Here is a 72089-nt window from a genome sequence, read left to right as displayed (position 1 = left end):
CCTCTGTGTGCGATGGTGCTGTGTGAGTGAGACGCAGCGTTGCTGCAAAGCGAGTGCAGAGTTCCGATCCGTTGTTCCGTACTCTCCGCAAGGGGAGTGGGCAGAGACGAACGAAGTGCTTGACAGACTGAAAAGAAGTGCTGTTTTATCCAAGTTTTGAGTGGTGGTGCCTAATATATGGGCCCGGTGTATCTTGTGTATCCTATTTTTGCTCTTAAATGTTTTGACTGTGACAAGAAAAAGGCAGGAGCAGGACATGACATGCTTCCTGCAACATATGAGGCCCGCACAGGGCGAGACCTGGACTCGCTGAGACCTGAACAGGCCGAGACCAGAGCAGTGCTGGGAGAGCCGAGACACTACGGAGGGACTACCGCTGGACGGAGAGAGCCCTGAGAGACGCTGCGGAGCCACGGACGGCTCTGAGAGACACAGAATAGACCTGACAGAAGCTGCAAAACGCGGGGAAATTGAAGTAATTGCAGAACATCCGAGATCGAGTTGCTACGGGAGACCAGAGGCGTCAGTGGACACCGGTAGCTGACCCTCACCGTGAGGCGAGTCGGCACAGAGCAGAGGGGCGGACATCAGGACCCTGCAGCCTGTCTGACATAACCATGGAGGCAGCGGCAGCAGCGGCTGTGCTGCTTCACTCTGGCATTCTTTTTATAAAAGGTTTATCTTGCAATGCAAAAAAGACTATTCGTCCCCAGATCGGTGTTATAACTATTGCTAATGACGACTTAGCTCTATTGCAGGGCAGGAGTGCAGAGACGCAGATCACACTGCCAAATGACCACCGGCAGGCTCTTTCACAAACCTAAGGTTGCAGCTGGCACTGCCTGCAGCCGTATAGCAGACGTTACACTCTCTTTCCTAACTAGTAATCATGTGTCTCATCCATTTGTGGTGAATGGTCAGTGGCAAAAAGAAAAGGAGGATGCCACTGACACTAACAGCATGGGTAATAGGAGTAGTATAAGTGACACAGGTGACGGTGCGGGGTGCTGGGTGCTCTGCCTGCTGCTCGCCTTCGCCTGACTGTGCACTGCTGCCAACAGTGCTAGAGTAAAATGTGAAGACTGCTCAGATGGCAGTGATGAGAGTGCTTGTGTGAAGAAGATATGTGAAAAAGATGTGTGCTGAATCTGATTTTGTGTGCAACAGTGGTCAGTGTGTGCTAAACAGATGGCAGTGTGATGGGGATCCGGATTGTGAAGATGGGTCTGACAAAAGTGCTGAGCTGTGTCATATGAGAACAGTGTCATGGAAATGTGATGGTGAAAGAGACTGTGACAGTGGAGAGGATGAAGAGAATTGTGGCAATGTGACTTGTAGTGCAGCAGAGTTCACATGCAGTAGTGGACAATGTATTTCCAAAAGCAATGCAGACAAAAAAATTTTGTCTGCAATGGTCAAGGTGACTGCTCCGACCACTCGGATGAATCTTTGGAGCAGTGTGGCCGCCAGCCTGCACCTCCGGTGAAGTGTTCTGTGAGTGAGGTGCAGTGCGGCTCAGGTGAATGTATCCACAAGAAGTGGTGATGTGACAGAGATCCTGATTGCAAGGATGGAAGTGATGAAATTAACTGCCCTTCTTGGACCTGTGGACCAGACCAGTTCAGATGTGAAGATGGGAACTGTGTCCATGGGAGTAGGCAGTGCAATGGTGTGAGAGACTGTCTGGATGGCACTGATGAAGCAAACTGTAACGATGTTATTCAATGCTCTGGACCTGGCAAATTCAAGTGCAGAAGTGGAGAATGCATAGATATCAATAAAGTGTGTAACCAGCAGAGAGACTGCAAGGACTGGAGTGATAAGCCCCTGAAGGAATGCAACATAAATGAATGTGACTGTCCAGCTGGGAAACTGTGGAGTTAGTGATGAATGCCAAAACCCTGGTATCCGTAGTCAAATCTGTATCAACCTGAAAGGCTATCAGATGAATCCTGCTACAGGAACCTGGAAAGGGCCATACGGCAAAGCAAATTAGATAACTGTTATTTAACTTGTCAGAAGATAAAAAAGAAAGTGTTTCAACAAGCAGCCACGGGAGGGAAGAATCACTGAACCCTCAGTGTGAGGGACTGTACCTTGTTTTACTGACTACTGAAACAGCTGTGAGAACCGCAGAAAGGGACCCATGCATCCAGAATAAAAGGACCAGTAACTACTGAAACTTGGAGGGTTGAGTCTGCTCCTGGGAAACTGAAACTCAAGCTAAGGAAGAACTAATATTCTGGCAACGAGGCTCTGCATGAATTAAGGATGCCAAATAAAGGGGACAAGCTTGAAGTGAGGAAAGGGAGAAGGCAAGACCAGGGCAGGACCCTCCACTGCGGTGTGTATGGTCTCACGAGGGAGGCAACCCCTATGGGTATTGACTGCCGAGTGAGAGGGCCTCGACTGGACTTCTCCCACACTAAGGTTAGGTTGTCCTGAGAAAATAACATAAGAACCTTTATTTTAACCTATATAAATTTGTGATTCGTTTTCCAGGAGCTGGATCACCCTGACAGGCCGAACGGTAACACAAGCCTGAATCAACCCTGAAGGTGTTTGCCTATTATGATCCAGATACGTGGGCAGAAGACAGATCCTGGGACTATAGGACCCCAGTATATATACTTAATAGAATAATTAGGTTATTAGCTGTAATAGAAATAGTTATAAATGATGAGAACTGCTTTGTATCAAAATTGCCTAGCTTTGGATTATTTACTAGCACAAGAAGGAGAAGTCTGTGGAAAATTTAGCTTTAGTAATTGCTGTTTAAAGATTGATAAAAAGGGTGTTTCTTCCTAGTAGCTGATAGAATGTTATGTTCTGGTTTAGGATGAGAAGAATGTTAATAATATGCTGATGTTTCAATTGTTTTTAATTGTTACAGAGCAGTGCTTACACCAAGCCAAGGACCAAGCCAAATTCAGCTTCTCACTGTCCTGCCAGCAGGCAGGCTGGGAGGAGGGCCGGACTGCTCGGGGTTGGGTTGGGCATCGGACAGCAGGTGGTGAGCAATTGCATTGTGCAACACTTGTTTCGTATACATTATTACTAGTAGTAATATTATCATCATTATTATTGTTATTATTATTATTATTTTCTTGTTATCTCAACTCACAGGCTTCACTTTCCCATTTCTCTCTCCCATCCCAGAGAAGGAGAGGGGGGGAGGTGAGCGAGCAAACACAAACCTGGAAGGATATGGAATGGGATTTATTTTCATGGCTGCCTGGTGGACCATGGGTTAAAAGAGTGTTATTTTTATTGTTATGTGGTGTAATGACGTTATTATTTGTACCTTGTATGATACCTTGTTTTACATTATCAATACACCGGGTGATAAATAGTACATTGGTAATAACTTCATTAAAAAAGGAAGGGAATATGTCAATTATGATGCTTAAGGATTGGACCCTCCAAGAACAAACTGATGAAATCCAATTATTAATAACAGAAGAGACACGAATTGGGGATAGTAAAAAGAAGATAAGGGATTGTGAGGAATGTTTTAACAATTCCAATTCGTGTCCATAAATTCGTGTCCATAAAGAACAATTCTGTTTGAATCCTGTCTGCCTCTGGGCCCTGCACTGGCAATTTAATTCTTGAACCACAGATGCAGTGTATCCCAGTCTCCCCCTCATTCCAGTCAATTTATCACGTCTTCAGAAAACACTCCCTAAATTTATGAACCTGTTTGCTTTTGTTATTCCAGACTTCTATTTCTAACAGTTACAGCCTTTTTTTCCTGTCTTCTTTGAGATTAACTTAACACTGCTATAGATGTGTCTGTGAATGGCTGGGGAAGAAAGTTTTAATTACTCGTGAAGCGTCAAATAAGAAGCTGTTTGTGTTTGATGTCTGGTAGTTTCAGAACAACTGATAACAACTAGTGACTGTTATGGGATACTATGAGGATCCTTGGTATCTGGCCAGGGGGGCCAAGAGATTAAGAGGAAGAAAAAAGAAGCTGAAGGACGGTTGGGAGACAAGACCTGTGGAGAGTGTACAGAGAGTGTTCCATAAACTTGGAATAGTGCCGAGTAAGTACAAAGGGTGAGAGGAAGACTACGAGCCTTCAGCATGAAAGACCCCTAGAGACCCCCAGAGGAGACTGATGCGCATGCTCCAGTAGGAGGGAATGGACCCTGGAACCTAATTATAATAATCTATTTTTTTTTAGAAGTTGTAATAAAAATGTATTAGTCTAGGTGCATAAAAATCAGCTGCTTGATGTAACAGGTGTGCGTCCTGGTGGAGCAGAGACTCCCGGTGCAACCAGCGCTGTTGGCTTACCTCTATTCCTTTATATTCTTTTAATAAATCCTATTTTTTTATTTAATCCTAATTTGAATCCTGAGACATTTATAACACTGAGGTCCTATTCCTGAGGTCACAATGCTGAGGTCCTATTGCTGAGGTCCTATTGCTGAGGTCACAATGCTGAGGTCACAATGTTGAGGTCCTATTGCTGAGGTCCTATTGCTGAGGTCACAATGCTGAGGTCCTATTGCTGAGGTCCTATTCCTGAGGTCACAATGCTGAGGTCCTATTGCTGAGGTCCTATTGCTGAGGTCACAATGCTGAGGTCACAATGTTGAGGTCCTATTGCTGAGGTCCTATTGCTGAGGTCACAATGCTGAGGTCCTATTGCTGAGGTCCTATTGCTGAGGTCCTATTGCTGAGGTCCTATTGCTGAGGTCACAATGCTGAGGTCACAATGCTGAGGTCCTATTGCTGAGGTCCTATTGCTGGGGTCACAATGCTGAGGTCCTATTCCTTAGGTCCTATTGCGGAGGTCACAATGCTGAGGTCCTTTTGCTGAGGTCACAATGCTGAGGTCTTATTGCTGAGGTCACAATGCTGAGGTCCTATTGCTGAGGTCCTATTGCTGAGGTCCTATTGATGAGGTCCTATTGATGAGGTCCTATTGATGAGGTCACAATGCTGAGGTCACAATGCTGAGGACACAATGCTGAGGTCCTATTGCTGAGGTGCTATTGCTAAGGTCCTATTGATGAGGACACAATGCTAAGGTCCTATTGCTGAGGTCACAATGCTGAGGTTCTGTTTCTGAAAACCTATTGCTGAGGTCACAATGCTGAGGTCCTATAGTTGAGGTCCTATTGCTGAGGTCACAATGCTGAGGTCACAATGCTGAGGTCACAATGCTGAGGTCCTATTGCTGAGGTCACAATGCTGAGGTCCTATTGCTGAGGTAGTATTGCTGAGGTCAAAATGCTGAGGTCCTATTGATGAGGTCACAATTCTGAGGTCCTATTGCTGAGGTCACAATGCAGACGTCACAATGCTGAGGTCCTATTGCTAAGGTCACAATGCTGAGGTCCTATTGCTGAGGTTACAATGCTGAGGTTCTATTTCTGAGGTCCTATTGCTGATGTCACAATGCTGAGGTCCTATTGCTGAGGTCACAATGCTGAGGTCCTATTGCTGAGGTCCTATTGATAAGGTCACAATGCTGAGATCACAATGCTGAGGTCCTATTGCTGAGGTCGCAATGCTGAGGTCACAATGCTGAGGTCCTATTGCTGAGGTCCTATTGCTGAGGTCACAATTCTGAGGTCCTATTGCTGAGGTGCTATTGCTGAGGTCAGAATGCTGAGGTCCTATTTTTTAGGTCCGGAAGATGAGGTCCTATTGCTGAGGTCCTATTGCTGGGGTCCTATTGCTGGGGTCCTATTGCTGAGGTCCTATTGCTGAGGTCCTATTGCTGAGGTCCTATTGCTGAGGTCACAATGCTGAGGTCACAATGCTGAGGTCCTATTGCTCAGGTCCTATTGCTGAGGTCACAATGCTGAGGTCCTATTTCTGAGGTCCTATTGCTGAGATCCTATTGCTGAGGTCACAATGCTTACGTCCTATTGATGAGGTCCTATTGCTGAGGTCCTATTGCTGAGGTCACAATGCTGAGGTAACAAAGCTGACGTCCTATTGCTGATGTCCTATTGCTGACGTCCTATTGCTGAGGTCACAATGCTGATATCACAATGCTGATGTCCTATTGCTGAGGTCCTATTGCTGAGGTCACAATGTTGAGGTCCTATTGCTGAGGACACAATGCTGAGGCAACAATGCTGAGGTCCTATTGCTGAGGTCACAATGCTGAGGTCCTATTGCTGAGGTAACAATGCTGAGGTGCTATTGCTGAGGTCACAATGCTGAGATCACAATTCTGAGGTCCTATTCCTGAGGTCCTATTGCTGAGATCACAATTCTGAGGTCCTATTGCTGAGGTCCTATTGCTGAGGTCACAATGCTGAGCTCCTATTGCTGAGGTCATAATGCTGAGGTCCTATTGCTGAGGTCCTATTGCTGAGTTCCTATTGCTGAGGTCCTATTGCTGACGTGCTATTGCTGAGGTCCTATTGCTGTGGTCCTATTGCTGAGGTCACAATGCTGAGGTCCTATTGCTGAGGTCACAATGCTGAGGTCCTATTGCTGAGGTCCTATTGCTGAGGTCCTATTGCTGTGGTCCTATGGCTGAGGTCCTATTTCTGAGGTCACAATGCTGAGGTCCTATTGCTGAGGTCCTATTGCTGAGGTCTTATTGCTGAGGTCACAATGTTGAGGTCACAATGCTGAGGTCCTATTGCTGAGGTCACAATGCTGAGGTCCTATTTTTGAGGTCCTATTGCTGAGGTCACAATTCTGAGGTGCTATTGCTGAGGTCCTATTGCTGAGGTCCTATTCCTGAGGTCCAGAAGATGAGGTCCTATTGCGAAGGACTTATTGCAGAGGTCACAATGCTGAGGCCCTGTTGCTGAGGTCCAGTTGCTGAGGTCCTATTGCTGAGGTCACAATGCTGAGGTCCTATTGCTGATGTCCTATTGCTGATATCCTATTGCTGAGGTCACAATGCTGAGAGCACAATGCTGAGGTCCTATTGTTAAGGTCCTATTGCTGAGGTCACAATGCTGAGGTCCTATTGCTGAGGTCCTATTGCTGAGGTCCTATTGCTAAGTTAACAATGCTGAGGTCACAATGCTGAGGTCCTAATGTTGTGGTCCTATTGCTTAGGTCACAATGCTGAGGTCCTATTGCTGAGGTCCTGTTGCTGAGGTCACAATGCTGAAGTCACAATGCTGAGGTAGTATTGCTGAGGTCCTATTGCTGAGGTCCTATTGCTGAGGTCACAATGCTGAGGTCCTGTTGCTGAGGTCCTATTGCTGAGGTCACAATGCTGAAGTCACAATGCTGAGGTCCTATTGCTGAGGTCACAATGCTGAGGTCCTATTGCTGAGGTCCTAATGTTGTGGTCCTATTGCTTAGGTCACAATGCTGAGGTCCTATTGCTGAGGTCCTATTGCTGAGGTCACAATGCTGAAGTCACAATGCTGAGGTAGTATTGCTGAGGTCACAATGCTGAGGTCCTATTGCTGAGGTCCTATTGCTGAGGTCCTATTGCTGAGGTCCTATTGCTGAGGTCCTATTGCTGAGGTCACAATGCTGAGGTCCTATTGCTGAGGTCCTATTGCTGAGGTCACAATGCTGAGGTCCTATTGCTGAGGTCACAATGCTTAGGTCTCAATGCTGAGGTCCTATTGCTGAGGTCCTATTGCTGAGGACCTATTGCTGAGGTCCTATTGCTGAGGTCACAATGCTGAGGTCCTATTGCTGAGGTCACAATGCTGAGGTCCTAATGTTGTGGTCCTATTGCTGAGGTCACAATGCTGAGGTCCTATTGCTGAGGTCCTATTGCTGAGGTCACAATGCTGAGGTCACAAAGCTGAGGTAGTATTGCTGAGGTCCTATTGCTGAGGTCCTATTGCTGAGGTCCTATTGCTGAGGTCAAAATGTTGTGGTCCTATGGCTGAGGTCCTATTGCTGAGGTCCTATTGCTGAGGTCACAATGCTGAGGTCCTATTGCTGAGGTCCTATTGCTGAGGTCACAATGCTGTGGTTCTATTTCTGAGGTCCTATTGCTTAGGTCACAATGCTGAGGTCCTATTGCTGAGGTCTTATTGCTGAGGTCACAATGCTGAGGTCCTATTGCTGAGGTCCTATTGATGAGGTCACAATGCTGAGGTCACAATGCTGAGATCCTATTGCTGAGGTCACAATGCTGAGGTCCTATTGCTGAGTTCAAAATGCTGAGGTCACAATGCTGAGGTCACAATGCTGAGGTCACTATGCTGAGGTCACAATGCTGAGGTCCTATTGCTGAGGTCCTATTGCTGAGGTCCTATTGCTGAGGTCCTATTGCTGAGATCACAATACTGAGGTCCTATTGCTGAGGTCCTATTGCTGAGGTCACAATGCTGAGGTCCTATTGCTGAGGTCACAATGCTGAGGTCAAAATGCTGAGTTCACAATGCTGAGGTCCTATTGCTGAGGTCACAATGCTGAGGTCCTATTGCTGAGTTCACAATTCTGAGGTCCTATTTCTGAGGTCACAATGCTGAGGTCCTATTGCTGAGATCACAATGCTGAGGTCCTATTGCTGAGGTCCTATTGCTGAGGTCCTATTGCTGAGGTCCTATTGCTGAGGTCCTATTGCTGAGGTCACAATGCTGAGGTCCAATTGCTGAGGTCCTATTGCTGATGTCCTATTGCTGAGGTCCTATTGCTGAGGTCCTATTGCTGAGGTTGTATTGCTGAGATCACAATGCTGAGGTCCTATTGCTGAGGTCCTATTGCTGAGGTCCCAATGCTGAGGTCTTACTGGTAAGGTCACAATGCTGAGGTCCTATTCATGAGGGCACAATGCTGATGTCACAATGCTGAGGTCCTATTGCTGAGGTACTATTGCTGAGGTCACAATGCTGAGGTCCTGTTGCTGAGGTCCTGTTGCTGAGGTCCTATTGCTGAGGTCCTATTGCTGAGGTCCTATTGCTGACGTCACAATGCTGACGTCACAATGCTGACGTCACAATGCTGAGTTCCTACTGCTGAGGTCCTACTGCTGAGGTCCTACTGCTGAGGTCCTACTGCTGAGGTCACAATGCTGAGGTCACAATTCTGAGGTCACAATACTGAGGTCCTCTTGCTGAGGTCACAATGTCGCGGTCACAATGCTGAGGTCACAATGCTGAGGTCCTATTGCTGAGGTCACAATGCTGAGGTCACAGTGCTGAGGTCCTATTGTTGAGGTCACAATGCTGAGGTCCTATTGCTGAGGTCACAATGCTGAGGTCACAATGCTGAGGTCACAATGCTGAGGTCACTATGCTGAGGTCACTATGCTGAGGTCACAATGCTGAGGTCCTATTGCTGAGGTCCTATTGCTGAGGTCCTATTGCTGAGATCACAATACTGAGGTCCTATTGCTGAGGTCCTATTGCTGAGGTCACAATGCTGAGGTCCTATTGCTGAGGTCACAATGCTGTGGTCAAAATGCTGAGTTCACAATGCTGAGGTCCTATTACTGAGGTCACAATGCTGAGGTCCTATTGCTGAGTTCACAATTCTGAGGTCCTATTTCTGAGGTCACAATGCTGAGGTCCTATTGCTGAGGTCACAATGCTGAGGTCCTATTGCTGAGGTCCTATTGCTGAGGTCCTATTGCTGAGGTCCTATTGCTGAGGTCACAATGCTGAGGTCCAATTGCTGAGGTCCAATTGCTGAGGTCCTATTGCTGATGTCCTATTGCTGAGGTCCTATTGCTGAGGTCCTATTGCTGAGGTCACAATGCTGAGGTCCTACTGCTTAGGTCCTATTGCTGTGGTCACAATGCTGAGGTGCTATTTCTGAGGTCCTATTTCTGAGGTCCTATTGCTGAGGTCCTATTGCTGAGGTCCTATTCCTGAGGTCACAGTGCTGAGGTCCTATTTCTGAGGTCCTACTGCTGAGGTCACAATCGGAGGTCCTCTTGCTGAGGTCCTATTGCTGAGGTCCTATTGCTGAGGTCACAATGCTGAGGTCCTATTTCTGAGGTCCTATTGCTGAGGTCACAGTTTTGAGGTCCTATTGCTGAGGTCACAATGCTGAGGTCACAATGCTGAGGTCCTATTTCTGAGGTCCTATTTCTGAGGTCCTATTTCTGAGGTCCTATTTCTGAGGTCCTATTGCTGAGGTCCTATTGCTGAGGTCCTATTGCTGAGGTCCTATTGCTGAGGTCCTATTGCTGAGGTCACAATGTTGAGGTCCTTTTGCTGAGGTCCTATTGCTGAGGTCCTGTTTCTGAGGTCACAATGCTGAGGTCACAATGCTGCGGTCACAATCCTGAGGTCCTATTGCTGAGGTCCTATTGCTGAGGTCACAATGCTGAGGTCACAATGCTGAGGTCCTATTGCTGAGGTCCTATTGCAGAGGTCGCAATGCTGTGGTCCTATTGCTGAGGTCCTATTGCTGAGGTCCTATTGCTGAGGTCACAATGCTCAGGTCACAATGCTGAGGTCCTATTGCTGAGGTCCTATTGCTGAGGTCACAATGCTGAGGTCACAATGCTGAGGTCCTATTCATGAGGTCACAATGCTGAGGTCCTATTCATGAGGGCACAATGCTGAGGTCACAATGCTGAGGTCCTATTGCTGAGGTACTATTGCTGAGGTCACAATGCTGAGGTCCTGTTGCTGAGGTCCTATTGCTGAGGTCCTATTGCTGAGGTCCTATTGCTGAGGTCCTATTGCTGAGGTCACAATGCTGACGTCACAATGCTGAGTTCCTACTGCTGAGGTCCTACTGCTGAGGTCCTACTGCTGAGGTCCTACTGCTGAGGTCACAATGCTGAGGTCACAATGCTGAGGTCACAATGCTGAGGTCACAATGCTGAGGTCCTATTGCTGAGGTCACAATGCTGAGGTCCTATTGTTGAGGTCCTCTTGCTGAGGTCACAGTGCTGAGGTCACAATGCTGAGGTCACAATTCTGAGGTCACAATACTGAGGTCCTCTTACTGAGGTCACAATGCTGAGGTCCTATTGCTGAGGTCACAATGCTGAGGTCACAGTGCTGAGGTCCTATTGTTGAGGTCACAATGCTGAGGTCCTATTGCTGAGGTCACAATGCTGAGGTCACAATGCTGAGGTCACAATGCTGAAGTCACTATGCTGAGGTCACAATGCTGAGGTCCTATTGCTGAGGTCACAATACTGAGGTCCTATTGCTGAGGTCCTATTGCTGATATCACAATACTGAGGTCCTATTGCTGAGGTCCTATTGCTGAGGTCACAATGCTGAGGTCCTATTGCTGAGGTCACAATGCTGAGGTCAAAATGCTGAGTTCACAATGCTGAGGTCCTATTACTGAGGTCACAATGCTGAGGTCCTATTGCTGAGTTCACAATTCTGAGGTCCTATTTCTGAGGTCACAATGCTGAGGTCCTATTGCTGAGGTCACAATTCTGAGGTGCTATTGCTGAGGTCCTATTGCTGAGGTCCTATTGCTGAGGTCACAATGCTGAGGTCACAATGCTGAGGTCCAATTGCTGAGGTCCTATTGCTGATGTCCTATTGCTGAGGTCCTATTGCTGAGGTTGTATTGCTGAGATCACAATGCTGAGGTCCTATTGCTGAGGTCCTATTGCTGAGGTCCTATTGCTGAGGTCCTATTTCTGAGGTCCTATTGCTGAGGTCCTATTGCTGAGGTCCTATTGCTGAGGTCACAGTGCTGAGGTCCTATTTCTGAGGTCCTACTGCTGAGGTCACAATCGGAGGTCCTGTTGCTGAGGTCCTATTGCTGAGGTCCTATTGCTGAGGTCACAATGCTGAGGTCCTATTTCTGAGGTCCTACTGCTGAGGTCACAATCGGAGGTCCTATTGCTGAGGTCCTATTGCTGAGGTCCTATTGCTGAGGTCACAGTGCTGAGGTCCTATTTCTGAGGTCCTACTGCTGAGGTCACAATCGGAGGTCCTGTTGCTGAGGTCCTATTGCTGAGGTCCTATTGCTGAGGTCCTATTGCTGAGGTCCTATTGCTGAGGTCCTATTGCTGAGGTCACAGTGCTGAGGTCCTATTTCTGAGGTCCTACTGCTGAGGTCACAATCGGAGGTCCTGTTGCTGAGGTCCTATTGCTGAGGTCCAATTGCTGAGGTCACAATGCTGAGGTCCTATTGCTGAGGTCACAATGCTGAGGTCCTATTGCTGAGGTCACAATGCTGAGATCACGATGCTGAGGTCCTAATGCTGAGCTCCTATTGCTGAGGTCGCAAGGCTGAGGTCACAATGCTGAGGTCACAATGCAGAGGTCACAGTTCTGAGGTCCTATTGCTGAGGTCCTATTGCTGATGTCATTATGCTGAGGTCCTATTGCTGAGGTCACAATGCTGAGGTCACAATGCTGAGGTCCTATTGCTGAGTTCAAAATGCTGAGGTCACAATGCTGAGGTCACAATGCTGAGGTCACTATGCTGAGGTCACAATGCTGAGGTCCTATTGCTGAGGTCCTATTGCTGAGGTCCTATTGCTGAGGTCCTATTGCTGAGGTCCTATTGCTGAGGTCCTATTGCTGAGATCACAATACTGAGGTCCTATTGCTGAGGTCCTATTGCTGAGGTCACAATGCTGAGGTCCTATTGCTGAGGTCACAATGCTGAGGTCAAAATGCTGAGTTCACAATGCTGAGGTCCTATTGCTGAGGTCACAATGCTGAGGTCCTATTGCTGAGTTCACAATTCTGAGGTCCTATTTCTGAGGTCACAATGCTGAGGTCCTATTGCTGAGATCACAATGCTGAGGTCCTATTGCTGAGGTCCTATTGCTGAGGTCCTATTGCTGAGGTCCTATTGCTGAGGTCCTATTGCTGAGGTCACAATGCTGAGGTCCAATTGCTGAGGTCCTATTGCTGATGTCCTATTGCTGAGGTCCTATTGCTGAGGTTGTATTGCTGAGATCACAATGCTGAGGTCCTATTGCTGAGGTCCTATTGCTGAGGTCCCAATGCTGAGGTCTTACTGGTAAGGTCACAATGCTGAGGTCACAATGCTGAGGTCCTATTCATGAGGGCACAATGCTGATGTCACAATGCTGAGGTCCTATTGCTGAGGTACTATTGCTGAGGTCACAATGCTGAGGTCCTGTTGCTGAGGTCCTGTTGCTGAGGTCCTATTGCTGAGGTCCTATTGCTGAGGTCCTATTGCTGACGTCACAATGCTGACGTCACAATGCTGACGTCACAATGCTGAGTTCCTACTGCTGAGGTCCTACTGCTGAGGTCCTACTGCTGAGGTCCTACTGCTGAGGTCACAATGCTGAGGTCACAATGCTGAGGTCACAATGCTGAGGTCACAATGCTGAGGTCCTATTGCTGAGGTCACAATGCTGAGGTCTTATTGTTGAGGTCCTCTTGCTTAGGTCACAGTGCTGAGGTCACAATGCTGAGGTCACAATGCTGAGGTCACAATACTGAGGTCCTCTTGCTGAGGTCACAATGTCGCGGTCACAATGCTGAGGTCACAATGCTGAGGTCCTATTGCTGAGGTCACAATGCTGAGGTCACAATGCTGAGGTCACTATGCTGAGGTCACTATGCTGAGGTCCTATTGCTGAGGTCCTATTGCTGAGGTCCTATTGCTGAGGTCCTATTGCTGAGATCACAATACTGAGGTCCTATTGCTGAGGTCCTATTGCTGAGGTCACAATGCTGAGGTCCTATTGCTGAGGTCACAATGCTGTGGTCAAAATGCTGAGTTCACAATGCTGAGGTCCTATTACTGAGGTCACAATGCTGAGGTCCTATTGCTGAGTTCACAATTCTGAGGTCCTATTTCTGAGGTCACAATGCTGAGGTCCTATTGCTGAGGTCACAATGCTGAGGTCCTATTGCTGAGGTCCTATTGCTGAGGTCCTATTGCTGAGGTCCTATTGCTGAGGTCCTATTGCTGAGGTCACAATGCTGAGGTCCAATTGCTGAGGTCCAATTGCTGAGGTCCTATTGCTGATGTCCTATTGCTGAGGTCCTATTGCTGAGGTTGTATTGCTGAGATCACAATGCTGAGGTCCTATTGCTGAGGTCCTATTGCTGAGGTCCTATTGCTGAGGTCACAATGCTGAGGTCCTACTGCTTAGGTCCTATTGCTGAGGTCACAATGCTGAGGTCCTATTTCTGAGGTCCTATTGCTGAGGTCCTATTGCTGAGGTCCTATTCCTGAGGTCACAGTGCTGAGGTCCTATTTCTGAGGTCCTACTGCTGAGGTCACAATCGGAGGTCCTCTTGCTGAGGTCCTATTGCTGAGGTCCTATTGCTGAGGTCACAATGCTGAGGTCCTATTTCTGAGGTCCTATTGCTGAGGTCACAGTTTTGAGGTCCTATTGCTGAGGTCACAATGCTGAGGTCACAATGCTGAGGTCCTATTTCTGAGGTCCTATTTCTGAGGTCCTATTTCTGAGGTCCTATTGCTGAGGTCCTATTGCTGAGGTCACAATGCTGAGGTCCTATTGCTGAGGTCACAATGTTGAGGTCCTTTTGCTGAGGTCCTATTGCTGAGGTCCTGTTTCTGAGGTCAAAATGCTGAGGTCACAATGCTGCGGTCACAATCCTGAGGTCCTATTGCTGAGGTCCTATTGCTGAGGTCACAATGCTGAGGTCACAATGCTGAGGTCCTATTGCTGTGGTCCTATTGCTGAGGTCCTATTGCTGAGGTCCTATTGCTGAGGTCACAATGCTCAGGTCACAATGCTGAGGTCCTATTGCTGAGGTCCTATTGCTGAGGTCACAATGCTGAGGTCACAATGCTGAGGTCCTATTCATGAGGGCACAATGCTGAGGTCACAATGCTGAGGTCCTATTGCTGAGGTACTATTGCTGAGGTCACAATGCTGAGGTCCTGTTGCTGAGGTCCTATTGCTGAGGTCCTATTGCTGAGGTCCTATTGCTGAGGTCCTATTGCTGAGGTCCTACTGCTGAGGTCACAATGCTGAGGTCACAATGCTGAGGTCACAATGCTGAGGTCACAATGCTGAGGTCCTATTGCTGAGGTCACAATGCTGAGGTCCTACTGCTGAGGTCCTACTGCTGAGGTCACAATGCTGAGGTCACAATGCTGAGGTCACAATGCTGAGGTCACAATGCTGAGGTCCTATTGCTGAGGTCACAATGCTGAGGTCGTATTGTTGAGGTCCTCTTGCTGAGGTCACAGTGCTGAGGTCACAATGCTGAGGTCACAATGCTGAGGTCACAATACTGAGGTCCTCTTGCTGAGGTCACAATGCTGAGGTCACAATGTCGCGGTCACAATGCTGAGGTCACAATGCTGAGGTCTTATTGCTGAGGTCACAATGCTGAGGTCACAGTGCTGAGGTCCTATTGTTGAGGTCACAATGCTGAGGTCCTATTGCTGAGGTCACAATGCTGAGGTCACAATGCTGAGGTCACAATGCTGAAGTCACTATGCTGAGGTCACAATGCTGAGGTCCTATTGCTGAGGTCCTATTGCTGAGGTCCTATTGCTGAGGTCCTATTGCTGAGGTCCTATTGCTGATATCACAATACTGAGGTCCTATTGCTGAGGTCCTATTGCTGAGGTCACAATGCTGAGGTCCTATTGCTGAGGTCACAATGCTGAGGTCAAAATGCTGAGTTCACAATGCTGAGGTCCTATTACTGAGGTCACAGTGCTGAGGTCCTATTGCTGAGTTCACAATTCTGAGGTCCTATTTCTGAGGTCACAATGCTGAGGTCCTATTGCTGAGGTCACAATGCTGAGGTCCTATTGCTGAGGTCCTATTTCTGAGGTCCTATTGCTGAGGTCCTATTGCTGAGGTCACAATGCTGAGGTCCAATTGCTGAGGTCCTATTGCTGATGTCCTATTGCTGAGGTCCTATTGCTGAGGTTGTATTGCTGAGATCACAATGCTGAGGTCCTATTGCTGAGGTCCTATTGCTGAGGTCCTATTGCTGAGGTCCTATTGCTGAGGTCCTATTGCTGAGGTCCTATTGCTGAGGTCCTATTTCTGAGGTCCTATTGCTGAGGTCCTATTGCTGAGGTCCTATTGCTGAGGTCACAGTGCTGAGGTCCTATTTCTGAGGTCCTACTGCTGAGGTCACAATCGGAGGTCTTGTTGCTGAGGTCCTATTGCTGAGGTCCTATTGCTGAGGTCACAATGCTGAGGTCCTATTTCTGAGGTCCTATTGCTGAGGTCACAGTTTTGAGGTCCTATTGCTGAGGTCACAATGCTGAGGTCACAATGCTGAGGTCCTATTTCTGAGGTCCTATTTCTGAGGTCCTATTGCTGAGGTCCTATTGCTGAGGTCCTATTGCTGAGGTCACAATGCTGAGGTCCTATTTCTGAGGTCACAATGTTGAGGTCCTTTTGCTGAGGTCCTATTGCTGAGGTCCTGTTTCTGAGGTCACAATGCTGAGGTCACAATCCTGAGGTCCTTTTGCTGAGGTCCTATTGCTGAGGTCGCAATGCTGAGGTTACAATGATGAGGTCCTATTGCTGAGGTCACAATGCTGAGGTCACAATGCTGAGGTCACAATGCTGAGGTCACTATGCTGAGGTCACAATGCTGAGGTCCTATTGCTGAGGTCACAATGATGAGGTCCTATTGCTGAGGTCCTATTGCTGAGGTCACAATGTTGAGGTCCTATTGCTGAGGTCACAATGCTGAGGTCCTATTGCTGAGGTCCTATTGCTGAGGTCCTATTGCTGAGGTCACAATGCTGAGGTGCTATTGCTGAGGTCACAATGCTGAGGTCCTATTGCTGAGGTCCCATTGCTGAGGTCCTATTTCTTCGGTGACAATGCTGAGGTCCTATTGCTGAGGTCCTATTGCTGAGGTCACAATGCTGAGGTCCTATTGCTGACGTCCTATTGCTGAGGTCACAATGCTGAGGTCCTATGGCTGAGGTCACAATGCTGAGGTCCTGTTGCTGAGGTCCTATTGCTGAGGTCACAATGCTGAGGTCCTATGGCTGAGGTCACAATGCTGAGGTCCTATTGCTGAGGTCCTATTGCTGAGGTTCTATTGCTGAGGTCACAATGCTGAGGTCCTATTGCTGAGGTCACAATGCTGAGGTCCTATTGCTGTGGTCCTATTGCTGAGGTCAAAATGCTGAGGTCACAATGCTGAGGTCCTGTTGCTGAGGTCCTATTGCTGAGGTCACAATGCTGAGGTCCTATGGCTGAGGTCACAATGCTGAGGTCCTATTGCTGAGGTCCTATTGCTGAGATCACAATACTGAGGTCCTATTGCTGAGGTCCTATTGCTGAGGTCCTATTGCTGAGGTCCTATTGCTCAGGTGTCCTGGTTTCAGTTAGCACAGAATTAATTTTCTTCCTAGTAGCTGGTGGAATGCTGTGTTTTGGCTTAGGATGAGAAGAGTGCTGATCACACCCCGATGCTTTAATTGTTGCAGAGCAGTGCTTATACTAAGCCAAGGACATCTCAGCCTTTTGCTCTGTCCTGCCAACGGGCAGGCTGGGGGTGCAGTAAGAGCTGGGAGGGGACAGACCCAGGACAGGTGACCCAAACTAGCCAAAGGGGTATTCCATACCATCTGACGTCATGCTAAACAATATATAGGGGCGGCTAGCCGGGGGAGGGGGCCGGACTGCTCGGGGTTAGGCTGGGCATCTGTCAGCGAGTGGTGAGCAATTGCATTGTGCATCACTTGTTTGTACATACTATTATTACTTTTGTATTATCACTATTGTATCATTATTATTATTATTATTATTATTATTATTATTGTTATTATTATTTTCCGTCTTATTAAACTGTCTTTATCTCAACTCACGGGCTTCACTTTCCATTTCTCTCCCCCGTCCCAGAGAGGGAGGGGGGAGGGTGAGCGAACGGCTGCGTGGTGTTTAACTGCCGGCCGGGTTAAACCACGACAGTCTTTTTGGTGCCCAACGTGGGGCCCGAAAGGTTGAGATAACGGCAGATCTAACCAGAGTGTGTTAAACTAAAACTGGTGTAAGGATTAGACCTGCTTAATAGTTACTTGTCATAATGCTGATTTCTTTAATCTCAACTCTGCTGCGCCTGTTTTTCAAATTGAGTATTATAGTACATTATTTTCCGTATTTGCTCTCTGTCGTGTTGTTTATCCTCTCCGGGCCCTGGTTTCAGATCATTATGGTACTGTGTGTTGTAGCAATGGCTTATGAGACGATAAGATATCTGGTCATGACTCTAACTCTTTATTTGTATTCAGTAACATCGTCGACTCTTTACTTTGGAAACTGTATCTTGGAAACTATTAGCAATTATTCCTATTGTTTTTTTCCATTAGGGAGTCAATCTGTGGAGGGGAAAGGGGAGGATATTTTTCCTTACTTGCTTACTCTCCCTTTCTCCTTCACCACCCCTGTATCCTCCTGGATCACTCTGCCTTCCTCCTTCACCACCCTCTTATCCCCTGAGCTTGTCACAATAGCTCTCCAAGATACTGAATATTCTTGGGATACTCAGACCACCATAGTCTTGTTGTTCTGCCTCCTGAATGCACTTCAGGTTCTGCTTAAAGTTAAACAATTACTTAGGAAGCTCATCCGGAGATCTGCCCGGAGGCAGGATAGTTGTGGGTGGCAGGGAGTATGGGTGGATATGGGCAGGCATCTAGAGCAGTTGGCACCCCCAGTGTGTTGGAAATTCACCCCTGAACAATGGCAAAATCCTCAAAAACTGGCAGAATGCTTGAAAAAAAGGTGTCATGATTCTGGCAGTTCCAAAGTGACACAAATCATTGTAACGTGCTGGGGCCTGGCTCATGCCTATCGAGCTGCCATTGATACTGCTATCAACTTAGTGACAGACCCTGCGGCCACTCCAAGCCCTGTGACAGATCCAACGGCCACTGTGACCCCTACGGTGGACTCTGCAGCTGCTCCAGTCCCAGTTCCTGCAGCCGCTCCAGCTCCAGCTCCTGCAGCCGCTCCAGTCCCAGTTCCTGCAGCCGCTCCAGTCCCAGCTCCTGCAGCCGCTCCAGTCCCAGCTCCTGCAGCCGCTCCAGCTCCAGCTCCTGCACCCGCTCCAGTTCCAGCTCCGGCTGCTACTCCAGTCCCAGTTCCTGCAACTGCTCCAGCTCCTGCAGCCGCTCCAGCTCCAGCTCCTGCAACTGCTCCAGCTCCAGCTCCTGAAGCCGCTACAGCTCCTGTGGCTGTGTCAGAGAAACGAGCTGTAGCAGTGCAAGTTGACCCTGCAGAGGGTATTCCAACCCCTGTAACGGGGTCAGAGAAACGAGCTGTAGCAGTGCAAGTTGACCCTGCAGAGGGTATTCCAACCTCTGTGGCAGACCCTGTAACAAAGTCAGAGAAACGAGCAGTAGCAGTGCAAGCTGCCCCTGTAGAGAAGGTGAAAAAATGGTATAGAGAGTCAGGTCGTTTAGAACGCAGAGAGTCTTCTGCCAATCCAGGTGAGGCTTCTGCCAAAACTAGGTATAGAGATGACGAGGATGACGACGATGCTGGGCCATCAAGGATTCAGGAGGAGGAAGATGAGGATGTTGAAAAATCAACAGTAACTACCCGAAGCCTAAACGAGCGCGAGCTACGAGATGTGCGAAAAGATTTTGGTCGCTGTATAGGTGAGCAGCTTGTCACCTGGCTGCTCCGGTGCTGGGACTCTGGAGCCAATTGTGTGGAATTAGACGGCAGGGAAGCCAGACGGTTGGGATCCCTTGCTCGAGACGCCGGCATTGACAAAGCAATTGCAGATGGAGCACAATCCACCAGCCTCTGGAGGCGTCTCCTCTCAGCTGTGAGGGAAAGGTATCCCTTCAAGGAAGAACTTTTATGTCTACCAGGCAAGTGGACCACTATGGAGAAGGGAATCCAGTACCTGAGGGAATTAGCCGTACGGGAAGTGATTTATGAGGATCCAGACCTCAGACAAACATCCAAAGATCCAGATGAAGTCAAGTGTACACGACCCATGTGGCGGAAGTTTGTACGGAGTGCACCATTATCATATGCCAGCTCATTGGCAATAATGGCCTGGAAAGAGGATGAGGAACCCACAGTGGATGAAGTGGCTAAACAACTCCGGCAGTACGAAGAAAGTCTCTCCTCTTCCTTACAGGCCTGCGTCTCAGCTGTGGAGAAACTTTCTGAAAAGGTTCACCAACTTGAAGAGAATCTATCTTCCTCCCCACCTGAACCAACCAGTGTCCAACGACCGAAAGAGAACACCTGGGAGAAAACACTTTCTGAAAAGGTTCACCAACTTGAAGAGAGATTATTCTCCTCTGTACCTGTACAGAGCAGTGTCTCAGCTATCAGGGGTAGGCGTTCATCTACACAAGGAAGACGGTATGGTGGGTACTCACCCCGTGCCACCCTGTGGTTTTACTTACGAGACCATGGAGAGGACATGAGAAAATGGGATGGAAAATCTACCGCGACCCTAGAGGCACGGGTACGTGAGTTGCAAAAGAAAACAATCAGGAAAAAGGGATTCTCTGAAAAGTTTGCTGCTCCAACTTCCAGCAGACAGTCCTTCAAACACAGAAACGAAGAAGATTCTGACCAGGATTAGGGGGGCCCTGCCTCCAGCCAGGGGGAGGAAAGGGACAATCGAGTTTATTGGACTGTGTGGATTCGATGGCCTGGCACGTCACACGCACAGAAGTATAAGGCTTTAGTAGACACCGGTGCACAATGTACTATAATGCCATCGAGCTATAAAGGACCAGAGCCCATCTATATTTGTGGAGTGACAGGGGGATCTCAGCAGTTGACTGTATTGGAGGCTGAAGTGAGTCTGACTGGGAATGAGTGGGAAAAGCACTGCATTGTGACTGGCCCGGATGCTCCATGTATCCTTGGCATAGACTATCTTAGAAGAGGATATTGCAAGGACCCAAAAGGGTTCCGGTGGGCTTTTGGTATAGCTGCCTTAGAGACAGAGGGCATTAAACAATTATCTACCTTGCCTGGTCTCTCAGAGGACCCCTCTGTTGTGGGGTTGCTGAGGGTCGAAGAACAGCAAATGCCAATCGCTACCACAACTGTGCACCGGCGGCAATATCGCACTAACCGAGACTCCCTGATCCCCATCCATAAGCTAATTCATCAATTGGAGAGCCAAGGAGTGATCAGCAAGACCCATTCACCTTTCAATAGTCCCATATGGCCAGTGCGAAAGTCTAATGGCGAGTGGAGACTAACAGTGGACTATCGTGGCCTGAACGAAGTGACGCCACCACTGAGTGCTGCAGTGCCGGACATGCTGGAAGTTCAGTACGAACTTGAGTCGAAGGCAGCCAAGTGGTACGCCACAATTGATATCGCTAATGCATTTTTCTCCATCCCTCTAGCAGCAGAGTGCAGGCCACAATTTGCCTTCACTTGGAGGGGAGTCCAATATACTTGGAATCGGCTGCCCCAGGGGTGGAAACACAGCCCTATCATTTGCCATGGGCTGATCCAGTCTGCGCTAGAGCAGGGGGAAGCTCCTGAACACCTGCAGTACATCGATGACATTATTGTGTGGGGTGACACAGCAGAGGAAGTTTTCGAGAAAGGGAAGAAAATAGTCCAAATCCTTCTGAAAGCCGGTTTTGCCATAAAACAAAATAAAGTCAAAGGACCTGCACGAGAGATCCAGTTTTTAGGAATAAAATGGCAAGATGGACGTCGTCAAATCCCAATGGATGTGATCAACAAAAGAACAGCTATGTCTCCACCAACTAACAAAAAAGAAACACAGACTTTTCTAGGTGTTGTGGGGTTTTGGAGAATGCACATCCCAAATTACAGTCTGATTGTAAACCCGCTCTACCAAGTAACCCGTAAGAAGAATGAGTTTGAATGGGGCCCTGAACAACGACAAGCCTTTGAACAAATCAAGCAGGAAATAGTCCATGCAGTAGCCCTTGGGCCAGTTCGAACAGGACCAGATGTAAAGAATGTGCTCTACACTGCAGCCGGGGAGAATGGCCCCACCTGGAGCCTCTGGCAGAAAGAACCTGGGGAAACTCGAGGTCAGCCTCTGGGGTTTTGGAGTCAGGGATACAGAGGATCTGAGGCCCGCTATACTCCAACTGAAAAGGAGATATTGGCAGCATATGAAGGAGTTCGATCTGCTTCGGAGGTGGTCGGTACTGAAGCGCAGCTCCTCCTAGCACCCCGATTGCCGGTACTAGGCTGGATGTTCAAGGGAAGGGTCCCCTCTACGCATCATGCAACTGATGCTACATGGAGCAAGTGGGTTGCACTGATTACTCAGCGGGCTCGAATAGGAAACCCCAGTCGCCCAGGAATATTGGAAGTGATCATGGACTGGCCAGAAGGCAAATACTTTGGGATATCATCAGAGGAGGAGGTGGGTCGTGCTGAAGAAGCCCCGCTGTACAACCAGTTACCAGAGAATGAAAAGAAATATGCCCTGTTCACTGATGGGTCCTGTCGTATTGTGGGGAAGCATCGGAGATGGAAGGCTGCTGTATGGAGTCCTACGCGACGAGTTGCAGAAGCTGCTGAGGGAGAAGGTGAATCGAGTCAGTTTGCAGAAGTGAAAGCCATTCAGCTGGCTTTAGACATTGCTGAACGAGAAAAATGGCCAGTTCTCTATCTCTACACCGATTCATGGATGGTAGCAAATGCCCTGTGGGGATGGTTACAGCAATGGAAGCAAAACAACTGGCAGCGTAGGGGCAAACCCATCTGGGCTGCTGCATTGTGGCAAGATATTGCTGCTCGGGTAGAGAACCTGGCTGTGAAAGTACGCCACGTAGATGCTCATGTGCCCAAGAATCGGGCTACTGAAGAACATCAAAACAACCAGCAGGTGGATCAGGCTGCTAAGATTGAAGTAGCTCAGGTGGACCTGGATTGGCAGCATAAAGGTGAATTATTTATAGCCCGATGGGCCCATGACACCTCAGGCCATCAAGGTAGAGACGCAACATACAGATGGGCTCGTGATCGAGGGGTGGACCTGACCATGGACGCTATAGCACAGGTTATTCATGACTGTGAAACATGTGCTGCAATCAAGCAAGCCAAACGGTCAAAGCCTCTTTGGTATGGAGGACGGTGGCTGAAATATAAATATGGAGAGGCCTGGCAGATTGATTACATCACACTCCCTCAAACTCGCAATGGCAAGCGCCACGTACTTACAATGGTGGAAGCAACCACCGGATGGCTGGAAACATATCCTGTGCCTCATGCCACCGCCCGGAACACCATCCTGGGCCTTAAAAAGCAAGTCCTATGGCGACATGGCACCCCAGAAAGAATAGAGTCAGACAATGGGACTCACTTCCGAAACAACCTTATAGACACTTGGGCCAAAGAACATGGTATTGAATGGGTGTATCACATCCCCTATCATGCACCAGCCTCCGGGAAAGTTGAACGATACAATGGCCTGTTAAAGACTACCTTGAAAGCAATGGGCGCTGGGACGTTCAAAAACTGGGATACGCATTTGGCAAAGGCCACCTGGTTAGTCAATACTAGGGGATCTACCAACCGAGCTGGACCTGCCCAATCAAACCTGTTACGTACTGTAGATGGGGATAAAGTTCCTGTAGTGCATGTAAAAAATATGCTGGGTAAAACAGTCTGGGCTACTCCTGCCTCAGGAAAAGGCAAACCTATTCGTGGAATTGTTTTCGCTCAGGGACCGGGATACACTTGGTGGGTGATGCAAAAGAACGGAGAGGTCCGGTGTGTACCTCAAGGAGATTTAATACTGGGTGAGAATAGCCCATGAACTGAATTGTACCATGTTAATTAGTATATTATACTGTATGTTATCACTACCATGATTACTATAGGTGACTAATTAGAATGTATGGAAAAGAGTGTAACCTGAGCATGACATAAATGGTATGGAATAAGGGGTGGATAGATGTCCTGGTTTCAGTTAGAACAGAATTAATTTTCTTCCTAGTAGCTGGTGGAATGCTGTGTTTTGGCTTAGGATGAGAAGAGTGCTGATAACACCCCGATGCTTTAATTGTTGCAGAGCAGTGCTTATACTAAGCCAAGGACATCTCAGCCTTTTGCTCTGTCCTGCCAACGGGCAGGCTGGGGGTGCAGTAAGAGCTGGGAGGGGACAGACCCCGGACAGGTGACCCAAACTAGCCAAAGGGGTATTCCATACCATCTGACGTCATGCTAAACAATATATAGGGGCGGCTAGCCGGGCGAGGGGGCCGGACTGCTCGGGGTGAGACTGGGCATCGGTCAGCGAGTGGTGAGCAATTGCATTGTGCATCACTTGTTTGTACATACTATTATTATTTCCCTATTATCACCATTGTATTATTATTGTTATTATTATTTTGTTATTATTATTTTCCTGTCTTATTAAACTGTCTTTATCTCAACTCACGGGCTTCACTTTCCATTTCTCTCCCCCGTCCCAGAGAGGGAGGGGGGAGGGTGAGCGAACGGCTGCGTGGTGTTTAACTGCCGGCCGGGTTAAACCACGACATTACTGCATGGGATCAATCATGCACGAGGAAGAGAGATTCCTTTTGAAGCTCCTGCTTAGAATAACAGTAGGGAGCGCTTCAGAAAGCCCAATGGATGTAGCTGTAGGGGGAAGGAGCTGAGCCTAAAGCCTTCCTGCCTCCAGCAGCGGCAAATCCTGAGCTCAGTTCCCACCAAGGTATCAAAACATGTAGTGAGCCAAGCTGAGTGTGGTCTGGTTGGAAGGTTAGCAATGAATATGGTCAACTGCTGTCCTGCCGGGCGGGCTACCCTCCTGGTGCTGCAACCACTGGGGACAACACGGTGCCAGTTCCACAGAGATGCTGACCAGCGTCAAGGCGCTTGACCTGGTCTGCATGAAGGCAATTTCACATCACGAAAAGCAAAGATTTCCTCCAGTGACTCCCGAGCCAGCTCTCAGGTTCTCCTCTGCACCAGCGCTAAGACTTTTAATCCTCAGCCTGGCAGGTGTTGACAAACTTTGTAATCCTCGTCATTTAAAAAGAAGAGGGGAAAAAAATGCTGTTTCTTCTTATGGAATTAAAGCCAATGTGTAAAGAAATCCCCATTAATAGGGCAAATAATAAAACAGAGGGTTAACTCCGGCAGGGTGTCAGGTGGCTGCTGCTTACAGAAACAAGGTGGATACTGATTAAGGAGGTATTGGGGAGGCATTGGGGAGGCAAGGACAATCCCCAGACATGGACTGTATATCTCGAAACAAGACACTGGAACTCATGATAAGGAAGCGGCGGACGGACAGAGAAACAAACGTAAGGACTATAAATCTCAAAATTGGACATTGGAATTCATTATAAAGATACAACAAACGGAAGAATTGGCAACAACCAGCTCTCGCAATTAAGAAACGTGCCAATTCAGCAGATTCCCTGACCAAAGGTGAAAAGTACACTGTGAGGAAGACTCGGGGTCTTCCTCCCAAAGACCCCTGCCCACGTCCCAAAGACCCCTGCCCACAATTCTTGGGAGGCTCTACGCAGGCGCAAGGTGCCAAAAGGCTAATTAGCATGAGAAGCGAGGGAAGGAGGGGATAGGTAATGCATATGTATAGGCGCTTGTAGAATATTGATAGATTGATTGTATAAATTCAAGACTGCTTTCCGCTTTGGGTATGCACGATAGGTGGAGAGATCCCCCGTGCATCCAGCGCTGCAATAAAGAATATACCACTTAAAGGAATTTCAGCTTCGATCTTTGAATCAATCTGGCACCCCAGATGGGACTACCTCTCTGCCGGACCGCAGGACCCGCTGGGGACAGGACTCCCTAGGGTACCCCCGGGATTTCCCGGAGGGACTCCTCGACTCACCGGATCACTGCGGAGGCAGACAAGGACCCCATCATTGTAAGTGAGTATATTCTTTATTCTGGTTTGGTTTTCTGGTAGACCGGTCATCTGGGACTGTCCAGTAAGTCGGAAGGTGACTTCTGCAGGACAGTATTTGGTATATACTTTGTGGTTAGTACCACAAGTATATCTGGGGACCTTGAGGTCCATCTGTATCTGGAACTGTCTGTAAGTCGGAAGGTGATCTTCTGCGAGGCAGTGTTTGGTATATACTTTGTGGTAAGCACCATAAGTATATTTGGGGACCTTAAGGAAAGAGCTCGCTTTAAGGTCCATCTGGAATTGTGTTGTTTATTTCGGTTTTCTGACTCATGGAGTATGGTATTTAACTCTGGTTATTGTTACTGTGATTTTGGCTATTTTTCTGGTGGTAATAGTAGGTTCGTGGCATTGTTATAAGAAAGATATCGTTATGGTGTTACACAGTTCGGTTTTCTGACTTATCGCATGTGGAATTTGACTCTGACTATTGTTATTGTGATTTTAGCAATATTGCTGGTAATAGTAGCTTTGTGACATCGCTACTGAAAGATATTGCGTGCCTGTAATTTTGTGAGTGATACGTTTTTGTGATACGCTTTTGTAAGTAACACGTGTATTCTGAAAGTGTAAACTGGAAAATGGGGGGGCGAGTAAGCAGTGAAATTCCTAAGAAAAGTGCGTTAGGATGTGTTTTGAGTCACTGGAAGGATATTGGAGGATCTGCCGGTGGAAGTGTGAACAGGAAAACATTGATAAAATATTGTAATCAATGGTGGCCGCTTTATAAGCTGGAATGTGGAGAAAAGTGGCCCCTAAATGGAACTTTAAACTCTAATGTTTTGCTACAGTTAATGTTGGTTTTGAGAAGGAGAATAGGATGAAATGTTGTATACTGATGTTGTTTCAGCATCTTGGTGGGAAAATGTACGGAATTAAGTTGGCCCCTGACTGAGCCTTTGATGTTGGCATTAGAGAAGTAGAGGCTGGAGAAAGATAAAGGAAGTGTTAAAAGGGTTGTTGAAAGTGTTAAAGGTGTTTGAAGTTGAATGAGCAGGGAAAGAAGATGTAGGAATGTTAATAGTTCTGCCTCTGCTCTAGGCAGAGATCTTAAAATCATGGGTGTTAGCCCTTCGGGGCAAATGGATCATGATGGGTCCGAGAGAGAGTTGTTATGGAAACAGAAAAACAGTTAACTCTTAAAACAACCTGAGTTCATGTGCGAGCTCAGATTACCGATGGGACCGCTCAGGGAACTGTGGACAACTGAATTCCCCTGACCGACCCCACTGAGACCCTAATCATCCCTAAAATTATGAACGGCTAAGTAAATACTAAAATCTGGATGAATTGGGAATTGAGAATATGCTTCCAACAAGGTCTAAAAGAAACCCCTATGGAATTTTTGGACCAACTCTGAAATGTAATGAAAATAAATAAATAAATAATTAAAACAAAACGGTTTGGACCTGGCTTCGGAGGACAAATTGATTAGCCTTTTTCTAGGGTAATCATTGGTCCCTGATTTCAACAGGAATAACGGGGACCTGGGGAATCTACCCTAGCGGATCCTCCACTGATTATAATGAAGCTAGGGGAGGAATGGAAGTGAAATTTCTTATTGATATGGGGCAACGTATTCAGTTCTAAATCAAGCATTAATGCCTTCACAGAATTATTATATTAGGGTAAAAGGTGTGTTGTGGTTTAACCCGGCTGGCAGCTAAACACCACGCAGCCGTTCGCTCACCCTCCCCCTCCCTCTCTGAGACGGGGGAGAGAAATGGAAAGTGAAGCCCGTGAGTTGAGATAAAGACAGTTTAATAAGACAAAATAATAATAATAATAATAATAACAATAATAATAATAATAATAGTAGTAGTAATAATACAATGATGATAATAGTACCACTACTAATAATATGTACAAACAAGTGATGCACAATGCAATTGCTTACCACCCGCTGACCAATGCCCAGCCTAACCCCGAGCAGTCAGGCCCCCTCGCCCGGCTAGCCACCCCTATATATTGTTTAGCATGACGTCAGATGGTATGGAATACTCCTTTGGCTAGTTTGGGTCACCTGTCCTGGGTCTGTCCCTTCCCAGCTCTTACTGCACCCCCAGCCTGCCCGTTGGCAGGACAGAGCAAAAGGCTGAAATGTCCTTGGCTTGGTATAAGCACTGCTCTGCAACAATTAAAACATCGGGGTGTTATCAGCACTCTTCTCATCCTAAGAAAAAAATTAACTCTATTCTAACTGAAACCAGGACAAGGTGTAACCGAAAAGGCTTATTTTTGTGAACCTTTGAAGTACAAGTTAGGGAAACAATGGGGCATACACAGATTTTTATATACGCCTAACTCTTCCTGGGCACTCTTAGGTAGAGATTTATTAGAGCAATTAGGAGCAGAAATTGTCGTTGAAAAAGGGAAAATGAAATTAAGAATAGGAGAAGAACAACTAACAAATGTGTTAAGCTTGGCACTCATACAAACTGACCCTAAAAGTGAAATACCTTTAGAGATCACAGATCAATATGTCCAGGAGTTTGGGCTACCGAAGTCCCTGGAAGAGCAAAAAAATGTGACCTTAATAATTATTAAATTAAAGCCAGGAGAGAAACCCGTTAAGGTTAAGTAATATCCTTTGAGGATAGAAGATAGGAAAGGAATTAAAGAGATAATTGATAAATTTTTGCAGTATGGATTATTGATTGAATGTGAATCAGAATACAATACACCCATATTGCCAATTAAAAAGGCAGATGAAAAAAGCTATAGGTTAGTTCAGGATTTGAGGGCCATAAGTAAAATCACTGAGGATATACATCCAGTAGTGGCAAACCCTTATACTTTGCCGACTAAATTAAAGAATAGTCAAGTCTGGTTTACCGTACTGGATTTAAAAGACGCCTTCTTCTGCCTAGGCTTAGCCACAGAAAGCCAAAACCTATTTGCCTTTGAATGGGAAAATCCCAATTCAGGCAGAAAGACGCAGCTTACGTGGACATTACTACCTCAAGGATTCAAGAATAGCCCCACTATTTTTGGAAACCAATTAGCAAGGGAACTCGAAACATGGATGCCTCCGGACACTGAAGGTGCTTTGTTCCAATATGTAGATGATCTCTTAATAGCTACCGAGACTAAAGGGAGCTGTATTCAATGGACTATAAGTTTTCTTAATTTTCTGGGTTTAAAATGGATATCAAGTCTCTCGACAGAAAGTCCAGCTGGCTCAACAAAGTGTGACCTATCTGGGATTTGAAATTTCGGGAGGACAACGAGAACTAGGAACTGAACGTAAGGAAGTCATTTGCCGGACTCCAGAACCTCAAACGGTAAAGGAGCTACAAACCTTTTTAGGAATGACAGGTTGGTGTCGCCTTTGGATTTATAATTATGGACGATTGGTAAAGCCTCTATATGAATTGATAAAGAGTAATCAGTCAAAGCTAGTCTGGACTGGAGAAGCACGAAACGCCTTTAAAAAAACTTAAACAAGAATTGATGCAAGCTCCAGCTTTGGGATTACCGGATCTCTCGAAACCCTTTTGGTTGTTTTCTCATGAGAGACAAGGGATAGCTTTGGGAGTACTAGCACAAAGACTGGGTCCCTATAAACGAGCAGTAGCTTACTTCTCTAAACAATTAGATGAAGTAAGTGAAGGATGGCCCGGATGCCTTCGAGCTGTTGCAGCTGTTGTTATCAATATACAAGAAGCTCGGAAGTTTACAATGGGACAGAAAATGACAGTGTTAGTCTCCCATACGGTCTCAACAGTTTTGGAACAAAAAGGAAATCATTGGCTTTCACCACAAAGATTTTTAAAATATCAAGCAATATTAGTAGAACAAGATGATGTGGAAATTGTGGTCACTAACGTCGTAAATCCAGCTTCTTTCCTTAGCGGAACTCTGGATGAACCTATAACTCATGATTGTATAGAAACAATAGAGACTGTGTATTCTAGTCGACCCGATCTTAAGGAAGAACCTTTAGAAGATGCTGACGAATCTTGGTATACTGATGGGAGCAGCTTTGTGAAACAAGGACAACGTAAGGCAGGGTACGCCATTACAACCACTCAACAGGTAATCAAGTCCAAACCATTACCCCCTGGGACGTCCACCCAGAAAGCAGAGATAATTGCTCTTACACGAGCACTGGAACTAGCAGCAGGAAGGAAAATAAGTATTTGGACAGACTCTAAATATGCATTCGGCGTGGTACATGCTCATGGAGCGATATGGAAAGAACGTGGATTGCTGACTGCTCAGGGAAAACAAAAAGAAAACATGCTGAAGAAATTTTAAAATTGTTACAGGCTGTAAAACAATCAGAAAAGGTAGCTATCATGCATTGTCAAGGACACCAAAAGGGAAACTCTGATTTTGAAATTGGAAATCGATTGGCAGATCAGGAGGCTAAACAGGCAGCTGAAATAACTGAGGTGAAGGCATTGTCTTTAATACCAGACGGTAAAATCCAAACTATATATATGAACCAAAAAGCCAAATTATACAAAAGAAGACTTAAAATTAATTGAAGATTTGAAAGGTAAAATGAAACCAGATAGATGAGTATATTTAAAAGATAACTGTGTAATAATACCCTCTAATTTGATATGGCCCATACTTCTTACAGAACACAATAAAACACATCGGGGAGCTGACACATTGCATAAGAGCATGAGTCAGATATTAGTGGGATGAAATTTATACACAACAATAAAACAAGTAACTTAACAATGTAGCATCTGTTTACGTAATATCCCCAATACCAGGAATAGAATAAAATTTGGAATAATTGGTAAAGGAAATTATCTGGGACAACAGTGGTAAATTGATTTTTTCAGAACTCCCTAGAAAAGGGGGGTTTTGTTACTTACTGGTTCTGACTGACATGATTTCAGGAAGGCCTGAAGCCTTTCCCTGTCGAACAAACAAAGCAAGAAGAAGTGGTTAAAGTCTTGTTAAATGAAATAATACCATGCTTTGGGATTCTAGTAGCAATGTCTTCTGATAGAGTTTCACATTTTTGTGTGTGTCGTGGTACAACAGATAAGTAAGATTCTAAAGATATTCTAAAGACAACTGCATACTCTTTATAGACCGCAGGCAAGTGGACAGGTAGAAAAAATGAAACATTTAATTAAACACTAAAATCGGACAAGAATCTAATTTGTCATGACCTCAATCCCTCCCTTTAGCATTACTTAGAATTTGAGTTAAACCTAGGATAAAAGGGAATTTGAGTCCCTTTGAAATCTTATATGGAAGGCCGTATCCATTTCTATTTAGTGGAGAGGATCGAACGCAGTTAGGATTAGAATATTCATATGCATATATAACTGAACTTCAGAAATAATTAAATAAAGTACATAAATTTGTTCTCAGGACCTGGGCTAGACGGTTGGATCAACCAATCCACCCTTTTAAGCTCAGGGATTATATATATAAAGACTTTTTCAGGACAACCCCTAGAGGAAAAACGGAAGGAAAGTGGACGGGACCATACCAGGTATTACTGACAACACACACCGCCATTAAGATTAAGGAGCAAGCAGCTTGGATCCACGATTCAAGGGTGAAGAAGGCCCTGGCGAGGATATGGACCACCACTCCAATTGGACCAACAAAATTATGGTTTTCCAGATCCTAATGATTGCAGGGGTGTGGTTCTCAGATTCGGGGTGGGCAGTTTGGGACGAGAACTTACACCTGACCTTAATACAAACTGTATCTCAAGTGATTAATAAGACGAACTGTTGGGTATGCACCCATCTGCCACAGCATGGGAATAAGGGTGTATCGTTAATCAGGATTCCCTTGCCTGCAAACTTACCTTGGACTAATTTGTGGGAAAACACATCTTGGGGTCAAAAATATGAAGAAGTTTTGGAACTAGAAGTTAGTAGCTTCGTGCCATTGGAATCTTACTATGTATGTGTACAAAGGCGTAACCCGCCTAAGGGTATGGGAAAACAGGATTGTATAAATACGGGTACTACTTATGTGGGAAATCAGACATCTTGTAATCAAACAATTGATATTAGTACAACTAGCAGTTGGGCAAATTCAACCAGCTGGCCAGTTCCAGAAGGAAAAGGGTGGTATTGGTTATGCAATGATACAGCCTGTAAGGTCTTGCCCGAGAATTGGAAGGGAACTTGCACTCTTGGAGCAGTAGTCCCCAATTTGACCATACATGATGTAGCGCCTCGAGGTTATTTGAGAAATCATATCCGGAGAATTAGACAAAAAATTAACAATCCATTGATAGAGAGACACACTGCTTTTCATAGTTTTGTTCGATGGTTTATCCCATGGTTAGGAGTGAGTGAATTGGAAAAGGCGATAGTTAATATTTCTGCAATTATAGAGAAGTTAGAAAACAAAACTCTGGATGCTATAAAGGCTCAACAAGAAGAGATATCTAGTTTATCACAGGTAGTATTACAAAATCGGATGGCCCTAGACTTGTTACTGGCCGCTCAAGGGGGAGTCTGTACAGTAATAAATACAAGTTGTTGTATGTATGTAGATCAGAGTGGAAGGATCTCTACCGACCTGGAAGAAATATGGAAGCAGACAAGGGTCCTACATGAGATCAGTAAAGATGATCTTTCATGGAGTTTTAGTGAAATATGGAATAAGTTAACCTCCTGGTTGCCCAATTTCCAATGTTTGAAACAAGTGTTCATTGCTCTAATCGCAGTAGTAGTGTTAGGAATATTTGTGTGCATGTTGTTTAGATGCCTGCTTTGTTTTGTTACTGTAAATAATGAAAGTATCTGATGCAAAAGAATTTGCATGGGAAAAGAAAAGGGGGGATTGATTAAGGAGGTATTGGGGAGGCATTGGGGAGGCAAGGACAATCCCCAGACAAGGACTGTATATCTCGAAACAAGACACTGGAACTCATGATAAGGAAGCGGCAGACGGACAGAGAAACAAACGTAAGGACTATAAATCTCAAAACTGGACATTGGAATTCATTATAAAGATACAACAAACGGAAGAATTGGCAACAACCAGCTCTCGCAATTAAGAAACGTGCCAATTCAGCAGATTCCTGACCAAAGGTGAAAAGTACACTGTGAGGAAGACTCGGGGTCTTCCTCCCAAAGACCCCTGCCCACGTCCCAAAGACCCCTGCCCACAATTCTTGGGAGGCTCTACGCAGGCGCAAGGTGCCAAAAGGCTAATTAGCATGAGAAGCGAGGGAAGGCGGGGATAGGTAATGCATATGTATAGGCGCTTGTAGAATATTGAGAGATTGATTGTATAAATTCAAGACTGCTTTCCGCTTTGGGTATGCACGATAGGTGGAGAGATCCCCCGTGCATCCAGCGCTGCAATAAAGAATATACCACTTAAAGGAATTTCGGCTTCGATCTTTGAATCAATACTTTATTATTATTTTTTTTTTTATAAAGGCGGGAGGAGTTGTGGAGATGTGGGTAGTGCTTAGGTCCAGCAGGAAACTTGTGCATGTCAGTGGGACGCTAGAGACTGAGGAGGGGATGAATTTTTAACGCAGCCTGTCCACAGAGATATCACACCATTTGGGGACAGCCCAGTGGCCTCCATTTGAGCAAAGTGCCTGGAACTTGCAGAAAAGCGAGAGGGGCACACCTCCAGCAAGCCGCGGGGCAACCGCCTTACGGCTTACAAAATTAAATCAATCAATCCAAAAGAATAAGTTACAGCTCGTGTCTCAAACTCTGCAGCCTGCGCGTCTTCAGGGCTGCTCCCAGCTACTTTCTGAGGGACCCTTTGCAACCTCAGTTCCTAAAGCCCTGTCAGGGAGCCCCAGCGGCCGCCCCGCGCATGCGTCACAGCCTCGCCCCTCCCCTCCCCGCACTGTGGCAACGGCTCCTGCGCATTCAGCGGGGGCGTGCGCAGTGTGCGCAGTGTGCGCAGTGTGCGTAGCGCGGTGCGTGCGCGGCGTTCCTAGGGCGCGGCCGGTGCCCCGCCTGGAGCTGTTTGTTTGTGCCGCTGCGGCGGCGCGGCGCGGCACGGGAGCGGAGCGGAGCGGAGCGGAGCCCGGCCGGGCTCGGCGCTGCTGCGGTCGCCATGTTGAGGCGCAGCAAGGCCGAGGTGGAGCGCTGTGTCGCCTCCGTGCAGGCCTCTGCGGCTTCTCGGAGAGAGGTGAGCGAGGCCTCGCCGCTTCCCTTGGCCGGCGGGGGGGGAGGCGGAGGGGGTCCCGGTGGGGTCCCGGTGGGGTCCCGGTGGGGTCCCGGGTGGGGTGGGGGGCTAGGGGGGTGGCCGGCGTCGTGAGGGGAGGGTTGGGGCTGCCCCTGCCCCTGCCCCGCGGCGCCTCACGGACAGGAGGGGTTTTATAGCAGGGCTTTCCTCGGGGCCGGAGCGAGGGAGAGGTACTTTCCTTCACAAACGAAGCACCGCGCCGCCTTCAAGTTTCAGTGTCCTTTCCGTGCGGCGCCGTGGAGGTTTCTGGCCGGCCGCTCGCTGAAGCGACAGCGCCGAGCGAGGGGGGCTGGGGGCGCACAGCTCCGCTCCCTGTCAGCCAGCGGGCCCGGGGGTGACAAACGCCACCCGTGCCCATTTTAGCTGGGAAACGCTCAGCCGCCTGATGCGATTCAGCGGGCCCTAATCCTGAAAGATCCCGGCCTGCCGCTCGGAGTTGCTTTGAAGCGGCGTGAATGTGCCCGAGCTAAGCGTGATCCGGTAGGGACTGCGTGCAGGGGCTGTGCCTTTGGTTGGTGCCTTTCCCAGCAGCAGCAGCAGCAGCAAAGCTGTCCTGTGACTTTGTGGGTTCGACTTGGGCACTGTTTGGGCTAGACAGCGTCAAGTGCATCGCCGCCAGGTGCACAGATACGTTCCCACAGTGTTGATACTCCCCGGTGGCCTCGACACAAAATATTTCCTCTCCTCTTCTTGTGCTCAAGGCCACCGGACGCGTTTAGTTTTGACTTTCGAGCGATGCTTACAGCTGACTGTGTAGCACAGTCCACCGAGGGAATAGTTACTGGTTTCCTTGTTGTGTTGATTTCGGAGGGAAGGGTCTGCCAAGGCTGCAAGCGTTTCTTTTGAGGTTGCTTTTCATCCCTGTCCGCAAGGCGTCAAGCGTGAGTCCGCTCTGGCGTGTCAGTGATACCTGAAAAGATGGACCGAAAACGCGGAGGCCTGTTTTCATTGAAATTCACTTAAAGTTTTACATAGATCACTTGGGGGTGGGGGAGGGGTGGGGAGTAGCAATTTGAGTGTATTTCGAATGCAGACCGTTGATTCATGTTTTGCGTCGTTGGGCCTAACTACCTCCAGTAGTTTGGAGTTCACAGACAAAACCTGCTTTTTGATCCGATGTTGGGAGCTCGGATTTTAAATACATATTTAAAAATAGCTTCTAGTTTGATATGAGAATTTGATATGAAGCCTGTCTGCAAAACCTGCTATGAGAAGCTTCCTCTAGAGCTGAAGAAAAGACTGAAGAAACTAGCTGAAACTTTGGGAAGGAAGTGAAGACTTTTCTGCTCTCCCTGTTCTTTATGGAAATGTTATACATCGTACTCGTGGGGAGGGACTTTGAGGCTGCAATGAGATAATAGATTATGATGCATGCCTTTCAATCAGACTGAGATATTTTGAAATTTTCCATTCTCTGTACGTGTACATGTATACTTATTTGTTGATAAATAGACCACACTTATAGACTAAATTAAATATCAGCTCACCTGAAAGGTTTCAGACCCTGATAATGCAGTAGAATTGGTACAAGTGTGCCACTGTGCACAGTAATCTCTGTGGAATTTTAGATGGAGAATATGCTTGTGAATACCGGCAAAGACACACTTTGCAAATGTGTCCAATGTTACGGACACAGAGTGTCATTTATATTAATGAAAGTATTGATGTGCAGATTAAGCATGAATATAAAACTTCAAGTGTCTAGGGCAAGAAACCAAACATACCTCACCTCATGGAAAAACAAAACAAAACAAACATGCCCAGATTTCAGGTCAAATAGTCTCATTAAGGAGCCTGGTTTCAGATGGTTTGAAAAGTATCTTATTTCTAGATACAGTCACTGTACAAATGACCTGCTTCTGATCGTTTGTGCTTACATGATGAATCTGTACATCGGACTTAGCATGAAATATCTGTATGAAGTCTATATTCCTACTGCAGGAAATGAGCATGCTCAGAACTACTTGAATTTTGCTATATTCCATTCAGAGTAACTCATTAACTTTTATATATGCTTTTGCATTGTATTCACTTTTTGTGCCTTGTTCTGCTGGACCATACATAACAGTGTTCCATTAAATATATATATATAGTTTTATTTTTATTTCATATTTTTATGCAGAAACTATATACAAGGTATTTTCAAAAGATAACATACTTTGCCTTAATTATTCAGGATGCAAGAGGAATTTTGTTACAAATGTGAACACCTGAGGTTTAAATTTAGCTTCTTTAACGTCTAGAACAGTAATGGAAATGCATATTTCAATTAACTGGCAATATTACTTTTACACTGTGAGTGTAAATATATGTGGTTTGATCCTGCTAGGATCTATTTCTTTAGTCATCCTCAAGAACTGAGTTCACAAGTCATCAGAATTCCTTATAACATACACCTGATTGTTTTATACCGTTGAGTTCTGTTCATGCACACCTGTTTTATTTTTCCCTTTTCTATTGAAAATGCAGTTGCTCAGGAATTCCTGATGGTACTGTGTTACCAACTACACGTGTTTGTTTTTTCCTTTTTATACTAGTGACTTACACAGATTTTATGTAATTACATCATAGCAAGCAAAATTTCCTTTCCTGTTTATGGAAAACTGGTTGCTTCAAAACATCTTTCCAGTGTCATCAATAAAGGCTATGTTATTAAGACTTGTATCAGCTCTCTTCAATGAGTGTTTGAGATGGATGGAAAAGCAGCAAGGCAGCCTTTCTTCCCTATGCTTCTACCTGTGCCTATGTAAATACTTCCTTATCCTGATTTAAAGGAGACACACACCTAACCTATGTATGCACTTTAGTTATTAGGTTTAAGACAGAAACTGCAGTTTGCTTCGTAATGAACAACTTGGTTCTTCTGGCTGTTTTCTGAATCGGCACAGTCAGGAGGTTTTCCTAAAGAAAATACCTTGTCTGAGTTTAAAATGCGTACCTTCCTACCACATCTTTCTCTCTTGTTTTCAATGTAATGCGGCTTTCACCTCAAGCCTATAGTTTAGTGCTAGGTAAGGTCTTTTTGATTGTTATTATTTGTTATTATTGTATGTAGTTATTCAGTGCAGTAACAGTTCAGTAGCTGAATGCAGTCCTTACTGTGTTCATGACGAGAAGCCCTCTTCCCCCCCAAAAAAAAGTTTATATAACTAGCCTGATAACACCGTTGGGATTTCGGACTGTGCCGTGGGTTCGGGAGACCACTCTCAGCAATACTTCCTTTAAATTGTAATTCAGTTCTTCTAGTTTTTTCATGCTCCGCTGACCGTATGCGCAGCCCTACTGTGGGTGGAAACAGCCCCTGACCCCAAGGGGTATGGCCTGCCTTGTGTGGTTATATCCCAGAACGTGGCAGCCTCGTTTGCACCTCCTCCAGGCTCCGCAGTAACCCTGTGGCCCGAACTCCATGGTTTTTGCTGTGTTTCCACGCTCTAAACTGAGAGTAGGTGGGATTTCTTAGGTGGGAAGAAAACATTTTACCTATCTTGAAACAGTTGTGAGTGATATGTACTAGACCAGGACTAAGTACCATCTTTTTTGTTTACTCTGTCAGATTTTAGGGGTTCTTTTTGCAACATTGTTACATTGGGGGAAAAAAACAGGCTGTACTTTAAATGTAGCAGACTCTCTTCTTCTACTTCTTCTACACTCTTCAGTAAGAAGTGGTTGTGAAATGTCACAAGTATTAAGGCTTGTTGCTTGCTTCACCAGTAACCTCAATTTCACGTTTGTAGCCTTGGCCAGTTACAGGAAAAGCATTGTTTTCCAAATCCCACATCTTTCAAAAACAAAACTTTGGTTATGAGGAGCGGACTGGAGCTGATAACTAGTTATCAAATTCAGTCTCTCAAAAAGTATCCCCATAATTTCTGAAGGCATAGGAGATCGGTATCTGCTCACGTATACCTTCCCTTCGTTCCTAAAAGTCTTCCAAATATTCAGTGGGAGGTATAATGACTTAAAACAGGTAAAATAAACTGAATTCCTTACATGCTACAAGAATGCTTTTGCATAATGCTACATCCCTCAAGGCAGGGCACAATCGTTTCCAAATTCAGAAATGGATAGCAATATACAAATGGCTTGTCATCAGAGTGAAAAACTCTCCAGTCTTGACTGGGTATTAAGTGAATCTGAAGTATGACTCTCGTTGTTCTTTTCTTTAAACTTTCTGCACAAAAGCAGGAAAGTTCTGATCAGTGGTACCATGACTTTTTCTGGGTGGTCAGTTTTGTGCCTGCAGGGACTAAGTGAGAATAGAGATAATCGTGGTTGCCAGTTGTAAGGGCCGAGTGAAGCAGGAAGCAGAAAGTGGGAATGACCCGCTTAGAGTAGTTGCCATGTGGAACAAAGATAAAATGCTGTGTTCAGGATAAACGAGGAACATTCCAGTAATGCTTTGTTACCACGAGCAAATCTGCTGAAGGTGGAAAGCCTTATATCCAAGTAACTATAGTACTTGTGATAACTAAGAATGAGGTTTTACCTGTGTTTTTTGAACAAAAACTCTTATTTTGGAAAGAATGTAACTGTGCTATTGGTCGATGTTCTTGAACATCACGATGTTCGTGATGATCTTGTTCTTTGGGACTTGAAAGTAAACGCTGTGCTTTTTTTTTAAGGGAGGTGATGTAACTAACCATGGTGGAACAGGTGGACGGTCAATTTATGGAGATGCATTTGAAGAAGAGAGCTTTGAAGTGAAGCACACGGGTCCTGGATTGCTGTCGATGGCAAATAGGGGTCGGGCTACGAATAACTCTCAGTTCTTCACAACACTCAAAACAGTAGAAGCCTTGGACTTTAAACACGTGGTGTTTGGTTTTGTGACAGATGGAACGGATGTTGTGAAAAAGCTCGAATCCTTTGGTTCTCCCAACGGGTTAGTAAGTGGAAGAGTTGTCATTACAGACTGTGGGCAAATAGAGAATTCTGGCTTTTGAGTATACAGATGTTCTAGCAGTATAAATCAGTATTTAGATGTTATTGATTAATTATTTCCACTTCCTTAAAAAGGACACTTCTGATGTATAAATGTAAAATTGCAGCTTATGGTTGTTTTTTATGTGTTCTAATTGATTTTTTTTGCATGTTAAATAAGTTCAGACACTGGCATATTTTGGGTGTATTTGTGTTATGACATATTTGTATGGAATGTCAAATTTTACAAATTAAATCTTAGTCTTGTCAAAATAACTATTGTCTTCACTTTGGCTTGCTGAAGAGCAATTTGCATCGCGTTGTGTACTTATTTTGAACGTGCTAATTGATGTTGATGGTCAGTAGACGGAAGGCCTTTGAAATGTCATTCTTCCTCTGATGAGCAGTGAGGAAGCTGAGGCAGCTGGGCAGGTGCTGGTCAGGTGGATGCTGTTTTGTGCTGTCTGCAGGCTCTTGGGCACTTGAGTACTTTGAAAGGTAAAGAGCAGTTCTTATGTGCAGTCTGCCACAGGATTTAGTTCATACTTGCTCGGGAGATTACCTTCCAGACCCACGTTGTTTTTGTACATGGTATGTTAAAGTGGCTGGTAACTTTTCGTGACAACCATCTCCTGGAGTGTTATCTGGGAAGCTGTGGTGCAGAGGGGGAACGTGCATGGGTAAGTTCTTTTTAACTTCTCTCTTACAGCTCGGCGCCAGGACTATCAGTATTTTTTTCAGAACAGCCGACTTGCTGTTCATATATGCAGTTAGAGATGACTATAGACATCACATGTTTCTGTCACGCGCTATATCTTCATATCATGCTTTACTTCTGAGGCTAGCGAGAGCAACCCTTCCCTCAGCCTCTCCAGGGAACGCTGCTTACACAAGCATTACCCTGCACGCCCCTAGCGCACAGATTCGACCCGTGCCTGCGTTACACGGAGCTGTAACCCAACAGCGAGCCTCTCCCCTGCTCGTCCCCGTTTCAGCTCCACAGCACGGGACGAGGCCCCGCCGTTGTTCCCGTTAACCCCCTCCGCCCGCCCCGGTCCCTCAGCGCAGCGGCCGCCTCGATTTCACGTTGGTAGCCTTGGCCAGTTACTGGAAAAGCATTGTTTTCCAAATCCCACATCTTTCAGAAACAAAACTTTGGGTATGAGGAGCGGACTGGAGCTGATAACTAGTTATCAAATTCAGTCTCTCAAAAAGTATCAGAAGGGTCTTCCTATGCAATTACTTTGAAAGTGTTGTACATCTAAAATGTGCTTGTTGTGTGTTTTCCGTTCAGAAATCGTTGAAAGGATTCCAGTTCGCTAAGCTGTATTTTGAAGTAAAGGAGTATGAACTTGCTAAAAGGTAATACGCGTTGCTGTATTCTGCTATTCTGTTCTCTAAGGTACTTTAGAAAAGCTAAGTGAATATGAAGTAGACTGGAGAAATCAAGATCACTATCATGCTGCTTTACAGTAGCAGTAGATGTGGGTATCAAGTGCTGTTTAAATCTTTATAAAACAGCAACTTAGATAATTAGTTGCGTGATACTGAAAAACTTGCTGTTTGAAATGGCTTTTATTCCATTGTATTATGAAGTAATTACAGTTACAGTTTCTTTCTCTTTTTTTTTTTTTTTTTTTTTTTTTTTTTTTTTTTTTAGTAAATACCAATACTTGGTGGCAAATAAGTAGCGTCTGTACATGTAAAAATAATGTTGTTCTGTACTTTAAGGTCCAGACCAGGTATCTGGAACCAACCATGACTGCATTTCCTGTATCACATGTTAAATTCCTGCCCCGCTTCCGTGGACACTGGGGGGGGGCGGGGGAGGACAGAGGGACTCGTATTATTGAGGAATATTGATCCTTTTTTTCCTGCTCCATAGGTATATATCTACATACCTCAGTGTGCAAAAGAGAGATCGGAGAGCACACAGATTTCTTGGACAAATTTATGAAGCTGAGGACAACATAGAAAAAGCTTTTGGATGTTACAGGGTAAGTACTCCACCGACCTCCGATGTCCTGCTTTAATCCATTGTAAAGGGACTTTTAAAATCATTCTGTTCTGGACTTTTCTTAAATGCATAGAAGAAAACATGTTTGTGGAAAAAGTGTAATATGTATGCTTTCTGTTGCCAAAGGTGTATATGACGTACTGCAGAGGGGATTCTTCATTTGATGTGTTTTGCTTCATCAGTATTTTTTTTTAAGATGATTCTTTTGTGACCTAGACTGGGTCTTTGTGCTAGCTGCTACTAAATTCTTTCCATATCTTACATTGCCCTTTGGATTAGGGAATTTGACAGCAGTGACAGATTCTTAGCAAGGGCTCAGGTGACAGCAGTAATCTAGTTGCTACTGGAAGACTAGACCTAGGGTGTTTTCTAGTTGTTTGTATTTATTGCTTTTTTGGGGGGTTTTGTTTGGGGGGGTGTGAGATGGGGCAGGGCGAACATAATTGACATTTATTTGTATGATTGCCCAATGAAAAATTCACCATCAGAATGCCTTTGTTCAGGTTTTGGGGAGGGAGAGGATGTGCTCAAAAGTTTTGCTGCCAATACATCCCAGCTTGTCGTAGGGTGTGACTTAATTATATATTTCTTCAAAAATGTCTATATGGAGTTAGACTAAAGGTACGTAAGAGTCCAGCTGCCTGCGTATAGCTGGTGGTGGGGGCAGAGTAGCTGGCTTCTGCGTTTTTTCCCTTGGAAATTCTTTCTTTTCTGAATTTTTGCTCTTTTGAGTTGCAGCAGATGTATCTGGGTGCTGTAGACTAGTGATGCATTTAGCAACTGAGGTCTTTCTTAACTCATTCAAAAAGTATTTACTAATAGATCTGTCTAATTTGAATACCTGTGTCTTTTCAATGACTGTTATAATTTTCTTTCCCATTCTGTGTGGATTGCAAGATCAGGTTACCTTTTTTTTCCTGCCTTTTTTTCCAGTGTGCGTGCATGGGGAAAACTAGCGTTCTGTGGAGTTGAACCCAATGCAGAAAGATCTAGTACTGAAGATAGCGGAGTTACTGTGCAATAATGCCGTCACTGATGAAAGAGCAAAATACTGGGTTGAAAAATCTGCTAAGTTGTTTCCTGGAAGCCCTGCTGTTTACAAGTTGAAGGTAAATGCCAATTTCCAACCTCTGTTCTGTGACGTTCAGAAGCTTCTAGCGTCTGACTGGAGGAGCACTTTTCCCGTGTCATCTTCTGTAAAACTTCCTGGCTAAATTATTTTAGAATCTTGAGTATTAAATCTAATGGAATTAATATTCTTTAGATGTAATTCTTCTAGAATTTATTCTATTTTTCTAGATTTCCTATTCTTCTATTTAAAGAAATGTTAATTTCTCTGCCATTTGACACTTCGGTCTAGCTTTCAAGAAAACTGCAACTGCAGGCTTTCGTACACTTGTCAAGGTTTCAGGGTTGACAGTCTTCAAAAATGCAGGAAAATCATGTTAGTAGTCACATCCAAGAAGTTAAGACTAGGTAGGCAGTTCTCTATTTATTGTGTGACTGGCAGGAAGGTATCAGGCCTGAGAACTCAGACTTCCTTGCCCTCTATGCTGCTTGTTTGTTTTCTAAATTTGGATTAAATAGAGCAGAAAGTAAGGAATGCTCTAACTCTCGATTGCTGCGTAAAAGCCTTCAGTCGCACAGTCTGACTTTTGCACAGGTATTAGTTTTGTGTAACACAGCAGCAATGACACTTAGTCTTAAGATGTTTGTTTTAGACAGGCTATTCTGTGGCAGGGTATGCTGCCTTTGAACCAAATGGTTTCACAAGCTGAACATGCCATCCATAAGAGACAAATTCTGATTTTTTTTCCCTATTTGAAATGTTTGAGTGTTTCATTAAGCTTCGTCATAACTGGAAGCTTTTCAGCTTTAATAGTTTAAGTAATGTAGTTTGTGTGGTGGAGGCAAGAGTTGTCTGTTAATGTAGTTGTTGAAAAGGCCCACATGCAAGATGAAATATTAATGCGTTGCCTTCATGTTCAATAGGAGCAGTTGCTGGATTGTAAAGCACCATCGCTAGCGGAACTTCATAAATATGATGTTGGTAAGAGGCGTTACTCTCTGAAACTCAGCATAAACATGACTGTCTGTACCAGAGGTTCTTCTAGAAATACTTCGTATTGCAGTAAGAGACAGATAGCAACACTGAACAGCTAGTATGGCCCTAATCACTCCAAAAGAGGAGTGAATATGTAAGGAGTTTCAATTTATGCTGTAACATGTTGCTGAGAAGCAGTATTGTTATGCTTGGTTCTTAAGAATCTGTCACATACTTCCCTACTTCTATCCTTTCTGTGTTCTCTAGTCTGTTCTGATCCATTTTCATTTGCTGCTGCCTGTTTAGCTCTTTGTGTTTGGACATCGGTAAGCGTCAATGGGAAGGCAGGTCTGTCTTCCTATGTGACCTATGAATATAGGCTCCGAATATGTTTCTAACCACCTAAGAATGAATTCAGCTCTGTAATAATGGCAGTGTCGGACTAATACTGGTTTGGAACAATGGGCAGTAATGTTTGTGTTATCGTCATTTGTGCCAAAGATGTACACTTGGGTCTTCAAGACAGAACAAGGGAGGACCAGGAATGACAAAAAGGAATTTGCATTGGGGCTATATGGGTGCTCACGCTCATTGCTAATGTAGTCGGTTAGGTAGGACTAAATATTCGAGCAAGAGGCGTATCTATTAGTATTTTTAGAGTCGAGTGTGAGGCAGCCTTTATCAGAAATGAAAGTGCTCAGGTTCCCTAAATGGTGGACTGGCTTCTCTTTATTCTAAACTAAATTCTTAACAGAGAAACTGTGACTATTGTACATCAACTCTCATTGTATACAACTAAATGCCTCTTAATTTACTCAGTAGCAATTTGTTAAATTGCAGTTCTGAAGTGTTTCACTCAACGGGAAATAGGAGAGGTCCGGGTCTATTCAGCAGTTAATCACTTTCCTGAAGCCATAACAAAAAGGAAACTTTGGCTACCTCATGTTTCAGTCCGTGCATAGATTGATTCAAACAAGTCATGGAACAAAACTTTGAGCATTTCTCCGTAATTCTTTAGGAGATTACTTTTTCATTTCAATATGTCTTGCTTTATGCTGGTCGCTGTAAACGCTTAAAATACACTTTCGCTGTTTTGGATAAGCAGTCTTTATTTATTTAAGACTATATTTTTAATGTAAAGTGTGTTCTTTTTCTCCACAGATAACACCTTACCATCCCATTTGGGTAAAAGTCAGAGTAATAGCGAACTGCAAGTCGCCTGTCAGAATCTCCAGGTAGGAACTGTAATGGCCTCAGACATTTTGTAATGATCAGTAATGTTACAAAGATTCTCACTTTTGACAGAGAATTCAGAAATTACTAACTATATCACTGTCATCATCCACCTCTTCCCCTAAATTAGTTCACTGACTTGGTAATGACATGGGTAGTGGTTAGATCAGATATTTGCTCTGCTGAAGGGAGTTTGAACACAGTGCTATTATTCCAAGAGTTGTGTCTTGTGATGCGGTGTTGGCATGGAGAGAAACACCTACAAGCACTGCTTTTCCTGACAGCACCTGAAACTATGCTCTTCACTCTGGGCATTCAAGAGCACTTGCCCTCTTGACTTGATCTTCTGTGAAGACCATCCCTTCTGCCTTTACTTTTCTGCTGCTGGTGACTCCCAATAGTTTATCCACCAGCAGGCTTGGGCCACTAACTAAAGAGCTCCCAAACCTGCGTTGGTTTTATTCTGTAACAGCTTCTGTGCTTCTGCTAGATTTCCTGCTGGGACTGTCTTTTGCACCATCCAAGATCAAAAGAATTGTGCGTATCTTTTTTCTCACCACTTTCCTAGAGGTGCTTTCCACTAACTGAAGAAACAATACAGCAATCTAGTGTTTAGGGCACTGGACTCTTTTGTCTTACAGATAATAGCATTATCCAAAACTTCTGGAAACAAAATCCTACTTTTAATTGTCTATGCTGTTACTTGAACAGCCATGCAGAGCTGAATTCTGCATTTTGGAAGGCCAAGCAGTCCTGCCGCAAATCCAATTGAATGTAGATGGCCATTAGGATACTTCTAATTAGTCAGCTATTGTGTAACACTATAATTAAAAACAAAACCTAAGCATATCTGCAGAGGAAAGAATTCTAGTTCACTATAAATCGGTAATTTCATGTGTTTCGAAGGCGTTTCAACATTTTTTTTCCTTGGTATAGAGGGAGCGTTCAGCACAGGAGAAATATGCACTGGAACTTGAGAGACGAGAACGTGCTCTAGTTGAGCGAGAAGAATTGCTTCACAGATGTGAAGCAGCTTTCGCTGCAATAAAAGATGCTGATGAAGACGTTTAGGCAGTACTTGGAACTATGAAAAAAGTACAATAACTTACTTAGTGATTCTTATTGCTCCCCATACATTTTAACTTGCTTGTAGTTTTCTTAAGCCATCATATGTTTGCTGGATATAATGCTTATTTCTTTAAAGTGTTTGAAACCCCCAAATGAAAGATTTAGCATAAAAAGTGCCAAACTGTTGTTAGTGAGTTTGGTGTGGTTTCCAGTTCAGAATGGTGCAATGAATTGTGGGATGTGTAGGTACAGATTACTGTTGAAATTTGGGAAAACTAGATTAAAATGAAGCAGTTAACCACTGGGTTAGAGAGGTCAGTAAGACTGGTGCTTCCAGTATTTGCAGGTCTTCGGAACAGACTAGACAAACATTTGGCAGGAATGAAGTGATGCACTTTATTATGATACAGATGGTACCCGATTTGATAATGGAATTGGATGGTTTAGACATCCTGGCACCACCTACAACAGCCCTGTGGTCTGTGAAATTATTGCCAAATCCCTGAAGAACTGTGAAATTATTGTCAAAACCCCAAATATGCAAGCCTTATAAAGCATTGTGTAATGTGGTTTGGAGAAATTGAGAATATTAATTCTTTTTTTTTTCCTCTCAAAACCTTTCACTTATAATTCTGCTGTCCCTGACTGTTTTGAAAGTTTATGGTCAATTTCAAGCCACCTTGCTCCTGTTCCATCCCAAGCTGGGCAAGCTTTTCCTAGGCTTGGTTAACTCTAAAGGTTTGGCCTTTTCAATGGAAGTAATTGAGCACTCCGTTTGGAGCCTATCTGTAGCATTTTCTTTGTTGATGAGATCATTTCTATATTTACCGCTTAAGTCCTTTTTGCAGCATGATAACAGTCTGAGAGTGAGGCTTAAGAAAATGTAGTGGATGGTTGAATTCCTAGTGCAGAAGACAACACTTCTGAACAAAAAGCTATTTTCACATAGAAGATTCTCACGGTTTCTGAGAAATGGAATGTTACTTTCTGAAAACATTTGTTTTATACTCGGCTTCAAAGCCTCAGTGTTGTTTTTTTTTTTTTCCAGAATCTGCTGGAAAATATTTAATTATATTTCAAATTTCCAATGAAGGGGAAAAAAGACATATTCCTTGGTTTCTTTTTCAAGGCACGCAGGTTTTTGACTGTTACAAGTAATTGTCGCTTCAATTTTCCTTTGTTGCAGTTTCTTTTGTCTGTTTTTGCTTATATTTTAATGGTATGTACTGGTATTAAATTATATTGTGGACTAATAATAATAACAAATATTAAAAGATTACTATCTTGAGTTTCACAATTATTTTTTTCCAATTCGATGAAATGTAGCACGTATTGGATACATTGCTGGACATTGCAGGACAGGTGTTTAAGTACAGGTGAACTAAAGCGTCTTAACTATCAGCAGTGAATAGTTAGAATATTTGAAAGATTCAAAAAAAGGGAGAATTGGGCATATTTGTGGTTAAAATGGATGTTAAAAAAAAAAGAGCTAAGTGTAAACAAAAGCTTTGACATTTGTTTTCATTCACAATTCTTTCCCACACCTGACTTAACTGAGGAATGTACAAGAGGATCAATGAGAAGATCTAGGTATTTTCTGAAAAAAAAAAAAACAAGATCCATAGGCTGTACACCATGGCTCCCATTTTCTTTATATTTCTTCTTAATATGTGGTGTGGATGTTGCTTTCTTCACTACTGGTGGTATGTGCAGATTGGACCATGAAGAATTACAAATTTGATCTTTGAAAGTTTGTCCTGTTTTTTAACACTGAAATGGAACTTAGTTGAGAATTATTTCTAAAAAGACTCTCTTGTTAATCACGTTTTAAAATTTGATATTTCTCTAGCAGCATGAGACAAAAATGAGCCAACTGAGAGAAACCTTGAGAAAAATGACTGATGAAAATAACGAACTGAGGTCATCGCTTAACTCTCTGAGGGAAAATAACGAATTGCTAAAAACCCAGGCAAGATTAATTATTTCCTGTTACTAGCTTTACGAGTTACAGTCAAGTAGTCAAGCAGTACAGTCAAGTTTATAAGTAGCTTTGCAAGTTACAGTCAACAATTTTAAATGTTTGAACAAGTTGTTTGCAAAATTGCTGATTTTGTTTCTTTAAGACAAGAATTGTGTGAATGGTTGTAAATACTTTCTGCTTCGTTTTCTAGTACATGAAATTTAGTCTCTCAGAGCTTTTGCAGTATTAAAGACTTTAGAGTTAGTTATTTTTGAAAGTGTTAATTAAAGGAGTATTTTCTCTGTTCTTAAAGGCACGCTGAGACAGTGGTTCACAAGAATACAAAGTTAAAGTTTTCTTCTCACTTGACTTAAATCTGACCTAAATGCTGACAAGCAATTGCTGCCTAAACTCTTTTGACCGTTGCTCCTTCAGTGAATTGCAGTTCTGATGGACTTGAGTATGATTAAAATCATCTGCTTCCTAGTCTCAGCAAAATCTTTCTTTCTCTTTCTCTTTTGTGCAAACTGAAGTATTCATAGAGGACTTACATGATGATCAGGATGCTTGTTGTATCCATAGAGTATGCTACTTATATTTAAATGGCGGTTATAGTTTGCCCCATATTCTTTTCTCACAGTCGCAAGTGATATATGAGCAGTATCAGTAGTTAGAATTCTGAGTGAAGAGAAGAACAGTTGTCTGAAGGTAGATACAAGAAAACTTGTGAAGGTTTTAGAGAGATGTTCGTGTAGTTTGTCTTCAGGAACGTCTGGATACCTTTCACAGAGCTTTTCTGTACAGTTGTAGCAGAGGGACAGAATGACAATTTCACGAAATCTTTATTCTTCCAACAATGCTAGTTACACAGTTAAAATTTAGCCTAAGTAGATTGTATGAAATAAAGCAAAGGAGTGTATTAAATGTATTAAAATGAGGATCATGCACAGATCATTAAATATTTTCTTTCTCCTATGATCCATTTAGTTAGAATTATAAAATAGAGTGATTTTGTATGTGAAAATCTCTTCCCAAGGCTTTCATAAACATTTGTTTAAGCACAAAATAAAGCATGTGCGTATTACTAATGTACTCGTATATTTTAGTCTATTGGTATTGTGGTTTAGAAAATCATAGACTTGAAAACTGAAATAACTGATGTTGTGGATGTGTTACAGTTACTACGGATTTCAAAAGTTTACGACCCCTTAACTATTCTTATGGACTGGATCTCAGACCAACACCTTAGCAAAATAGAAATACAAGAAGAGAGAGAGGGCAGTGAGAAACCTCAGTGTGCTAAAGAAAACTACACTCTAGAAAATTGTATGAAGGTAAAGGCATTTGAATTTGTTTAGGTTGAAATGTTAAGATTCTTTGTATTATTTCTGAGTGTAACAGGTCTGCCTGTTTTACACACGCTTTGAATACATGAATTAAAAGAAAGCAGCAGTTAATCCATCAGTATTAATTCCAACAGTGAGATGTAATAGATAATTTTTCATACAGATATTTATACAGATCATTTTTAAGGAAATGTGTAGTGTGCAGTCTGACCTTGAGATTCCACCTGTCTTTCTATTTTAAGTCACTTTTCTCAGCTGATAATTTATCTCGTGTTTTATCTGTAATACTGTATGTAATTCCTTTTTCCTAAGGAGACACACACGTCTAATTTAAAGTATTTTAGTGCTGATACTAGGTATTAAAAGTTCAAGTTATGTCTTATAAAAGATGATACCGTGCTATACTTGTAACGCTTTTTTGGGATACCGAGGCTTGGAAATCAGTGAAGCGTTCAGGAAATCTGCTTTTTCTGTTTGTTTGTTTGTTTGTTTAATTATTATTCTATCTAAAATTTGTAGCCCTTGGTATTAGACTTCAGAGCTTGAGCTCACACAATGTCTTTCCACTTTTTGTGTAAACCTGTGTAAAATGTAAATTCAGTATATAATTCTGTTACCTGTACCAGATCTGCCCAGTGAGTATTTGTACATGTAGTCTGTTAAACTCCGGGAATACGTTGATTTTAGTTTGGTTTAGTTTTGCTTAGTTTGCTTTTTACTTGTGGTTAGCTTGTACTGTAAGTTCGTATACTGCACGTAACTTTGCCATTCTGTATTTTTACAGCTTTTGCCTATGGTCACTGGACAGCTCCAGTGGATGCCATTTGTGGATCCTAAACTACATATGTCTGTGATTCAATTTATCTACTGGTCTCTAAGGCAGATAGACACTGGTAGTCAGGTAAATTCCCAAGAGATATTTTGTATTATAAATGAGTATGAAAAGTAGATATTTTCAGGGAGTATATATAAAAGAAACTTTGCTGTCTTTGCAAAGCATAAATGCCTACCACAGATACATAGCAAATGAAAAACTAATTCTCACCAAATTAACTTTCTCACATTCGTTGTAATATTTTGCACCGTGTCTGTAAACATATTTTTGCACACATATGTGATCTTTGTTGCAGTAGTGTGTAGCATCTCAGAAATGGTATTTTCCATATGTGCTTACAAAACGTGTGAACTAGGAAAAGAAATATATTTTTGTTCGCTTTATGCATGAGATTTGTTGAAATTGATGGCAACGTGTGGCAAAGTAGCAAAGGTATTTTGATTTCTTTGTTCTCTACTCAGTGTCTAACTGAATAGAACTAAGCTGGTGGTTCCAGTGCTAATGAGAACGTATTTTAAATGAGCTTGTTATTAAGTTTGATTCTGAAGTAATATTTCTGCACCGGTTTTTGAAAAGTCCAATACATCTTACCTGTACAGTATTCTTAAGGGTCATGTTTAGACCTTAGTTCTGTAAACGCTTTTGTAGGACCTAGCTTCAGGCATCTTCACAAAAGAGGGTAGTGTAGTAGGCAGCACTGATTAAAGCTGAGTTTGAACTGACTTTATTCTGGAACCAGAGGCAAATTAAATAATGTCAGCATATCAGGGGCCCTGACTACCTTGTTTCTTTGTGAAGTGTGTGTTGACTAGGCCCTGTGCTAATGTTGTTCAACTGCTTGTGGAACGCAAAGTAGTATCCCATGTACAGACTATATTGCAATACACGGTCACGACATCTGCTATTTAATATTTAATCCTTAGGGGAACATACGTACTTAGCAGACAGGATTTTCATGTATTTTAATGTTTACGCTAAATGTGCACGTTGTTTGAAACAGGATGCAAGCATGACAGCAACAATGGAGAGACTTGCAGAAGTTATTCTCAAAGGCGCAGTACAAAAGGGAAGCATGCAAAAATGGACTAAAAAGTCTACACGGAGTAAACCAAAAGCTGCACATTTCTTTAAAAGCTCCTCTATGCCTTTGAGGTTTCTGTCAACTTTGGTTGTGCTTAGAACAGCAAAACGAAGTAAGTTCTGGTTTTTATTATGTCTTTTTTAAATTATCTTTTTCTTTTTCTTTTCTTTTTTTTTTTTAAATCTTATTTTCAGGTATGTGCCCAGACAAAAAAACAAATGTACAAAATGCAGCAGTTCAATGATACTGTAGCATCTGTAATGCTTTAGTAGTAAAGGATGTTTTATTTGAATTTTACCACCTGATGAAGCATAATATAGGGAAGCAAGTATGAACCTTGCTATTATTCATGTCATAATTTGTGTGGTCATTTTAATATGCTTTATTTATGTCAGTGAGATCAACGTATTTTGTGACAAAGGGGAAAAGAGATGTTGGTAATTCTCTCAAGCAATCACCGTAGCAGTGATTTGTTTGTCAAGATCTGCACTGCATATAATGGTACAGCTAATTGCTCCTCAGTAAACTGAAATCAGTAGCAAATTCAGAACAGTTCTAGAATTTCATTGCTTTGTCAAAGTTTAATGTAAAGCTCATACTCTATCTAGCTCTTACCTCTCTGCTGTCTCCCCTTTTCTCCTACCAAGTCTGTCACTGCAAGTGGCTACCCGTAAACATTATCAGCATTGAAGAATGCTACCATATGCTGATGCAGTATAGTAATGTATTTTGTTAACAGGCAAAAGCAAACGAGGTCGTACTTGTCTGGAGATATCGCAGTTCTTAGTGACTTTTGCTTCAGTTCATGAGAGTTACTCCACTTGTGCAATTTCCAGGATGCCGTAGTATCTCTTCTCAGCAGCAGTTTCTTTAAAAACAAACAGGGCCTGAAAAGACAAAAAACGTTTTCTTTGAAGTGATGACAAAAATACTGACCTGTGCAGTATTTATACTGGTAGTACTTAGAATAAGTAGGATTTAAACATTCTGGAAGACCACCCTGTCACCATTAATAAACAAATACAGTATTTCAGCTGTTGGAGGGAAGAATCAGTGTATTTTCAATTTCAGTATCATATAGTTTCAGTCAGAATATTTTGGTGAAGCATGATTACCCTGAAATTGAAACTCACATTTCTAGAAATGTTTGATGAAAATGATGCAAATGAATTACAATACAAAAAAAGTACTTATTGCAGAGATTAACTATAAGCAGATGAAAGCTGTTGATCAGAATGAATCAGTTTAGCTTCTCATGGTCGGTTTTTACTGCGAGCCTATAGAACATGGAAAAAAATTACCTGTTAAATTTATGTTGAAACTTACCGTGTATGAATTTTCATCACTGACCACATGTCTAATGATCTAGCGATGACAAAGCAGCACATTCAGTTTAAACATATATATCCTGTTCCCTTCAAGATGCTAATATCCAGCAGATGGCACTGTAATTAAACTTTTGCTATGTGATAAATTTTCCCCTTACTCTTAATTTTCTGTGCTCCAGATGATCAATGCTATTCCAAGATATTGAGGAAGATTTGACATCATGAAATTAAGAAAACTGAATTGATTCACTTAATCTAAATTCTCTGAATAATTTAGTGTTCTCCAAAATGGATGCATATATAACGTGGATGCATATATAACTTAAACTACAGCTTTTTATGGAAAGGAATGTGAATAGTTGCTGTCATGACAGTAATTGCAGTTATTCAGATGAATGAGCCTTTTACTCCTTTATTAGAGGCTTCCCAGATGTTGAAACCAATATAGTCCCAAACTATGCAGCTTGTGATTTCTTTTCTCTCTTAAGGAAGCGATTAGAAAGGTGTTATATTTGCAAATATATTTTGCTCAATTTGTGAGTTGTAACTTGTCTTTTTTTCCACTCACAACAATTTTTGTAAGGAATAAAAATAGGCAGAAGATGCATTTAAACAAATAAGTAAATTAATATTTTCAGCCATTTAATTTTTTTTTTTTAATTAGTATATATCTGCAACAGTAACTCTTAGGATAAATATTCATGTATTTGTGATCATCTAATGGAACTGTGATTACATAATTTTTATTCCCTGTTTTCTGTTATCTTTCAGTGAATTACCTGACTCAGGCATTTCGTTCCCTTTGCGTGGACTTGAAGACAGATGAAGGAAAGATCTTATTTTTGCAATACCGATGTGTGCCTATCATACTAAGCCACTTAACTATATCCAAAAAATGTCTCCTTTTTATTGCACTTAATGCATTAGTTGAGATGGCCATGAACAACGATAAAAGTGAGTAATTGAAAAAAATACATACAAAGTTATGATGAAAGTAGGTGAGGTAAGCATAAATACCAAATCAAAAATAACGTGCTGCTTCTCTATAAATAACCTGATCTAGCATTAGCATTCATTTGTGTCATTTAAATTCATTAGAGATATAAAGTATGTTTCTGAATTGTCCGTCTCTTCTCACTGTCAGCATCCAAGCTTTACATCTTGTCCTGGTTGCTTTCTTAGTGGTGTGATTTTTTTTTGATGTTTAGTTTAGCTTTTCTGTTTATTCCACTGGTTTACCTTGCTGATGTTTTGCCAATGAGTAATTTTCTTTTGAAGTAAGGCTGTGCCAGGGCAGCCATTTCATGAAATCCTGTTAGCAGGTGGAGATAAAATAAATAAATAAATAAATAAATAAACTTTTATCTTTTTTTACCCCCCTAATGTGAACAGCTCACCCCTAGCCATTTTTCACTTTAAAGTAATTGGAAATGGCACATCTGTAAGGGATGGTTATGTTTCAATGAGTTGTACTGTGGTGTGGTCCTATAAAAGGGTTAATAGTCTCCTTCACAGTGGTTTTCCAGGTGACACAGGCAAAGAATCAGTTGATAACAATCTGGATGAACACACAAGTAGTGAGCCATTCCAGTGTCATGTGGAACAATCCTTGTTAATTTTCTTAAAATAAAAAGTATTCATTGTTTTTTGGAACAGAAAAGGGAAGGAGAAGGGACTGCTGCTATTTGTGAAATGTATATTGTTGGCTTGGGGTATTTTGTTACCATGTACTATAGGGGCAAAAACAGAAAGCGTGTTTGACTTGGGATGGAACAACGTTGAGTTAGAAGGCATTTTGTAGTGAGATAAGTGGCAGAAAGATTTACCTGATGTTGTTTTCATCCTTTCAGACCGTGTGGTTAGTTTATCTATTTGTTTTTTTTCCACTAAAGTATTTCTAATCATCATAATTTTGATCGGTGATTACTTTGAAGAAAAATTCCACTAACAGTACATGTTCTGTTATCTAGTAGTAGTCATTTCGATCTGCTGGATGCCTAGATTTGGAAGAATAATGGAGATAAATTGTGACAAGTTCACATTTTGCCATGTTGCTTGTAACCTTGTTGCATGTCAAATGTAACCGTTCAGGTATTGGTACCATCTGTTTCCTATCTATAGGTAGTATCTTAATGACAAATTAGAATTAATAGTCTTATTGCTGTTCATCTTTACTGGCACGCAGCTTTTCATGTACCCCATCCCTGTTTGGTTCAGGTGTTTCACATCCAGAATCCTGTCAGTCTGTCTTGTTATAAAGGTAGTTCCTGGCCTCCAAGGTGTAGGTTTTTGTTCTGGTCTTTTCTGATCTTTGTAAACTTCTGTTCAGTCCAACTTAGTTCTGTGACATAAGGAATCCTGTTCTATTTTTAACCTTTTTTATTGCTTTTTTTTGTGTGTGTATGTTTGTGATGGTCATTTAAGAATGAGGGTGGCCTCCCGTACATCCTGTGTCATAGCTGCGTGAAGGTCTTGCACATCTAGGAAGCTGAAGAACAATTGATACCATCCTGAGGTCAACATGTACTGGGTGATGGGCTGGACCTGTCCTTGGGCTCTCTTAACTCGGGGTCACCCACGAAGGCATCCACACTCGAGGGGCCTTGCACTGACTGTTACCTCGCCTGCCCTCCGTTGTGCTATAACCACTGGCTCTTAGCAGGCCCAGCTGTTGACGACGAGAATCAGTTAAACTCAGCAAATGGTTCCAATCTTGCCAGTGACTGTGTAAGAGACAGCAGCTCATCAGCAAGCTGTTCAGTGTAGTTACTGGTTCTTTTTCTGTGGTCCTTATGTAACTTTTCCACGAGCTAACTCTCCATCACTCTGTTGGGTTGGTCCGGTCTCCTGGCAGATCCACATGCAATTAGAAACGAGGCAAAACCGTAATGGTTAATTTGTTAAAACATGAACTTCAAGCTGGTGTTCCTGACAGTCTTCATTTTCTGAGGTGACGGAGCTTTAGCTATAAAACAGAAATTTCTGAATGACAATAGCTGGTGAGACTTGATGCTGTGAGTGACTGATCACTTTGAGGGTAAATTTCAGATGAGTTCTGTCAACAGTGATAAATTGCTCATTGTTCATTACAGTCTACCAATGAAGTTAAGTTAATGTAACTACCAAATGCTGCAATTTTTTATGGCTCCTATGGGAGGCTTTTGCAGATTATTTAAAATTGTGTCAAATCCTGACCGGATAGATTCCAAGTTAGTTTTTCTACAGTAGTTAATAAAAACAAAATCTGTGCAGAGATGATGCAGAAAAATATGTAAAAATACACAGTTTTTATTCTTCTAGTTCATCAGATAGACAGGCATTTAAATTATATGCTTATTTTGTACATTTGTGATGATTTAAAATCTATTCTGCAAAAGCTTATTTGAAATGAATATATAAAATGAATAGATAAACAATGTAGGAAAAATCTCTTTAAATGCATGTCTTTATCAGTTTGCTTTCATGTGATTGAACTTTGTGAAACTTGAGGTATTATTTCCACTTTGGCTCTTCTGCTTTATGGTAAAATTCCCTCAGCGTATTTTTTATATTGTTTTATAAACCTCACAGTTAAAACATTTTACAGTGTATCTGTATGTATATGTGTGTGTATATATATTAATAAAGTTTTCTTCAGATACCTTAAGACCGGTATTTTTAATAATAAAATAATACAGTATTATTGAGACCAGTAAGAACAAGCCAGCAAAGAAATGGCCAAGTAAGCAGAATATGGTATTTGTTTACACCTACAAAAAGGAATTTAAGGCATTTTTAGATATTTAAGGATATTTATAGGAATAAATTGTAGGACCTCCTTCTTCTACAGTAAAAGTAGAATAATATTACAATAACTATTAATTTAATGGCATATTCGAAGTAACTATATCCTGGGGCATACCAAGTGTGTTTATACGCTAAGGGCAGAGTGCAGTGAATAGTGACTTGTTTTGTTGGATTCCTAACAAATGTGTTCAGTTCTGTGACCTATTAAATCGGTACTTATGTTCTTTATGGTGTTGCTCTAAATCAGTCTGTACTATTAGAATCAAGAGTGAAATAACACAAGGGAACAGATTTTACTTTATTCTGAATTGACTAAGTTTTGGGGAGCAGGATAAATAGAAAAGATTATACTATATGGCCATGTTTAAAAATTATCCAGCATTTTACAGGAATTGTTTTGATATTCAGGTGTTCTTATCCAACTCTGACCTCTCAATTACGATTCTGCCTGTCTTGAAACGGTACGGTGACAGTTTTGATAATGAAAAGCTGTCTAGTCATCAGTGTCTACATGTACTATTTCCGTACGTCATTTTGCAGCAGCTTAAAATATTTCCTTGTCAGTTTTTTTAGCATAGCTTAGTGTTCTCCTCATGTCATCATAAGAAAAGGAGCATTGAATAAACATGTTGAAGATGAGATTTTTTTATCTGAGTTTAAAATTGCTCAGTGTCCTGTTTTCCTTTGTTCTCAAGGGAATAGGCCTTGTTTTAATACCACAAGTGCTGGTAATATCAGAATTCTTAGGAACTTGGGTGAGTTTTGTTTGCGGTTTTACCTGATTTTTGCATCACATGCCTAGAATATACCCAGTTAGTACATTGTTCTCATGGTTGCACAGCATGAGGCGCATATAAAACCCTCAAAAGCTATAAATCAATGATTTAGTTTTCCATGAGCCAAGTGCTGTGATTAAACTTTTTAACTATTTTCTTTTACAGTTTACTTAAAGATTTTCCTGGAAGACTGCAGTAATGAACGCTTTTTCCATACTTTGGCTGCATTGCTTCAGAATCGCGAGCTAGACATTTCGATTTTGGAAAGGATTTGTTTTATATTACAGAAACTCTCCGAAATAAAGTAATCCTTTACTATCGTTTTTCTGTTAATTGCCATTAGATCACTGAACTTGGGGACCTTTCTCTTTTTTTAAAAGCTCATCTCTGTTTTGACGTTCATTTGCTCCAATACAAATAATGCTGGACTTTCATTGTTAGCAATTATGTTTAAAATGTTTGTCACAGATATGTAAGATGAATCTCTCAATTTGCCTATATATCTGTGTAGTTCAGAATATGAACTAAAAAATAACTAGCCTAAAGAACATATATTCCTCATTTATTTAGATGACGAGAATGCTTAGAAGAAAACCCTTCTTTTCTTCCCCCTGACCTTCGGTTTTGCTGAGTTACTTGGTAAAAATGTCCTCTGAAAATTGTTTTGTATGTGACTTAAATTTCAGTTTTGTCAATTTTCATCTCTATCAAAACAAACAAACAAAACAAACAAAAAAACAACACACGGTTTAAAGTCTTGAGCCATTTAAGACTTTGGGGGAATGTTAACCTTTACAGAATAGGTTTCTGTTGCTTACTGGTTACTAATTTATTATAACAAAGAGCTTCAGCATGTCAGTGGTAGAATGCTGCTGAGTTCCGTTGATGTGCATTATTTAATGGGATTGTTTCATTTATAAAAGCAGGTATTTACACTAAACTGTTGCTTACATTAGAGTTAGTTATTTACAAAACTGAGGGTTTTGTTTGATTTTTCTTAGGAACAAAATTGAACTCTGGGGGAAAAAAAAAAAAAAAAAAAAAAAAAAACAACAAAAAACTTCCTGTAAAATACTCTTATTTCCGATGAATAATATGATTTAAATTAACTAAAGGTGTACTCAGAAATCCAGATTTTTTAATTTGTTTAATTAAAAGACAACCTCACAGGTGGTGCCATAAATCTTAAGAAATGAACCTTGAAATATTCTTTAAATTTTTTATCCTTGGTTTTGTAGTAGTTCATTACTGTATTTGCCTCGATGTTATTGTGGATTTTCTGTACACATCCTGTTTCTGAAATCTTGCTTCTCACTGGGGAAATCTTTTTACAGGTTTTCCTTGATCTTCCACTGTACTACATGTAAATACCATTTAGTCAAGAGAAAGCATAGTTCTTGATGTGAGGAATGTTTTAACAATTCCAATTCGTGTCCATAAATTCGTGTCCATAAAGAACAATTCTGTTTGAATCCTGTCTGCCTGGGCCCTGCACTGGCAATTTAGTTCTTGAACCACAGATGCAGTGTGTCCCAGTCTCCCCCTCATTCCAGTCAATTTATCACGTCTTCAGAAAACACTCCTTAAATTTATGAACCTGTTTGCTTTTGTTTTTGTTTGCTTTTTTTGGTCAGTGTGTGCTAAACAGATGGCAGTGTGATGGGGATCCGGATTGTGAAGATGGGTCTGACAAAAGTGCTGAGCTGTGTCATATGAGAACAGTGTCATGGAAATGTGATGGTGAAAGAGACTGTGACAGTGGAGAGGATGAAGAGAATTGTGGCAATGTGACTTGTAGTGCAGCAGAGTTCACATGCAGTAGTGGACAATGTATTTCCAAAAGCTTTGTCTGCAATGGTCAAGGTGACTGCTCCGACCACTCGGATGAATCTTTGGAGCAGTGTGGCCGCCAGCCTGCACCTCCGGTGAAGTGTTCTGTGAGTGAGGTGCAGTGCGGCTCAGGTGAATGTATCCACAAGAAGTGGTGATGTGACAGAGATCCTGATTGCAAGGATGGAAGTGATGAAATTAACTGCCCTTCTTGGACCTGTGGACCAGACCAGTTCAGATGTGAAGATGGGAACTGTGTCCATGGGAGTAGGCAGTGCAATGGTGTGAGAGACTGTCTGGATGGCACTGATGAAGCAAACTGTAACAATGTTATTCAATGCTCTGGACCTGGCAAATTCAAGTGCAGAAGTGGAGAATGCATAGATATCAATAAAGTGTGTAACCAGCAGAGAGACTGCAAGGACTGGGGTGATGAGCCCCTGAAGGAATGCAACATAAATGAATGTGACTGTCCAGCTGGGAAACTGTGGAGTTAGTGATGAATGCCAAAACCCTGGTATCTGTAGTCAAATCTGTATCAACCTGAAAGGCTATCAGATGAATCCTGCTACAGGAACCTGGAAAGGGCCATACGGCAAAGCAAATTAGATAACTGTTATTTAACTTGTCAGAAGATAAAAAAGAAAGTGTTTCAACAAGCAGCCACGGGAGGGAAGAATCACTGAACCCTCGGTGTGAGGGACTGTACCTTGTTTTACTGACTACTGAAACAGCTGTGAGAACCGCAGAAAGGGACCCATGCATCCAGAATAAAAGGACCAGTAACTACTGAAACTTGGAGGGTTGAGTCTGCTCCTGGGAAACTGAAACTCAAGCTAAGGAAGAACTAATATTCTGGCAACGAGGCTCTGCATGAATTAAGGATGCCAAATAAAGGGGACAAGCTTGAAGTGAGGAAAGGGAGAAGGCAAGACCAGGGCAGGACCCTCCACTGCGGTGTGTATGGTCTACCGAGGGAGGCAACCCCTATGGGTATTGACTGCCGAGTGAGAGGGCCTCGACTGGACTTCTCCCACACTAAGGTCAGGTTGTCCTGAGAAAATAACATAAGAACCTTTATTTTAACCTATATAAATTTGTGATTCGTTTTCCAGGAGCTGGATCACCCTGACAGGCCGAACGGTAACACAAGCCTGAATCAACCCTGAAGGTGTTTGCCTATTATGATCCAGATACGTGGGCAGAAGACAGATCGTGGGACTATAGGACCCCAGTATATATACTTAATAGAATAATTAGGTTATTAGCTGTAATAGAAATAGTTATAAATGATGAGAACTGCTTTGTATCAAAATTGCCTAGCTTTGGATTATTTACTAGCACAAGAAGGAGAAGTCTGTGGAAAATTTAGCTTTAGTAATTGCTGTTTAAAGATTGATAAAAAGGGTGTTTCTTCCTAGTAGCTGATAGAATGTTATGTTCTGGTTTAGGATGAGAAGAATGTTAATAATATGCTGATGTTTCAATTGTTTTTAATTGTTACAGAGCAGTGTTTACACCAAGCCAAGGACCAAGCCAAATTCAGCTTCTCACTGTCCTGCCAGCAGGCAGGCTGGGAGGAGGGCCGGACTGCTCGGGGTTGGGTTGGGCATCGGACAGCAGGTGGTGAGCAATTGCATTGTGCAACACTTGTTTCGTATACATTATTACTAGTAGTAATATTATCATCATTATTATTGTTATTATTATTATTATTTTCTTGTTATCTCAACTCACAGGCTTCACTTTCCCATTTCTCTCTCCCATCCCAGAGAAGGAGAGGGGGGGAGGTGAGCGAGCAAACACAAACCTGGAAGGATATGGAATGGGATTTATTTTCATGGCTGCCTGGTGGACCATGGGTTAAAAGAGTGTTATTTTTATTGTTATGTGGTGTAATGACGTTATTATTTGTACCTTGTATGATACCTTGTTTTACATTATCAATACACCGGGTGATAAATAGTACATTGGTAATAACTTCATTAAAAAAGGAAGGGAATATGTCAATTATGATGCTTAAGGATTGGACCCTCCAAGAACAAACTGATGAAATCCAATTATTAATAACAGAAGAGACACGAATTGGGGATAGTAAAAAGAAGATAAGGGATTGTGAGGAATGTTTTAACAATTCCAATTCGTGTCCATAAATTCGTGTCCATAAAGAACAATTCTGTTTGAATCCTGTCTGCCTCTGGGCCCTGCACTGGCAATTTAATTCTTGAACCACAGATGCAGTGTATCCCAGTCTCCCCCTCATTCCAGTCAATTTATCACGTCTTCAGAAAACACTCCCTAAATTTATGAACCTGTTTGCTTTTGTTATTCAGGACTTCTATTTCTAACAGTTACAGCCTTTTTTTCCTGTCTTCTTCGAGATTAACTTAACACTGCTATAGATGTGTCTGTGAATGGCTGGGGAAGAATGTTTTAATTACTCGTGAAGCGTCAAATAAGAAAGCTGTTTGTGTTTGATGTCTGGGAGTTTCAGAACAACTGATAACAACTAGTGACTGTTATGGGATACTATGAGGATCCTTGGTATCTGGCCAGGGGGGCCAAGAGATTAAGAGGAAGAAAAAAGAAGGTGAAGGACGGTTGGGAGACAAGACCTGTGGAGAGTGTACAGAGAGTGTTCCATAAACTTGGAATAGTGCCGAGTAAGTACAAAGGGTGAGAGGAAGAGTACAAGCCTTCAGCATGAAAGACCCCTAGAGACCCCCAGAGGAGACTGATGCGCATGCTCCAGTAGGAGGGACTGGACCCTGGAACCTAATTATAATAATCTATTTTTTTTAGAAGTAGTAATGAATATGTATTAGTCTAGGTGCATAAAAATCAGCTGCTTGATGTAACTGGTGTGCGTCCTGGTGGAGCAGAGACTCCCGGTGCACCAAGCGCTGTTTGCTTACCTCTATTCCTTTATATTATTTTAATAAATCCTATTTTTTTATTTAATCCTAATTTGAATCCTGAGACATTTAAAACACTGAGGTCCTATTGCTGAGGTCACAATGCTGAGGTCCTATTGCTGAGGTCCTATTGCTGAGGTCCTATTGCTGAGGTCCTATTGCTGAGGTCCTATTGCTGAGGTCCTATTGCTGAGGTCACAATGCTGAGGTCACAATGCTGAGGTCACAATGCTGAGGTCACAATGCTGAGGTCCTATTGCTGAGGTCCTATTGCTGAGGTCCTATTGCTGAGGTCCTATTGCTGAGGTCACAATGCTGAGGTCACAATGCTGAGGTCACAATGCTGAGGTCCTATTGCTGAGGTCAGAATGCTGAGGTCAGAATGCTGAGGTCAGAATGCTGAGGTCCTATTGCTGAGGTCCTATTGCTGAGGTCTTATTGCTGAGGTCACAATGCTGAGATCACAATGCTGAGGTCCTATTGCTGAGGTCCTATTGCTGAGGTCCTATTGCTGAGGTCACAATGCAGAGGTCACAATGCAGAGGTCACAATGCTGAGGTCCTATTGCTGAGGTCACAATGCTGAGGTCCTGTAGCTGAGGTAACAATGCTGAGGTCCTATTGCTGAGGCACAATTGCGGAGGTCACAATGTTGAGGTCCTATTGCTGAGGTCACCATGCTGAGGTCTTATTGCTCAGGTCCTATTGCTGAGGTCCTATTTCTGTTGTCCTATTGCTGAGGTCACAATGCTGAGGTCCTATTGCTGAGGTCCTATTGCTGAGGTCCTATTTCTGTTGTCCTATTGCTGAGGTCCTATTGCTGAGGTCCTATTGCTGAGGTCCTATTGCTGAGGTCCTATTGCTGAGGTCCTATTGCTGAGGTCCTATTGCTGAGGTCCTATTGCTGAGGTCCTATTGCTGAGGTCCTATTGCTGAGGTCCTATTGCTGAGGTCTTATTGCTGAGGTCCTATTTCTGTTGTCCTATTGCTGAGGTCCTATTTCTGTTGTCCTATTGCTGAGGTCACAATGCTGAGGTCGTATTGCTGAGGTCCTATTGCTGAGGTCTTATTGCTGAGGTCCTATTGCTGAGGTCTTATTGCTGAGGTCCTATTGCTGAGGTCCTATTGCTGAGGTCCTATTGCTGAGGTCTTATTGCTGAGGTCCTATTGCTGAGGTCCTATTTCTGTTGTCCTATTGCTGAGGTCACAATGCTGAGGTCCTATTGCTGAGGTCCTATTGCTGAGGTCCTATTGCTGAGGTCCTATTGCTGAGGTCCTATTGCTGAGGTCCTATTGCTGAGGTCCTATTGCTGAGGTCCTATTGCTGAGGTCCTATTGCTGAGGTCCTATTGCTGAGGTCCTATTGCTGAGGTCCTATTGCTGTTGTCCTATTGCTGAGGTCCTATTGCTGAGGTCCTATTGCTGAGGTCCTATTGCTGAGGTCCTATTGCTGAGGTCTTATTGCTGAGGTCCTATTTCTGTTGTCCTATTGCTGAGGTCCTATTGCTGAGGTCCTATTTCTGTTGTCCTATTGCTGAGGTCACAATGCTGAGGTCCTATTGCTGAGGTCCTATTACTGAGGTCTTATTGCTGAGGTCCTATTGCTGAGGTCTTATTGCTGAGGTCCTATTGCTGAGGTCCTATTGCTGAGGTCCTATTGCTGAGGTCCTATTGCTGAGGTCCTATTGCTGAGGTCCTATTGCTGAGGTCCTATTGCTGAGGTCTTATTGCTGAGGTCCTATTTCTGTTGTCCTATTGCTGAGGTCCTATTGCTGAGGTCCTATTGCTGAGGTCCTATTGCTGAGGTCCTATTCCTGAGGTCCTATTGCTGTTGTCCTATTGCTGTTGTCCTATTGCTGAGGTCCTATTGCTGAGGTCCTATTGCTGAGGTCCTATTGCTGAGGTCCTATTGCTGAGGTCCTATTGCTGAGGTCCTATTGCTGAGGTCCTATTGCTGAGGTCCTATTGCTGAGGTCCTATTGCTGAGGTCCTATTGCTGAGGTCCTATTGCTGAGGTCCTATTGCTGAGGTCCTATTGCTGAGGTCCTATTGCTGAGGTCCTATTGCTGAGGTCACAATGCTGAGGTCACAATGCTGAGGTCACAATGCTGAGGTCCTATTGCTGAGGTCCTATTGCTGAGGTCCTATTGCTGAGGTCCTATTGCTGAGGTCCTATTGCTGAGGTCACAATGCTGAGGTCACAATGCTGAGGTCCTATTGATTAGGTGACAATGCTGTGGTCCTATTGATTAGGTGACAATGCCGTGGTCCTATTGCCGTGGTCCAATTGCCGAGGTCCTATTGCCGAGGTCCTATTGCTGAGGTCCTATTGCCGAGGTCCTATTGCTGAGGTCCTATTGCCGAGGTCCTATTGCCGAGGTCCTATTGCCGAGGTCCTATTGCTGGGGTCCTATTGCTGGGGTCCTATTGCTGGGGTCCTATTGCTGAGGTCACAATGCTGACGTCCTATTGCTGAGGTCACAATGCTGAGGTCACATTGCTGATGTCCTATTGATTAGGTGACAATGCTGCGGTCCTATTGCTGCGGTCCTATTGCTGCGGTCCTATTGCTGCGGTCCTATTGCTGCGGTCCTATTGCAGAGGTCACAATGCTGAGGTCACAATGCTGAGGTCACAATGCTGAGGTCACAATGCTGAGGTCCTATTGCTGAGGTCCTATTTCTGAGGTCACAATGCTGAATTCTCATTGCTGATGTCCTATTGCTTAGGTGACAATGCAGAGGTCACAATGCTGAGGTCACAATGCTGAGGTCCTATTGTTGAGGTCCTATTGCTGAGGTCACAATGCTGACGTCCTATTGCTGAGGTCACAATGCTGAGGTCCTATTGCTTAGGTCCTATTGTTGAGATCCTATTGTTGATGTCACAATGCTGAGGTCCTATTGCTGAGGTCCTATTGCTGAGGTCACAATGCTGAGGTCCTGTTGCTGAGGTCCTATTGCTGAGGTCACAATGCTGAGGTCCTATTGCTGAGGTCCTATTGCTAAGGTCCTATTGCTGAGGTCACAATGCAGAGGTCCTATTGCTTAGGTGCTATTGCTGATGTCCCATTGCTGAGGTCCTACTGCTGAGGTCCTATTGCTAAGGTCACAATGCTGAGGTCCTATTGCTGAGGTCACAAGGCTGAGGCCATATTGCTGAGGTCAAAATGCTGAGGTCCTATTGCTAAGGTCCTATTGCTGAGGTCCTATTGCTGAGGTCCTATTGCTGAGGTCCTATTGCTGAGGTCCTATTGCTGAGGTCCTATTGCTGAGGTCCTATTGCTGAGGTCCTATTGCTGAGGTCCTATTGCTGAGGTCCTATTGCTGAGGTCCTATTGCTGAGGTCCTATTGCTGAGGTCCTATTGCTGAGGTCCTATTGCTGAGGTCCTATTGCTGAGGTCCTATTGCTGAGGTCCTATTGCTGAGGTCCTATTGCTGAGGTCCTATTGCTGAGGTCCTATTGCTGAGGTCCTATTGCTGAGGTCCTATTGCTGAGGTCCTATTGCTGAGGTCCTATTGCTGAGGTCCTATTGCTGAGGTCCTATTGCTGAGGTCCTATTGCTGAGGTCACAATGCTGAGGTCACAATGCTGAGGTCAGAATGCTGAGGTCAGAATGCTGAGGTCCTATTGCTCCGGTCACAATGCTGAGGTCCTATTGCTGAGGTCCTATTGCTGAGGTCCTATTGCTGAGGTCACAATGTTGAGGTCCTGTTGCTGAAGTCCTATTACTGAGGTCACATTGCTGAGGTCACAAGGCTGAGGTCCTGTTGCTGAGGTCACAAGGCTGAGGTCCTATTGCTGAGGTCAAAATACTGAGGTCCTATTGCTGAGGTCCTATTTCTGAGGTCACAGTGCTGAGGTCACAGTGCTGAGGTCACAATGCTGAGGTCCTATTGCTGAGGTCCTATTGCTGTGGTCCTATTGCTGAGGTCACATTGCTGAGGTCCTATTGCTGAGGTCACAAGGCTGAGGTCCTATTGCTGAGGTCAAAATGCTGAGTTCCTATTACTGAGGTCCTTTTGCTGATGTCTTATTGCTGAGGTCACAATGCTGAGGTCCTATTGCTGAGTTCACAATGCTGAGGTCCTATTGCTGAGGTCCTATTGCTCCGGTCACAATGCTGAGGTCCTATTGCTGAGGTCCTATTGCTGTGGTCCTATTGCTGAGGTCACATTGCTGAGGTCCTATTGCTGAGGTCACAAGGCTGAGGTCCTATTGCTGAGGTCAAAATGCTGAGTTCCTATTACTGAGGTCCTTTTGCTGATGTCTTATTGCTGAGGTCACAATGCTGAGGTCCTATTGTTGAGGTCACAATGCTGAGGTCCTATTGCTGAGGTCCTATTGCTGAGGTCCTATTGCTCCGGTCACAATGCTGAGGTCCTATTGCTGAGGTCCTATTGCTGAGGTCACAATGTTGAGGTCCTGTTGCTGAAGTCCTATTACTGAGGTCCTATTGCTGAGGTCCTATTGCTGAGGTCACAAGGCTGAGGTCCTGTTGCTGAGGTCACAAGGCTGAGGTCCTATTGCTGAGGTCAAAATGCTGAGGTCCTATTGCTGAGGTCCTATTTCTGAGGTCACAGTGCTGAGGTCACAGTGCTGAGGTCACAATGCTGAGGTCCTATTGCTGAGGTCCTATTGCTGTGGTCCTATTGCTGAGGTCACATTGCTGAGGTCCTATTGCTGAGGTCACAAGGCTGAGGTCCTATTGCTGAGGTCAAAATGCTGAGTTCCTATTACTGAGGTCCTTTTGCTGATGTCTTATTGCTGAGGTCACAATGCTGAGGTCCTATTGCTGAGTTCACAATGCTGAGGTCCTATTGCTGAGGTCTTATTGCAGAGGTCCTATTGCTGAGGTCACAATGCTGAGGTCCTATTGCTGAGGTCCTATTGCTGAGGTCACATTGCTGAGGTCCTATTGCTGAGGTCCTATTGCTGAGGTCACAGTGCTGAGGTCCTATAGCTAAGGTCACAATGCTGAGGTGCAATTGCTGAGGTCCTATTGCTGAGGTCACAATGCTGAGGTCCTATTGCTGAGGTCACAATGCTGAGATCCCCATGATGAGGTCCTATTGCTGAGGTCACAATGCTGAGGTCACAATGCTGAGGTCACAATGCTGAGGTCACAATGCTGAGGTCACAATGCTGAGGTCATATTCCTGAGGTGCTATTGCTGAGGTCACAATGCTGAGGTCACAATGCTGAGGTCCTATTGCTGAGGTCCTATTGCTGAGGTCACAATGCTGAGGTGCTATTGCTCAGGTCACAATGCTGAGGTGACAATGCTGAGGTCCTATTGCTGAGGTCCTATTGCTGAGGTCACAATGCTGAGGTCCTGTTGCTAAGGTCTTATTGCTGAGGTCACAATGCTGAGGTCCTATTGCTGAGTTCACAATTCTGAGGTCACAATGCTGAGGCCCTATTGCTGAGGCCCTATTGCTGAGGTCCTATTGCTGAGGTCCTATTGCTGAGGTCCTATTGCTGAGGTCCTATTGCTGAGGTCCTATTGCTGAGGTCCTATTGCTGAGGTCACAATGCTGAGGTCAGAATGCTGAGGTCTTACTGCTGAGGTCCTATTGCTGAGGTCCTACTGCTGATGCACTATTGCGGAGGTCACAATGCTGAGGTCACAAGGTTGAGGTCCTATTGCTGAGGTCCTATTGCTGTGGTCCTATTGCTGAGGTCACAATGCTGAGGTCTTATTGCTAGGCCCTATTGCTGATGTCACAATGCTGAGGTCCTATTGCTGAGGTCCTATTGCTGTGGTCCTATTGCTGAGGTCCTATTGCTGAGGTTACAAGGCTGAGGTCACAATGCTGAGGTCACAATGCTGAGGTCCTATTGCAGAGGTCCTATTGCTGAAGTGCTATTGCTGAGGTTACAATGCTGAGGTCCTATTGTTGAGGTCCTATTGCTGAGGTCACAATTCTGAGGTGCTATTGCTGAGGTGCTATTGCTGAGGTGCTATTGCTGAGGTCCTATTGCTGAGGTCACAATGCTGAGGTCCTATTTCTGAGGTCACAATGCTGAGGTCCTATTGCTGAGGTCCTATTGCTGAGGTCCTATTGCTGAGGTCCTATTGCTGAGGTCCTATTGCTGAAGTCACAATGCAGAGGTCACAATGCAGAGGTCACAATGCTGAGGTCCTCTTGCTGAGGTCCTCTTGCTGAGGTCCTATTGCTGAGGTCACAATGCTGAGGTCCTATTGCTGAGGTCCTATTGCTGAGGTCCTATTGCTGAGGTCACAATGCTGAGGTCACAATGCTGAGGTCCTATTGCTGAGGTCCTATTGCTGAGGCACTATTGCGGAGGTCAAAATGCTGAGGTCCTATTGCTGAGGTCACAATGCTGAGGTCCTATTGCTGAGGTCCTATTGCTGAGGTCCTATTGCTGAGGTCCTATTGCTGAGGTCACAATGCTGAGGTCACAATGCTGAGGTCCTATTGCTGAGGCCCTATTGCTGAGGTCACAATACTGAGGTCCTATTGCCGAGGTCCTATTGCCGAGGTCCTATTGCTGAGGTCACAATGCTGAGGTCACAATGCTGAGGTCCTATTGCTCAGGTCACAATGCTGAGGTCCTTTTGCTGAGGTCCTTTTGCTGAGGTCCTATTGCTGAGGTCCTATTGCTGAGGTCACAATGCTGAGGTCACATTGCTGATGTCCTATTGATTAGGTGACAATGCTGAGGTCCTATTGCTGAGGTCCTATTGCTGAGGTCCTATTGCTGAGGTCCTATTGCTGAGGTCACATTGCTGATGTCCTATTGATTAGGTGACAATGCTGAGGTCCTATTGCTGAGGTCCTATTGCTGAGGTCCTATTGCTGAGGTCCTATTGCTGAGGTCCTATTGCTGAGGTCCTATTGCTGAGGTCCTATTGCTGAGGTCACAATGCTGATGTCCTATTGATTAGGTGACAATGCTGAGGTCCTATTGCTGAGGTCCTATTGCTGAGGTCCTATTGCTGAGGTCCTATTGCTGAGGTCCTATTGCTGAGGTCCTATTGCTGAGGTCACATTGCTGATGTCCTATTGATTAGGTGACAATGCTGAGGTCCTATTGCTGAGGTCCTATTGCTGAGGTCCTATTGCTGAGGTCCTATTGCTGAGGTCCTATTGCTGAGGTCACAATGCTGAGGTCACAATGCTGAGGTCACAATGCTGAGGTCACAATGCTGAGGTCACAATGCTGAGGTCACAATGCTTAGGTCCTATTGATTAGGTGACAAGGCCGTGGTCCTATTGCCGTGGTCCTATTGCCGTGGTCCTATTGCCGTGGTCCTACTGCCGTGGTCCTATTGCCGAGGTCCTATTGCCGAGGTCCTATTGCCGAGGTCCTATTGCCGAGGTCCTATTGCCGAGGTCCTATTGCCGAGGTCCTATTGCCGAGGTCCTATTGCCGAGGTCCTATTGCCGAGGTCCTATTGCCGAGGTCCTATTGCCGAGGTCCTATTGCCGAGGTCCTATTGCTGAGGTCACAATGCTGAGGTCACAATGCTGAGGTCACAATGCTGAGGTCACAATGCTGAGGTCACAATGCTGAGGTCCTATTGCTGAGGTCCTATTGCTGAGGTCCTATTGCTGAGGTCCTATTGCTGCGGTCACAATGCTGAGGTCCTATTGCTGAGGTCCTATTGCAGAGGTCACAATGCTAACGTCCTATTGCAGAGGTCACAATGCTGAGGTCCTATTGCTGAGGTCCTATTGCTGAGGTCCTATTGCTGAGGTCCTATTGCTGAGGTCCTATTGCTGAGGTCCTATTGCTGAGGTCCTATTGCTTAGATCCTATTGTTGACATCCTATTTCTGAGGTCACAATGCTGAATTCTCATTGCTGACGTCCTATTGCTTAGCTGACAATGCAGAGGTCACAATGCAGAGGTCACAATGCAGAGGTCACAATGCTGAGGTCACAATGCTGAGGTCACAATGCTGAGGTCACAATGCTGAGGTCACAATGCTGAGGTCCTATTGCTGAGGTCCTATTGCTGAGGTCCTATTGCTGAGGTCACAATGCTGACGTCCTATTGCTGAGGTCACAATGCTGAGGTCACAATGCTGAGGTCCTATTGCTTAGGTCCTATTGTTGAGATCCTATTGTTGATGTCACAATGCTGAGGTCCTATTGCTGAGGTCCTATTGCTGAGGTCACAATGCTGAGGTCCTATTGCTGAGGTCACAATGCTGAGGTCACAATGCTGAGGCTATATTGCTGAGGTCCTCTTGCTGAGGTCCTATTGCTGAGGTCACAATGCTAAGGTTCTACTGCTGAGGTCCTATTGCTGAGGTCCTTTTGCTGAGGTCCTATTGCTGAGGTCACAATGCTGAGGTCACAATGCTGAGGTCCTATTGCTGAGGTCACAATGCTGAGGCACTATTGCGGAGGTCAAAATGCTGAGGTCCTATTGCTGAGGTCACAATGCTGAGGTCCTATTGCTGAGGTCCTATTGCTGAGGTCCTATTGCTGAGGTCCTATTGCTGAGGTCCTATTGCTGAGGTCACAATGCTGAGGTCACAATGCTGAGGTCACATTGCTGATGTCCTATTGATTAGGTGACAATGCCGAGGTCCTATTGCTGAGGTCCTATTGCTGAGGTCCTATTGCTGAGGTCCCAATGCTGAGGTCCCAATGCTGAGGTCCCAATGCTGAGGTCCCAATGCTGAGGTCCCAATGCTGAGGTCACAATGCTGAGGTCCTATTGTTGAGGTCCTATTGCTGAGGTCACAATGCTGACGTCCTATTGCTGAGGTCACAATGCTGAGGTCACATTGCTGATGTCCTATTGATTAGGTGACAATGCTGAGGTCCTATTGCCGAGGTCCTATTGCTGAGGTCCTATTTCTGAGGTCCTATTGCTGAGGTCCTATTGCTGCGGTCACAATGCTGAGGTCCTATTGCTGAGGTCCTATTGCTTAGATCCTATTGTTGAGATCCTATTTCTGAGGTCACAATGCTGAATTCTCATTGCTGACGTCCTATTGCAGAGGTCACAATGCAGAGGTCACAATGCAGAGGTCACAATGCAGAGGTCACAATGCAGAGGTCACAATGCTGAGGTCACAATGCTGAGGTCACAATGCTGAGGTCACAATGCTGAGGTCCTATTGTTGAGGTCCTATTGTTGAGGTCCTATTGTTGAGGTCCTATTGCTGAGGTCACAATGCTGAGGTCCTATTGTTGAGGTCCTATTGTTGAGGTCCTATTGTTGAGGTCCTATTGCTAAGGTCCTATTGCTGAGGTCCTATTGCTGAGGTCCTATTGCTGAGGTCCTATTGCTGAGGTCCTATTGCTGAGGTCCTATTGCTGAGGTCCTATTGCTGAGGTCACAATGCTGAGGTCACAATGCTGAGGTCACAATGCTGAGGTCCTATTGCTGAGGTCCTATTGCTGAGGTCCTATTGCTGAGGTCACAATGCTGAGGTCACAATGCTGAGGTCCTATTGCTGAGGTCCTATTGCTGCGGTCACAATGCCGAGGTCCTATTGCTGAGGTCCTATTGCAGAGGTCACAATGCTAACGTCCTATTGCAGAGGTCACAATGCTGAGGTCCTATTGCTGAGGTCCTATTGCTGAGGTCCTATTGCTGAGGTCCTATTGCTTAGATCCTATTGTTGACATCCTATTTCTGAGGTCACAATGCTGAATTCTCATTGCTGACGTCCTATTGCTTAGGTGACAATGCTGAGGTCACAATGCAGAGGTCACAATGCAGAGGTCACAATGCAGAGGTCACAATGCTGAGGTCACAATGCTGAGGTCACAATGCTGAGGTCCTATTGCTGAGGTCCTATTGCTGAGGTCACAATGCTGACGTCCTATTGCTGAGGTCACAATGCTGAGGTCCTATTGCTTAGGTCCTATTGTTGAGATCCTATTGTTGATGTCACAATGCTGAGGTCCTATTGCTGAGGTCCTATTGCTGAGGTCACAATGCTGAGGTCCTATTGCTGAGGTCTTATTGCTGAGGTCACAATGCTGAGGTCCTATTGCTGAGGTCACAATGCTGAGGTCACAATGCTGAGGCTATATTGCTGAGGTCCTCTTGCTGAGGTCCTATTGCTGAGGTCACAATGCTAAGGTTCTACTGCTGAGGTCCTATTGCTGAGGTCCTATTGCTGAGGTCCTATTGCTGAGGTCCTATTGCTGAGGTCCTATTGCTGAGGTCACAATGCTGAGGTCACAATGCTGAGGTCCTATTGCTGAGGTCCTATTGCTGAGGCACTATTGCGGAGGTCAAAATGCTGAGGTCCTATTGCTGAGGTCACAACGCTGAGGTCTTATTGCTGAGGTCCTATTGCTGAGGTCCTATTGCTGAGGTCCTATTGCTGTGGTCCTATTGCTGAGGTCACAATGCTGAGGTCACAATGCTGAGGTCCCAATGCTGAGGTCCTATTGTTGAGGTCCTATTGTTGAGGTCCTATTGCTGAGGTCCTATTGCTGAGGTCCTATTGCTGAGGTCCTATTGCTGAGGTCACAATGCTGAGGTCACAATGCTGAGGTCACAATGCTGAGGTCCCAATGCTGAGGTCACAATGCTGAGGTCCTATTGTTGAGGTCCTATTGCTGAGGTCACAATGCTGACGTCCTATTGCTGAGGTCACAATGCTGAGGTCACATTGCTGATGTCCTATTGATTAGGTGACAATGCTGAGGTCCTATTGCTGAGGTCCTATTGCTGAGGTCCTATTTCTGAGGTCCTATTGCTGAGGTCCTATTGCTGCGGTCACAATGCTGAGGTCCTATTGCTGAGGTCCTATTGCTTAGATCCTATTGTTGAGATCCTATTTCTGAGGTCACAATGCTGAATTCTCATTGCTGACGTCCTATTGCAGAGGTCACAATGCAGAGGTCACAATGCAGAGGTCACAATGCAGAGGTCACAATGCAGAGGTCACAATGCTGAGGTCACAATGCTGAGGTCACAATGCTGAGGTCCTATTGTTGAGGTCCTATTGTTGAGGTCCTATTGTTGAGGTCCTATTGCTGAGGTCACAATGCTGACGTCCTTTTGATGAGGTCACAATGCTGAGGTCCTATTGCTTAGGTCCTATTGTTGAGATCCTATTGTTGATGTCACAATGCTGAGGT

At 44.0% G+C, this 72089-nt stretch overlaps 1 long non-coding RNA gene across 3 annotated transcripts; it reads left to right on the top strand.

Moving 5' to 3' along the window:
• Window positions 1-33575: 33575 nt before the first annotated feature.
• LOC140002379 (uncharacterized) lies at window positions 33576-47012 on the top strand. 3 transcript variants are annotated; one of them, XR_011808749.1, is made up of 5 exons: window positions 33576-33806; window positions 38486-40145; window positions 40669-40780; window positions 41734-44079; window positions 46998-47012. It is a non-coding gene; the product is annotated as an uncharacterized lncRNA (long non-coding RNA). The 3 variants fall into 3 exon arrangements; XR_011808750.1 differs by having other exon boundaries at window positions 41757-44079; window positions 46995-47009; XR_011808748.1 differs by having other exon boundaries at window positions 46995-47009.
• The last annotated feature ends 25077 nt before the right edge of the window (window positions 47013-72089 follow it).

This window comes from Anas platyrhynchos, chromosome 4, assembly GCF_047663525.1.
Source record: "Anas platyrhynchos isolate ZD024472 breed Pekin duck chromosome 4, IASCAAS_PekinDuck_T2T, whole genome shotgun sequence".
In the NCBI taxonomy this organism is placed as follows: domain Eukaryota; kingdom Metazoa; phylum Chordata; class Aves; order Anseriformes; family Anatidae; genus Anas; species Anas platyrhynchos.
This window is presented reverse-complemented; position numbering and strand designations above follow the sequence as displayed.